The sequence below is a fragment of the Dendropsophus ebraccatus genome, chromosome 13 (genome assembly GCF_027789765.1).
Source record: "Dendropsophus ebraccatus isolate aDenEbr1 chromosome 13, aDenEbr1.pat, whole genome shotgun sequence".
NCBI lineage: Eukaryota > Metazoa > Chordata > Amphibia > Anura > Hylidae > Dendropsophus > Dendropsophus ebraccatus.
In genome coordinates, this window is record NC_091466.1 from 11,284,820 (window position 1) to 11,356,908 (window position 72,089).

Below are 72,089 nucleotides of genomic sequence, written 5' to 3' on the forward strand. Positions count from 1 at the left end.
CTATGTATCGAATAGAATAAAAAATATTCCAGACCATAGTAACCACATGGGCATATAAGCATACTCTATAATATATATAGCATGCAGTTCCTTTATACTAGGCCCCACACCGCTGACCACCCAGAGACAAAATGCCCATTGGACAATTGATTTTTTTTTTTTGTAATACTATGATTTGAAATTGTTGGAATGAAAAAATAAAAAAAAATTCAAAAAATTCAAAAAATTTATTCCTGGGACTCATTCAATTTTTTTTTTTTTTTAATTTTTAGCATTTGACTAATCATTGGGATCATTGAGAATGACTGTAGACAATTCCTGTCCCTTCGGCCTCAAGTAATCTGCTATTTGGACGTGCAGAATAGGTAAACAAGAAGTCATTGGTCATCTAGGCCTTTTCTTTACACATAATAGGGGGCCCATCCTTCCTGCACAATTCCAGTCGCCTCTCCCGCTCCCAATCCTGTTAAATTAAGATGCTAAGTGCTGGCATGGAAGATTCTAATGAGAACGGAGGTACCGTGTCTGCTGTGAATGCCGTCCGCAGCGTTCGCTCTATTAATCCAGCTCTGGCAGCAGGGTTAAATCTCCAGTCATTATTAGTGAAGGGGAATGTTATTTTGCCTACAGCTAAGGCATGCCTACAGGAGCTCTCAGGATTGCCTACGACGCGGACCACGATCGCATACATCCTCTACCGATCCGTTAAGCGACAACAGCTGCTTTATTGGCACATTTGCTAATCTCAGTTGCCAGGCAAAAAAAATTTCAACTTCCGGCCTCGAGTCGCGATCGGAATTTTTTTTTTTCAAAAAAATCAAATTTACAAAAACAAATTACAAAAACATCTAAAAAAAAAAATAAATCTAAAAATAAAATAAACTACTCACCGTGTAAGCTTAGCGTATCTCCTGCCGGATGTAGCATTCTTGGAGATGCTGGCCAAATGAGTGGCTTCTCCAACATCCTACCCTCTTGTGGCAGTTGGTTGCATCTGTGAGTGACGTAAAAAGGTGCTATCCATTCAGGATTTTTTCTCTGCAGCTTTTGAGGTTCTCAGAATCCGTCCTTTCTTTATGCCTATGCGCTTGCTCTGCCTCCACAGCCTTTTTTTGCACCACAAGTCAGGTCTTCATGCTGAACGATTATGCAGCTCCTCTAGCCACGGTAGACACAAATACCCACAATTATATACTTCAAGAGCCTCTCCACCCGAACCTCACAGAAAAAAAAAAACGAGTGAAAGACAATCATAGCACGGCTCTTTTCACATAAATACTTCTTTATCCGCTGGCTCCTCCTTGCATTCTTTTCAGTTTTGACCAAAGAAAATGTTGATTGGGGTAGGACTGAAGAAGGGGGAGTGGTGGAGGCGAAAAAAGGGGTGTGGAATGGCTTATGGGCACCTAAAATAGTGCAGTCCCTCCCCCCTTACCCTTCACTTCACAAATTTATAATTCAACTCAGTTTTCCTAGTGAGAGGACAATTCGAATTTTTTTTTTAAATAATTCAAATTCTTAAAATTCATTTTTGGAAATTTTTTTAGAATTGTTTTCCCTTATGAAATTAAATCAAAGCTTAGTCATGGTGCCTTATTACCATGTGAAAAGCACCGTGGGATTGTCACTCTGGATTTTTTTTACATTTTTTTTTTTACTTTTACAGTTTGGCTACCACGTTATAAGACAATTGCTGGACTGGGTCCTACTTGCTCTCCTAGAAGTGTATAAATTGCCAGCCCCATAGGTCTGCATCTACATTTTTTTACGTCTGGTTTCCAGGGCTCAATTTGAGACTGTCTTTGGAAGTTGGACTAATGGTCCGTAGAAAATGCACAATGAATTCACTTTTCTGTCTTCTTGCCTGGGAACTCAGTACGTCCTGAACTTGACAGGCAGTCTACTGAATGTTAATGAGATGTCTCAAGTTCATTGTCAAAAGGCCCTCGCAGACACCCTGTTCTCTCCCATAGACCAGCCTTCAATTCCAACGCTTGTTTTGTTCCACTGACTAAGCCCTTGTGTGTGTTTTTTTAATGCATTTGAAGTACCCAGACTTCCATACTGGCATAATTAGCCAAGAAAATTTGCATGGTCGGTCCTTTCAGCTAAATAAACAATTCCCATACTTACGCCTTCAAAATACCGGCTTCTGCCAAATAGGTCCACCATATCTTCTCTGCTCCGATTGTGGATAGATAAAAAGGAAAGACAGAAAGATGGTATTATGGTCAGATATTGATTCCATTCTTTTGTGTCTTTTTAGTCTTTTTGTTATTTTATAAAAATTAGCATACGCTGTCTAATGATACAGGACGTGTCCAAGTTGTCACCCACCACTGGAGTTTTTCAGCAGAGATCTAAAATAGGTGAGTCTGAGATCAACTATGGCTTTATAGTATTATGTTATGTCATTTTTTTATATATATATTTTAGGCTTTTGTGTGTGTTCTTTTTAGCCCAGATCTTAGCTGTTTATTTTTGTTTTTCTCTAATTTTTCTTTAATTTAATTTAAAAATTCAAATTCCAAACAAATTTCCCATTCACCGTAACACTTTTTCTATTTTTTTATTTTTTTTTTTTAAAATAAACTTTCGCCTGTGGATATATTAATATAATTTTCTCACCAAGTTGGATAAATCAAGCCTCTTGTGTGTCTGTCTTTTGTTCAGACAAATCTTTTCATATTGTTAGCACTCCCTGGGAGCTGATTTAAGCACGCCTTCCAGAAACCCACGTGACCCTTCCTCCCCCCCCCCCCCCCCCACACCACCTTGTTAAAAAAAAAAAATGCTCATTAGCCGAAAGGAAGCTAAGAGGCATATAATTATAATTAACTACAGACACCTCCTGATTGCTTTCCCTTTTTTACCTTAAAAAAATCGCTTTACTGCACTGTTTATGGAATTTACAATTTTCCAATCAATTTTTGAAATTTTTATTTTTGTTTAGATTTTTTTTTTTTTTAAATATATATATTTCTTTTGAAAATCATAAACGTAATCTAGAATAGATTTTTGCTACAACTGTGGACTCTGGTTGTTTTTTTATTGCTATTTTTTCTCCTGTAGCTAGGTAGCCATCCTATTGTATGCAAGAAATAGACTTGTTTTCAAGCTTACCTATTCACAGCCGATGCACAAATTCCATCCCTGTAGGATAACGGCCACGAAAGTCTTCATTTTTAAGTCTTCATTGTAAAATATTTTCCTCTTTTTTTCTTTTTTTTCCTTCCTTTTTGTGGTCTTTGAGGGAAAAGCTCTTCAAGAAAACGAGATCGTTCTGGCGACACGAATGAAGCTCCTTGCGAGAAAAAGGGGAAACTGACATGGCGTAAGGATACATGAACTACAAAGGATTACTCCACGTAGCTTATACGTAAAGTATACGTATTATATTTAAAAAAGATGATATGCAGATGTTGGAAAGGGAGGTCTGACCAAACGAATGGGGATTTTTTTTTAAGGGTGGGAATAAAAGAAATTTTTTTTTCACCTCTGTTATGTATTTATTGTAATTGAGTTCTTACAGTCATGCATATCTGACTGATCATTATAGTCTCATTAGCATATATGCAAATTAGAAATCCTGTGCACAGTATGGGAGTGTAGGTCACATCAGCAGTATTTTTCAGAACACATCTGCATCTTTTCTCAGATTCAGAGCAGATTTTTTTATTTATTTTTATTTTTGCAGGAAAAAAAAATTTTTTCAATATAAATTAAGACTTTAGATATACATACATTACGTATATTTTTTATATATTTTTTTACATTACCTTTTTAGAGTAAAATTTAAAAAAAAAAAAAACATTGATTAGAAAAGGATGGATTATGGTAAAAAAATTAATTTACAAAAATTTCTCGGACTGGTTAATTCAAGTAGCAAAGTACTTAGTTAAGCCTATTGATACAAAGAAAAAATACCACTGCTCTTCACACCTGGGGTCGACAGTGGGCAAATAATTTTAAAATTTCAAAATTTTTTTGAATTTTTAGAAATTGTTTGTAAAATAGTAGGCTCAAATGATATCAAAAGTTTATGTTACATAATAAACGAACAGTCAATGATTATAATAACCAGTGATCGTAATAACAGGATCACATGGCAGAAATGATGTGTTTACAGCCCGGATACCCTGCAGAAGAGACCATTTCATTGTCAACAGAAGACCAACACCGATACAAAGCCAAGAGATGATAGGAAATCATGGCCATATCATATTTTACCATGGCACACTGTCTTTACTTAGTTACGGATTCACGATGTGTAATGTCCTATTGAGTGACGGAGCCCTTTTTCAGGAGGTATAGCTAAATTAACCCCTTGCATGCCCCAAGGGAGAAGCAGTTTTCAATTACTCCTCTTTATATTCCTTTAGTATCTATTCTTTAAACATATTATGTAAATAGTTAAACATATAGCATTTTTTCACATTTTTTTTTGTTTTATGTTTGCAAAATTTAAAAACAAAATTTGAACTTTCTTTTAAGAGTGCCTCAAAATAGATTTTTATACATTATTTTAATTAGCATATATTGTACATAGGAATGTGATTAATATCTATCTCCTATCTATCTCCTATCTATCTCCTATCTATCTATCTATCTATCTATCTCTATCTATCTCACATAAAGACATCTTGTATAAATTCCATTAGAACCCTTTAACACACATTATCCAGCCGTAATTTTAGTGCAGGAACTTAGATTCATATCAAATAAGAAAATCTTTTTCTCATCTATTATAAAGCAAAGTTGTTGTTTTCTTTATTTTTTTTATTTTTTAACCTTTTTTTTCAATCTGAAAACATTGGTTTTGGCTTTTACATATGTTTTAAACACACACAAAGCAAATAAATGCAGTCCATTGGTCAGTTTACACAGTGTTGCTAGAAAATATCCTTATGTTGATTTGTTAAATTTTACATTTTTGATTTGTTAAAGTTTATTTTATTTTATTTTTTTTTTATTTCAATATTATTACTTTTTACATTTTGGATTTTTGACTTTATAATGTATCGTACATGGCCATGTAAAAACATACTGGAATAAAGACTTATAAGAGAAGATTCACTTGCAGAGATGAAAAGTTGTTTTTTTTTTAATGTAATTTGTGAAGATAAATAAGTGTAAATGAATTATTTAGTAAATTTACTAGTCTACACTACACAATACGGTCAGAGATACTTAATAATGTGTCTGTCTATGGCCTATTTTTATAACTTTATGTATTATATGAAATTGATGTATCTATCTATCTATCTATCTATCTATCTATCTATCTCCTATCTATCTATCTATCTATCTATCTATCTATCTATCTATCTCCTATCTATCTATTATCTATCTATCTCCTATCTATCTATCTATCTATCTCCTATCTATCTATCTATCTATCTATCTATCTATCTATCTATCTATCTATCTATCTCCTATCTATCTATTATCTATCTATCTCCTATCTGTCTATCTATCTATATATCTATCTATCTCCTATCTATCTATCTCCTATCTATCTATCTATCTATCTATCTATCTATCTATCTATCTATCTCCTATCTATCTATCTATCTATCTATCTATCTCCTATCTATCTATCTATCTATCTATCTATCTATCTATCTCCTATCTATCTATCTATCTATCTATCTATCTATCTATTATCTATCTATCTATCTCCTATCTATCTATCTCCTATCTATCTATTTCCTATCTATCTATCTATCTATCTATCTATCTATCTATCTCCTATCTATCTTCTATCTATCTATCTATCTATCTATCTATCTATCTATCTATCTATCTCCTATCTCCTATCTATCTATCTATCTATCTATCTATTTCCTATCTATCTATCTATCTATCTCCTATCTCTCTATCTATCTATCTATCTATCTATTTCCTATCTATCTATCTATCTATCTATCTCCTATCTATCTATCTATCTATCTATCTATCTATCTATCTCCTATCTATCTCCTATCTCCTATCTATCTATCTCCTATCTATCTCCTATCTATCTATCTATCTATCTATCTATCTATCTATCTATCTATCTATTATCTATCTATCTATCTATCTATCTCCTATCTATCTATCTATCTATCTATCTATCTATCTCCTATCTATCTATCTATCTATCTATCTATCTATCTATCTATCTCTCTATCTATCTATCTATCTCCTATCTATCTATCTATCTATCTTCTATCTATCTATCTATCTATCTCCTATCTATCTATCTATCTCCTATCTCCTATCTATCTATCTATCTATCTATCTATCTATCTATCTATCTATCTATCTATCTATCTATCTATCTAATAGGGAGCCATGTAAGGTAGACAGATACTGCTAGATATATATATAAAACACATGGTCTATGCACTGTGTACAAGCTCTTGTCTTCAGTGGATAAGTGGATTTAGTATAACAATGATTGCTTTGCTATTTAAATGATATAATTGTCATATAACCTTGACATATTCATCTTTATAAGGCACCTTTATCATCACAGTGCGACTATTATATGTATTACATTATACCTGCCATCCACATAATAAGGAGCTATACATAATGGTCACTCATACCATTGGCATTTTATGACTTCTAAGATGTACACCATGAAGTAACGAGCGATCAGCTATTAGGGGAATAATACATAGAACAGTGCACACATCCTGTCATTGTATAGAAATCATCATTACTTTCCATGTCCATTTTTGTGAATTATTTGAAGCATAGAATTCATTGACTTATTATTATTAATTACTATTGTTAAGCATTTATTTATAAAAAAAAAAAAAGGTATAAGTTTGGAAAAAAATTAGTCACTAATTTGAACACAAAAATGTTTGTTTTAAAAAAATTTTTTTATAAAAAAAAAAAAACATTTGGCCATAATATTAAAGTGACCTGTAAAAAAAATATATATAAAAATATAAGTAATGTCATGGAAGGTGTGAACATGTGTTAAAATTAGTAATCTGTTATTATTAGAATTAAAACCGAGGAACAATTTATGTTGTTTCGAGAAATTTTTGAAATTTGAAATAATTGAAAATTTTAGAATAAAATAGTTTTGTGCAACGCTTTACTTTTCACTCTCACAGGTGCTGTGGATTTAAAGGACTCACTTACCAATCTGTCTATTAATTTTATTGAATCCTTGAATAATCCACGCCGGGAAGAAAAGATGTTGACGTTATTGTGAAGCCTCTCTGGGTGAAACAATGCAGACTATTCCCTCGCAGTGTGTTATTTCACACAATTGTTGAATGTGCCCCGTTATTGTTGGAGGAATCATTGCTTGGAACTTTGCAGAATTCTATAACGACAGGAAAATTGGAAATAAAATTGAATTTTTTAAATTTGTTTTGTGTGTTTTTTAATTCCATTCTAGATTCAATTAATTAGAACATTGAAAATATAAAAATACATATTCCTGTGAATAAGAAATTATTAAAAATTCTTACAACAGGAATGGAAGGAAAATGAAAGGAATATTTTTTATTGTCTTATTAATAATTTTGACAGAATTTAGAGCTCAATGCACATAATTTGTCTCAAATAATTTTTTTTTTTTTTTATCCACAATATTTTTTTATGAAATTTTCCAAAATTTTCAAATACAGGTACAGTTTTTCATGGAAAATTTGGACAGTTACTAATTCGATATCCTGTAGATGTGATTAAGTAATGTTTTGGTCGGGAGGGAACGGAACAATATTGAAAGGGGGGGTTGAAAGTCTTTTTGGGTGAGGGTTAATAGCTGCACCATTATTGTATGACAGAATTTTAGAAAGGGGGGGGGGATGATGTCTCCACAGTCACAGTGAGTGTGATAGTATGTGATTTGTTGACTGTGGAAGTGACCACTCAGGCTGTCAATCTTAAATATTTTATAATTTTTTGTTATTTTTTACATTTTTATCAAGAACCTTAAACACTCGGGGGTTTCTTTGGTAAAGAAACAAGAAGTCTGACTTGTAGAACCCCATTAACCCAGACAACACCTCTGTCCTGCTAAACTGTCTCAGGGGTCAAAGAAATCAGGACCAAAGGGCCTTTTATCCCTTTTGTTTTTATAAAATAATGGCCAAAACAAATTGATAAAAAATGAAGAAATAATAATAATAATAATAATAATAATAATAATAAAAACAGGAATTGTGTTTTTTAGATGTTACAGTCATGGAGTGGTTATTATTTGTATGGAGGAGATCTGTACCAACCCTGACATCCGTCCATGGATTGGGACTATATATCGGGGTTAATAACCAGATGACTGAAATTTTTGAATTTTTTATACTAAAACCTAAAAAAAAACAACTTTGACTTCCACTAGGTTCAAGGACTTATTCAGAGATAACACCATCGTTATAGGTCGGTGCATTTGTCACTTATTGATACGGTTATAGGTCGACAAATTCTTACATTTCGCATGTTAAGCTAATCTCAAAATTAGAAAAAGTTTCAAAAATTTTTTTATAAATTTTTTGTTAAACATATGTTCATATTTTAAGTAAAAATCCCTAACAGAAATCCACTGGTAGACATCAGGCCTCTTTTATTGGCTGTAAAACAATCCAGACAACTGGTGGAGGTTCCCTAATAAACTGCAATTACTTACTACCTTCCATTGTCCCGGCCATGTATGTAGGTTTTAAAGGCTTGTTAATCTCTGTCTTTAAGTCTCTTCATACAGTCTCTGAGGGACTATAGAAGAGGCGGTTCCATATTATTTTATCACGTTAGTTAAAGAAGACATCTTCTGAGGCCACAGGACAATGCACGGATGACCATTCAGGCCGAATGACCTTATTCTCAGGCCCGTGACCTTTGGGATTGTACCGGGAAATAGCACCTTTTTAGAAACCCTCACACATCTGAATAAAAAAAGGGACTCAATAAAGAAAGCAGGGGACAGAGGACTTACACAAGACAACGTGAATGGCCTTTCTGTCCACTGACTGGGAAAAGTTTGTTTAAATTCTTTTTATGTCTTTCTTGTCGGCCCCAGCAGGAAAGCTGCTAGCAGTCATTCTCCTCGCCGGTTCCTCCTACCTCGTACAATGATGTCCAGGAGTGGATAGAGCACCAGGAAAGGTGTTGTTTATTTTTGCTTTAAATCAACAATACCAGCAGATGGACTTTGATAGGATTACCTTATTAATCCCCGAGTCGTGGTACGGAGAAAATGATCTATTATTTGGATAAAAGGGGGGGTAAAAAACATTAATTTACTGGTGTATTTTCTCCTCCAGTTAATCAGCCTGTGAAAAAGTTGGAATGAATTGAAATTGATCAGTGTTCCACATCGTGCGGGTAAGAAAAAAAAAAAATTCAGGACAAAAAGTTTGGGACTTTACAAATTTGAAATTCAATTTAGCTTTTTTTGTGACCACAATTTACAAATTTTTGTAATGTCTTCAAATATTACAAATATAATTTTTTTTTAATTTTAATTTATTCACCCCACACCCCTTGCACCCTATTTTCACCCCAGAACTTGATGGACATATATAGATATCTGTTCAGCCATATTGAAAGATAGAGGAAGCTTTGTGGCCCAATGTATGCAATTCAACCCTTTAAGAAGGTCACTGGTTTATGCAGTCTGAAGTTTTTTATTTTTTTGTTTTTAACCCTCTAAGGCTACGCAGACCACACATCCTCTTTTTCTGGCTGTTACTATTAGACGGCTGTCATGTAATAACAAAAAAAAAAACAGCCGTTATTTTAGAACAATGGTTGTTATCGAGCGAATAACGCCCCTTGTTATCGTTGTTGTCGTTAAAATGGCGGACGTCCAACAAAACTGGCTGTCATTTTGACGGTGTGAGAACATATCCTTATTTTGGATTAAATGCAGAGAAAGAAAAAACGGTGTCTTTTACATTAGAGGTTTGGCACGAATTAGATTTGGTCTGAATTTCATAAAAAATTGGATTTATTAGAATCCGACACCAAGTGGTCCAAAGTTTTGAGATGATGCTGTTGTCTGTATTGGGACAACTCCCAGCCACTGGGTGTTCTGTACAGGAGCAGGGACTCCTGTCTTTGAGAGGAGTCCCTGCTCCTGTACATACTTTTTTATAGCAATTGGAACATCGAAATTGAGATCCTCCCACAAAGGACAATGCAGCCTGTGGCTCACTGTCAGGCCAAGGGTATATATTGAGGATTTGTTTTATGTTAAAGCTGATGTGTATTTAAAAGAGTATCCACAGCAAAAATCTGAGGTTTTCTGCAGTGGATGAGTTGTGTCACCAGATCTGCGTGATGGTCTAATATGCAGTTTTTTCCCAATTTACAAGAGTAAAGGTCCATTTAGACTGGGTTCACACGGCGTTTTTGCAATCCGTTTTTTTTTAACTGTTACATATATATATATATATATATATATATATATATATATATAAACGGATGAAAAAACGGACGCATTGAATTCCATTATATAAAAAAAAATCATCAGTAAACGGATCCAAAGGCATTTTTACCTCCACGTTTCTGTGTATGCTAAAAAACGAATGCATTGTGATCCTTTTTTTTGTGATGGAAGTCGATGGAAAAATGGATCAAAACGGATGCACACAAATACATTCGTCTTTTCATCCTTTTTTTTTTGCATAAAACGGATAAGAAAAAAATGCAATGTGAACCCAGCCTTGGACTGGCTCCTCATAATGATCGGTGATTGGTGCTGATCCTTCACAAGGCTCGATCAGTCGTGTGGCAGAACTGCACAAACAAAGAGGATAGTATACGTGGTTGTTGTCGGCCGCACATTCTCTGTTTACACAGGATGGATGACAATGATGTTATTGTCCGCACTACGGATGTGATCAGCCATCGAAGGAGTCTATGCCCATTCACCAGCTGATCGCTGGGCTTTTACATAAGCCGATTATCGAGGATCAGCAGAGGCCTAGGAACGCTCATTCCCATGATTATCGTCCTTTATGTACATGAGCAAAATAATGCTATAGGGGAGACTTATCAAACATGGTGTAAAGTGAAACTGGCTCAGTTGCCCCTAGCAACCAATCAGATTCCATCTTTCATTTTCCAAAGAGTCTGTGAGGGATGAAAGGTGGAATCTGATTGGTTGCCAGGGGCGACTGAGCCAGTTTCACTTTACACCATGTTTGATAAATCTCCCCCTATGTATCTAAATCCTTAACAAATCCAGAATACCTGTCTGTGTATCTGCTTCCCATATAGGAGGCCCCGGGGTTTGAGACCCAGAAGAGACCTAGTGAAAGAGGAGCTTTATGAGAAGTTTAAAAGGGGACTCTGGTGAAAAGTTTTCTTTCAAATGAACTGGTGTCATAAAGTGTCAGAGATTTGTAACTTACTTCTATTTAAAAATCTCCAGTCTTCCAGTACTTTTCAGCTGCCGTATGTCCTGCAGGAAGTCGTGTATTCTTTCCAGTCTGCTGCCACCTCTGTCCATGTCAGGATCTGTCCAGAGCAGCAGCAAATCCCCCCCATAGAAAACCTCTCCTGCTGTGGACAGTTCCTGGCATGGACAGAGGCGGCAGCAGAGAGCACTGTGTCACACTGGAAAGAATACACCACTTCCTGCAGGCCCTACAACAGCTGATAAGTACTGGAAGACTGAAGATTTTTTAAATAGAAGTAAATTACAAATCTATACAACTTTCTGAAACCGGTTGATGTGAAAGAATTTTTGCCAGAGTTCCCCTTTAATCAGTTGCCCCAGGATCTTAGAAGTTATATACTACATACCTCACTCCCCAGCGTTCCACTGTCTCAGTGCTGACATGGCCCATAGCCTTGGATTGAAGGGGTAGGCTGCGTCTCCATCACATGTATGTTATGACTACCCGTGTAGTGGTTAAAGAGGTCCTGGATAAAAAAAAAAAAAACAGCGCCACCCTTGTTCTTAGGCTGTGTGTGGTATTGCAATTAGGCTCCATTCATTTTAAAATCTGAGCTGAGTGTCTGGAAGAAACTAGTCATGTTTTTCCAATGCTGGAAAACCCCTTATTTTCTGCACCGGGGAGGGGTTACATGCGCTCTGGTGACTGTACCACCCACCACAACCTTTGATTAATTTGTGCTAAAATCTTTGTGTCTTCTGTCATTTGCATTGTGTTTATTCTTGTTTCTCTGTTTTATCGGATGTCATAGATGGCAGGAGGGTAGTCGACAACCAGGACCCGCTCAGTGCAGTGCGGTGACTGGCATGGGCGGTGGATAAACCAAAGTTATGGCCTCTGACTATTATGTACTGTTCTTGAGGACGTATTCAGAAGGATTTATGTTTGTGTTAGTGAATTGGTGACAGGGTGGCCCATGTGAGTCGACATAAACACAGTGTGACCTGGTTACAAGGGCCGACATGATTTCAAGATGACGGGTCATGGTGTGTAGTGGTTGGTATCTGCCATAAGGCTCCGTTCACACTGAGTAAAACTGGCGGAATCCTGCCAGCCTCCTCGTCCATGGGAGGCTCGCGCGCCTCCTCTCTCCGCACGGAAGAATGGACATGTCAATTCTTCCGCTGTGAGAGAGGAGGGGCACGAGCTTCCCATAGACTGCCAGTATGACATGGAGCCTGGCGGGATTCCACAGTGGAGAATTCCGCTAGTTTAACTCAGTGTGAACGGAGCCTAAAGGCCCTATTCCACCAACAGACTTGACGACAGATTATCTGCCAAAGATTTGGAGCAAAACCCAGAAACAGACTATATACAGAGAACAGGTCATAAAGGAAAGACTGGATTTCTCCTCTTTTCAAATCCACTCCTGGGTTTGGCTTCAAATCTTTGGCAGATAATCTGTCGGCAGATCTGTTGGTCGAATAGGGCCTTAAGACTGATTGCTGTACATAAGCAGTTAACTCTAGCCTGTCCAGTCCAATCCCACAGAAGAGTAACCATGGAAACCATGCTAGGTGTGATCGAAAGGGGTCAGATCCCGCTGTGTAGCCTCCGAGCTGACCCCGTCCAACAATGTTCATAGAGCAAGTAACTTACATAGAGTACATAGAGTGTAACTTACCTGGGGAAGAGATGGAGCCAGGATGCACTATGGGAAAAAGACAACATGACAACACCGTGGTCGGCTTGTCAGCCTGTTGCTTTTAAACGCTGTTCAGCTCCGCTCCAGGTGTCTGGAGCAGCTGGATCCGGTCGTCCCAGTTGCTCAGGACTGGATCCAACTTTTCCAGGCACCCTGGGAGGAGCGGCACAGAGTTCAAAGGCAGCCGACCACTGAGCCTAGTGCTAGGACTGTAAATTCTCTTATACTACATACTGCTATGACTGATGGTATTATACTGTACATCATATGGATATGAGAATTCCCTCTCAGCTTTGGGCCTGGCTCACCCTGGAGATAGTGGTGCTCTCCTCGTATGGGATCACATTGGGGGGGATAGTTCTATGGCGCCCGGTGAGAATGATCCCAATTATAAGTACAATCTGTGGGTTAGCGATAATGGATGCAGATGTTGTAGTCACACCTAGGCCGAGGCGCCGCTGGCAACACAAGAGAACGTCCCTGCTGTCATAGACGAATTATAAAGGGGCCGGAGGTGTGATGCCATATTGTGGGAAAGACAGCAGAGACAATGGCGGCCATCTCACTGCACAGATAAATGCCTCACTGCTAAGAGGTAGAGATGACATGTGGCCGATCTTACAGGGAGGGGGTGATATTAGCTACAAAGAAATTCAAATGGTCATGTGGTACCTCAGCTAAGAACCCAGGGCGAGGAAGGAAGAAAACAGAAAATAATATCATTAGAATGAAGAAATCAGGCAAAGAAAAAAGTTTTTACTTCATAAATTTTTTTTTTTTAAATGTCACTAAAATACACTTTAAGTTTCTTTCAGAGTATATATATATATATATATATATATATATATATATATATATATATGTATACCTTATAAATATGTTCCACCACATAAATCAATGCATATATATATATATATATATATCAATGCATATACGTGACTAAATAGCATATACACCATAAAAATTAATATACACCATATACCCCATATAACTGAATATACACCATATACACTGTATAAATAAATATATATCCCATACACCATATACACTGTATAAATAGATATAAACCATATACACACCACATACACTGTATAAATAAATATACACCATATAAATGAATATATATCCCATACACCATATAACTGAATATACACCATATACACTGTATAAATAAATATATATCCCATACGCCATATAACTGACTATACACTGTATGAATGAATATATATATTCCATACACTGTATAAATAAATAAATATACACCATATAACTGACTATAACCATATACACTCTATAAATTTTATATATATATATATATATATATATATATATCCCATACGCCATATGAAACTGACTATACACCATATACACTCTATAAATTTATATATATATACATATATATATATATATATCCCATACACCATATAAATATGATGCCAAATGATTCCAAAAGGTCACAAACAAACATAAAAAAAGACAGATGTATTTATAGAATTTCATATGCTACTGCTATATACTGCTGCTATATAATTTTTGTCTCTTTAAGTCCTGGCATCCTTATGACGAGATCTCTGCATATAACGTTAGTTTTTCTTTGCTATAGGTGGAAATATCTCATTCCTTTATATAGGAAACATTTTTTATTAAAAAAATATTTAGAAATTTTTTATTTGTTTTCAAAACTCAAAAAATTCAAAAATTTCCTCTCCCCCCTGAGCTTCCTAGCTGACTGTAAGCTGACGTTTCCCAGTCGTGTCTGTTGGCCGCTCCATCCCCCGCTCCTCCGTGAGTCCCAGCTGACATGTGGGAAAATATAGATTATTCATTCCCACAGTATTTTGCAGCAATAAAGCGCGGCCGCGTTAAGGGTGGGATTTAATTTGGAGATGACGATTTTATAACCCTTTCCTGACCCCGGCGCGGGGCTGACACTTATCGCTGTTAAACAAAGGCGCCTAATAGGCTGCTATTAATCCCAGCTGTCAGTCTCTATCTGGTTATCTGGCTAGAGTGCAAGCTCCTGGGGGCAATGATACCGGCAGCCGGCTAATGCCCTTATCTCGTCCTGTCAGCTGAGCCGCCTTAGAGGATCTGGGTCAGGTTCGGGGTGCCATCTTGGCATTCTCTCTCTCTTCAGTATAAACATTATAAGACATGAGGCACTGCGGGAGGTGACACAGCCCTCGCTGAGGAGGCCAGCACTCTGCGGGAGGTGACACAGCCCTCGCTGAGGAGGCCAGCACTCTGTAGGAGGTGACATAGCCCTCGCTGAGGTGGCCAGCACTCTGCGCGGAGGTGACACAGCCCTCGCTGAGGAGGCCAGCACTCTGCGCGGAGGTGACACAGCCCTCGCTGAGATAGCCAGCACTCCGCGCAGAGGTGACACAGCCCTCGCTGAGGAGGCCAGCACTCTGTAGGAGGTGACATAGCCCTCGCTGAGGTGGCCAGCACTCTGCGCGGAGGTGACACAGCCCTCGCTGAGGTAACCAGCACTCTGCGCGGAGGTGACACAGCCCTCGCTGAGATAGCCAGCACTCTGCGCGGAGGTGACACAGCCCTCGCTGAGGTAGCCAGCACTCTGCGCGGAGGTGGCACAGCCCTCGCTGAGGTAGCCAGTGTGGGGACTTCCTTAGAGTTTGGAGTCAGTTCTTCCCTTCCAAATAATTTTTGGTTATAATGTTACTTGCTAATTCCTATTACTAAACATTATAATGATCTGGTTTATTGTTTATGTGACCACCATGGTGAATAGACAACCTGTACTGAGACAATGATGATGGTGGGGTCCCCCAGTGATATTAGGGATGACTAGGCCGCCCGCCCGGTGACCGTACAGGCTCAGATGAGGCCATTAGGTTGCAACTTATATTTACCTATAAGCAAACAGTGACTGAAAGGCTGAATGGTGGCAGCACAGGAGCAGAGGAGTGCGGAGTATACACTGTACATTCCTATGAAGGTGGAAGAGGGAAAGCAGAAGCCTTTATTTTAGCGCCATCTAGTGACAGGAGGAGGTTCTGCTGCTCAAAGAATCAAGTGGGAAAGATGTGTGTGATATTATATCCAAGTCTACTCACAAATTCTATCTATCTATCTATCTATCTATCTATCTATCTATCTATCTATCTCCTATCTATCTATCTATCTATCTATCTATCTAGGGTGGCCCCTATAACTCAAAGTCTAACTCTGTTGCGAGTGTAACGACATAAGACAAGGGTTACCAAGGCTAGGCATCCATCCACAGACAGCGGTTTCAGAGTATTTGCCCCTCGTCAGTGTGGAGCAGGATTCCTGGTGTTTCCCTATTTAGGTCCCAATGCTCGCAACAGACTGGGGACTTAAGGGGCTACGTATCAGGGTAGTTTGGTGTTCTCCCCACTGGGAGGCACCCCTTGACAGGCTTCCTTCTCTGGAGAAAGAACTGAGGCTCCACGGACCCCTTCTTTGCATATTCAAATTTTGTAGGGGGCAATCAGTGGAGACTCTTGATCGAGTATATTTGGATTTTTTTTACTGGTCTCCCTGAGTTCAGTGATTGCTGTGTTTTGTTGGTCTATTCTTCATTGCCCCCAGTAGCCAGAATCCTGCTCTAAACTGATGAAGGGCAAATACTCTGAAACAGCTGTCTGTGGATGGATGCCTGGCCTTGGTAACCCTTGTCTTATGTCATTACACTCACAACAGAGTTAGATTTTGATTTATAGTGGCCACCCTCGTGTTTCCCTATTTAGGACCCAATGGTTGCAACAGAGTGAGGACCTGAGGGGCTACGTATCAGGGTGGTTTGGTGTTCTCACCACTAGGAGGCGCCCCTTGGCAATGGGCTTCCTTCTCTGGAGAGAGGGATATCTGGCTATTCCTGTGTTTTGAGACTCGTAACTGAGGCTCCACGGACCCCTTCTGTTTACACAGCTACGAAGTTGCCTGTTGGTTTAAGCCCGACCAGGGTTCAGCTATACTAGGAAGATGTCCAGCGGCAGATGTATAATACAGGATGTAACTCAGGATCAGTAATGTAATGTAAGTACAGAGTGACCTCACCAGCAGAATAGCGAGTGCAGCTCTGAAGTATAATACAGGATGTAACTCAGGATCAGTAATGTATGTACACAGTGACCCCCACCAGCAGAATAGTGAGTGCAGCTCTGGGGTATAATACAGGATGGAACTCAGGATCAGTAATGTAATGTATGTACACAGTGACCTCACCAGCAGAATAGTGAGTGCAGCTCTGAAGTATAATACAGGATGTAACTCAGGATCAGTACAGGATCAGTAATGTAAGTACACAGTGACCTCACCAGCAGAATAGTAAGTGCAGCTCTGGGGTATAATACAGGATGGAACTCAGGATCAGTAATGTAATGTATGTACACAGTGACTCCACCAGCAGAATAGTGAGTGCAGCTCTGGCGTATAATACAGAATCAGTAATGTAACAGACAATTTTTGTTATTAATGACTTTATTCTTATAAGAACATGTTATTCTGATATGAACAATGACAATGTGACAAAAAAATTAGTAGAATCAGATACATAAGGGAATCAGCTGCCGTACGTTACACAGTCTCCTCCAGGCCTCAATAATATGTAGAGATACCTTCACTGTAGACCAATACTGACTTTAGACTGCACTGTCACCTTGCTTTACCCAGAATCCTTTGCTGCAGGCAAATGTTCCTGGGAAAATACTTGTGCAGAAAATGCAGAAATGTATGTGAGTGGCGAGTACATCTATAGGGTCATCCCATCCACGAGTGTCAAGACCCTCCCATTCTAAATCTTATTTATGGATTATGGGGGCGGAGCCTGACAACCCATTGTTTGAGTTAGTAATAAGTGCTTCATCGTGTTGCCTACGGTCCCCTCTATTATATATGCTCCAAACATCATAATAAAACAAACAACATCTACAAAGAGTTAAGTAGAATCAGGCCTGGCAGTTAGTGGGTATTGGATGGATATCTCAGTACTCTGAGTGCACAGGGGTGTAATGTTGTGGACTGGATGTGGATGAGGTTATGTTTTATCTAAATAAGCCATGAAGATTCTCTGACCCCTTCACTCTATTTCTTACAGAATTCACTTGTCTACCAGGGATAATAAGGTGTGAAAGGACCAAAGACACATTTATAGAAATACACCCTTGTGCACTCAAAGTACTAAGTAGAGTAAAAATAATAAAATTACTCATTTTCACCATTTTCAGAGTATATTTGTTTTCTCTCTATATATAAACGTCAATATATTAAATAGAGGAGGCCTCCTTTAGTTCTGTGTATACCATATGAGGGGGGGGGGGGGAAGATATGGCTATACAGTTTTATATTACTTATAATATCACATGTGCCTATACTTTACTATTTTTAATATAAAACATAACATGCATCTTCTGCTTCAAACAATGTATGAAAAATAAAATACAAGATAAATGTGTAAAAAATATTTTTCTTTTCCCCCCTTTAAATGACCATCAGTTTGACCTTTCCAGAAAAAAAAGGGCTCAGGTAAATTCCCGGAGGTTTTACCACATGGAGGCCGGTTTCCTCTGTGCCACCTTACAGTTATGACTTCTATGGTCACGTTTGGCGGCATCGTCTTTAATGTTGGTGGATTGTCCACTGTGAAGGTAAATGTGTTGCCCCCAGTGGAGTCTCTCGGATTCAGCCCACAGGTAATAGATCATAGGTACCCAGGTAAAATTACGCTTGTGTCTGTTGTTCAGGATCGTCAGTGTGCACGGACACGTGACCTGTTTCTTCAGGAACCTGAAATGAATTTCAAATGTATAAGTTTAGATGAAGCAGAGCTGAAATTGTTATTGAACTATTTTTTTTTCAAATCCTCAAAGAACTTTGCTGCCATCTACTGGTGGTTAGTGAAACTGCAATTGACATAGGCCAAAAGCAGGAGCCAGCCACAAATTTACATCCTCAATGGAAATTCTTATGTCACTTATATAAAAAACACAATGACCAAGTGGGACTAGTGGTGTAGACTTTGACTTGGCCATGTTGTAGATCTGTGTTGATCCGAAGGGGCAACGTTTCTTCCCAAATAGAAAGCCATAAAGGTTTATAGAGACTTAAAGACCATTCATGCTCCACTTGGAAGAAGGATACATAGCAGCTCTCTGATGCCAACTTGTGGAGGTAGCTTTCCCTTTAAGTCAATGTTTGACAATGTTTAAGAAGCCTTATGACATGACTGGGGATTTAATAAGGGCGGCCAGACAACTGCCCAGAAGAAGAGGTTACCCATCTGTTTTGGGGTAGTTGCCCCCATCAGTATGGAGAAGGGGGCTGGCTGTAGAGAGGCCGATCATCATTGGACACTGAATAGACACTGTTCATCCTTCAGGACTTACCTCCCAGTACAGTGAATCATCGAAACATTCAGCATCTGATGGAGCGCCGAAGATGGGTAACTTCATTATGAACCCTGCCGCCACAGAAATAGAGAATGTATACATGAGAATATATATAATGGAGGAATCTTGATGCAGGACACAAGACATAGAATCAATCACTAGTAATAAACAAGCAGTGTATATAGTAGATCTCCCTGATGGTAATATTTATGGAAGAACAGCGCCATCTAGTGGTGGAATGTGGAATATATTATATTACATTATATATGTAAGTCCAGTTGTGATCATTGCTGGGGTTTGTCCCCCCTAGAATTGATGATCTATTAGGTCCCCCCCAGTAACTCACCTACAATGGTTCCTCCAACCACAGCAAACCCCAGGGCTACCAAGAGGGCCAAACCCTGATAGATGGCCTGAGAGTGGGCAGTGCGGGATGTGTCAGCGATCAATGGGAAGACGTCACTCATACTGGGGGATAAAATGGAAACGGTTTGTACAATTTAAGTAGATAGATAGATCGGAGATAGATAGATAGATAGATAGATAGATAGATAGAAGATAGATAGATAGATAGATAGATAGATGGATAGGAGATAGATAGATAGATAGATAGATGGATAGGAGATAGATAGATAGATAGATAGGAGATAGATAGATAGATAGATAGATAGATAGGAGATAGATAGATAGATAGATAGATAGATAGATAGATAGATAGATAGATCGGAGATAGATAGATAGATAGATAGATAGATAGAAGATAGATAGATAGATAGATAGATGGATAGATAGATAGATAGGAGATAGATAGATAGGAGATAGATAGATAGATAGATAGATAGATAGGAGATAGATAGATAGATAGATAGGAGATAGATAGATAGATAGATAGATAGAATCACTTACCCACCCCCATAGACATCAGCAGTTGCAGCAAATGCCACTATACTTCCTATCATAGCCCCTAGGACGCCGGGCATACCATGTAAGTTGTGGACCCCGCACGTGTCCTGAATCTTCAGCTTGGAGTCCAGTATGGGCTGTGTAGGAGAATAACATAGCAGTAATGGCATCACCACTAATATACAGGTGTAGCAGAGGGGAGTGTGTTATATCCCGGTATATAGGAGGGATACCGCCTGTTATATGTGGGTAATAGAGGAGCTATATCAGGAGACTCCTCCACATCATCCCTTACTGCTGTTACCTCACTACTGATGCTTTATTAAGCTGTAAATAATAAGCAAATGTTCTCCAACTTGTAGCTCTCCACCACAACTCCCAGCAGGCTCTGAATGCCTACAACTGTCAGGGCATGCTGGGAGTTGTGGTTTAAAAAGCCACCTGGAGAGCCCCAGGTGTATGAACCCATGAGTCACTCTATCTGCCAGTCACAACCAAAATATAGTAGTGATAGAGCTTTGGCGCCCTCTAGTGGCTACGCTCTATATTACAGCTGGAGGATATAATAGCAACCACATTACTCACCGTCAAATATTTGTATCCCACAGTGGAGATGATACCGGCCAGAGAGCCAGCGATCATAGCACCGAAGGGAGTGAGCATCATCTCTGCAGAGGTTCCCACCGCTACACCGCCTGCCAGGGCCGCATTCTGTATGTGCACCTATAGGGAGGAGACAGGACAATGTATAGGAAAGTGATAGTCTATGTGCTATTGTATTACACAGGAGGCAGTATTATAGTAGTTATATTCCTGTATATAGGAGCAGTATTATAGTAGTTATATTCTTGTATATAAGAGCAGTATTATAGTAGTTATATTCTTGTATCTAGGAGCAGTATTATAGTAGTTATATTCCTGTATATAGGAGCAGTATTATAGTAGTTATATTATTGTATATAGGAGCAGTATTATAGTAGTTATATTCTTGTATATAGGAGCAGTATTATAGTAGTTATATTCTTGTATATAGGAGCAGTATTATAGTAGTTATATTCTTGTATATAGGAGGCAGTATTATAGTAGTTATATTCTTGTATATAGGAGCAGTATTATAGTAGTTATATTCCTGTATATAGGAGCAGTATTATAGTAGTTATATTCCTGTATATATGGGGCAGTATTATAGTAGTTATATTCCTGTATATAGGAGCAGTATTATAGTAGTTATTATTCTGTATATAGGAGCAGTATTATAGTAGTTATATTCCTGTATATAGGAGCAGTATTATAGTAGTTATATTCCTGTATATAGGAGGCAGTATTATAGTAGTTATATTCTTGTATATAGGAGCAGTATTATAGTAGTTATATTCTTGTATATAGGGGGCAGTATTATAGTAGTTATATCCCTGTATATAGGATCAGTATTATAGTAGTTATATCTCTGTATATAGGATCAGTATTATAGTAGTTATATCTCTGTATATAGGATCAGTATTATAGTAGTTATATTCCTGTATATAGGAGCAGTATTATAGTAGTTATATCCCTGTATATAGGAGCAGTATTATAGTAGTTATATTCTTGTATATAGTGGCAGTATTATAGGAGTTATATTCCTGTATATAGGAACAGTATTATAGTAGTTATATTCTTGTATATAGGAGCAGTATTATAGTAGTTATATTCTTGTGTATAGGAGCAGTATTATAGTAGTTATATCCCTGTATATAGGATCAGTGTTATAGTAGTTATATTCCTGTATATAGGATCAGTATTATAGTAGTTATATCCCTGTATATAGGAGCAGTATTATAGTAGTTATATTCTTGTATATAGTGGCAGTATTATAGGAGTTATATTCCTGTATATAGGAGCAGTATTATAGTAGTTATATTACTGTATATAGGAGCAGTATTATAGTAGTTATATTCTTGTGTATAGGAGCAGTATTATAGTAGTTATGACATGGAGAGAGAGGAACGGCTGCACATCCCATCTATGGCTGATACTAATGCCGCTAGGCCTATTTTAAAAGTCAACACCAGAGTGTCTGTATATAATTTGATCAAACCATAACAGCCCCGTGTACCACGTGTAGGTCCCCTGGTTCACACGGTTCCCTACGTTAACTCCACACCGTGTTGGTCAGTGACCGCCAACCCCGCAAAGTGTGCACATGCACATGTTTGCAGCAGCATTGGTGAGTGCAATACCACATTCATACTTGTGTTGTTTGGGGGCAGGTGGTGCCGGCCGGGTTTTGGGGGGGCACTTTGGGTTTGGTCCTGTGACATTGGGGTTGCAGGGCCATTCCATGTCCTCCCTTCCCTGCATTTTAAAATAGGCCTAGCGGCATTAGTATCAGCCATAGATGGGATGTGCGGCCGCTCCTCTCTCTCCATGTCGTGGATTATAGTAGTTATATTCTTATTGATGCATAACCATTAGGCTGTGGACATTTCTTGTTCTCTTACATAATACAATACTCACCAGGGGCTGACATTTATTACAGGAGTTGCCTCCTTGTAGTGTGCAGAGGATACAGTGATGGATAACATCCGTATCACCATTGCTTACCATATCCAGCTTTCCTTCACCATTCAGCAGAGATGACATGGCGAATGTGGCCAGTGTGCAGGCAGCCAGGGAGTAGTAGGTGTTCAGCACTGTGCGGTGTTGGTCATCTCCATGGGCCGTTACAGCAGAATTGAAGCTCGGCCAGAACATCCACAAATAGATGGTTCCTGGATAGGGAATTATTAAAGTGATCTATATAGATATGGCTGGAGATTAGGAGCAGTAGTCAGGGCTATAGCTCACACTGTATTACTATGTACTGTGATAGGTAGTGATGGCTACATACCGATCATGGCAAAGAGGTCCGAGTGATAGACCGATCCTTCCCGATTACGACTCTTCCCCAGGTCCGGCCTGTACAGCACACGGGATACCACCAGCCCAAAGTACGCTCCAAATGTATGGATGGTCATGGAGCCCCCGGCATCCTTAGCCTATCAGTGGTGATCCACACAACAAGGAGATGTCAGATATGGCGGTATATTATCACACATTGTTATGTCTGGGCCTAGCATTGTGGCTGGGATCCAATAATAGCGGCCTCCTTCTTCTACTAGAAGTGTGGGGAATGTCCTAGCACCACAACTCGGGGTGGACAGGCAGGTCTCCGGGTCTCTAAATAAGGACTGATGACATCATCACACAGGCATGAGATGATTGGCACCTTCTTATACTAGTATGATCAGTTAAGAGGGGTAATCCAGGCTTAGAAAAACATGGCCACTCATTTTCAGTGACAGCATCACTCCTGTCCTCAGCTTGGATGTGGTATTGCAGCTCCGTCCTATTAAACTAAATGGAGCATAATTTCTAATCCTGGATTACCCCTTTAAATTTAAGTGTACCTGTAGTTTGTAAAAAATTTTGATATATCATAGAGACACGTCAAAAGTTTTGATCGGTCTGAATCTGAGGGTTCAGACCTGTACCGATCAGGATAACAAACTGGAGCCTGACTGATCACATGACACAGAGTCGGGAGAAGATCACCCTTGAAGCAATCCTCTCCCCTCTCGTTCTCCTAATCGGTACATTCAAAACTTTTGACATTGCTCTATGATTTATCAGTTTTTACAAAGTTTTTACTAACGACAGCGACACTTTACAATCTAAACGAAAGAAGAGAAGGTGGGAGGAGTCACACTCAGAAATGGGGAGGGGTCATATGGAAAAGAGGAGGAGCCACAAATCCTAGAGGCTATGCATTTTTATGACATCTCGATGACTTTTTTTTTTTATCTGACTAAAAGTTATCCAGGATTAGAATAAGCACAGCTACTTTGTTATAAAAACAGCGCCACCCCTGTCCTCAGGTTGTGTGTGGTATTACAGTTCAGCTCCATTCACTTCAATTAAACTGAGCTGCAATACCGCACCCAAACTGAGGACAGGAGAGGCGCTGTTTCTGGGAGAAAGCAGCCATGTTTTTCTAACCTCTTAATGGTCAGATGCTTCAGGCTTCAGGCCTTGGAGGACCCTGTGGGCTTTCATCTCTGACCTACAGTACTGTCCACCAACGGAACGGCCACTGTCACTTCCTATACTGTCACTTACCCCAACAACGTTAAGAATAATATACTCATTGATTCCAAAGAGAGTAACTTCAAAGAGAGTCATGACGATCAGCTGGACCGGACTTGTCTTGCCGAGGATGGCTCCGAAGGAGATGAGGACGGCTCCGGTGCAGAAGTCTGCATTGATCATACTGAGAAGGTAGAAGAACACAGAGTAAGGGCCCTATCCCACCGGACGATTATCGTTCAGATTATCGTTAAATCGTTCGAACCTAAACGATAATCTTTCGGTTGAATAGCAGTTAACGATTAACGACTGAACGAGAAATCGTTGATCGCTTTATAAGACCTGGACCTATTTTTATCGTTGCTCGTTCGCAAATCGTTCACATTGAAAAAGACGTCGTTCGGTTGTTCGCAGTAGATACGAACGCAATAGCAAAGAAAAAACTATCGCAAATACGATCATAAGTAACGATTATCGTTCCATGGATATGAGTGAACGATTTCAGGTCTTTCGCAATAGTGGTCGTTTGAGATCGTTTATCGTTAACGATTATGCGAATGATAATCGTCCCGTGGAATAGGGCCCTAAGCCACAAGGATAGCCATTACTATACCTGAGAGAGTGCTCTCTATCCCCATGGCAACCCATCAAATTAACCCCTTAGAAAGACTCTGCTCCACCATGGGGCAAAAATGGCAGCATACTCCTATGATCTGAGGTGACAAACGGCAGCATGACCAGACCACACCAACCTCAATTACCTTCTGTAGGAAACTTGCATTAAAGGGGTTTTAAAGGGGAACTGGTTTCAGAAAGTTATACAGATTTGTAATTTGATTCTATTTAAAAATCTCCAGTCTTCCAGTACTTATCAGCTGCTGTATGTCCTGCAGGAAGTGGTGTATTCTCTCCAGCCTACCACACTGCTCTCTGCTGCCACCTCTGTCCATGTCAGGAACTGTCCAGAGCAGCAGCAAATCCCCATAGAAAACCTCTCCTGCTCTGGACAGTTCCTGACATGGACAGAGGTGGCAGCAGAGAGCACTGTGTCAGACTGGAAAGAATACACCACTTCCTGCAGGACATACAGCAGCTGATAAGTACTGGAGGACTGGAGATGAAGCACTACATAGTGTCCATACATATCAGTCTGTGTAATGCAGGACAGGTAAGGAGACACTCTCTGCTCTACACACTGACCAAGAAATCAGTATCCAGAATAAAGAAGCTTAAAATTCTGTAATAAGGTGTATGAAAATGGGTTTCCTAGACTGGACAATCCCTTTAAGCACTGTATGAGGACACAGTTTGGGTTCTATTGGGCACTATAGTATTCAGTATGCATTTGGATAGAATTATACTAGTCTTATTCTCCATTTGTCTGACAGCTATAATTGGTTGACCACCCCCATAAGTATAGTTACAGGTTTGCCCCGATCTTATTGGACAGTTATCAGGAATTTTTTTGAATTTTTTTTTTTACTTGGTTTCAATCTAATTCATTATATCCCGGCAATGAAAGGGTGGAGGTTGCAGGATTCCATTCATCTGTTGCTATATCCTATTATGAAATGCAGATCAAAGACTATTCTGCCCGGGGCAAAGCATTGTGTAATCTAGTTACAGCTACAGTTCACCAAATGTTTTCATTAATTTTTCTTTGGGCGGATTAAAGGTGACATCTGCCTTAAAGGGCCCCTTTAAGCATTTGGTATGGCAAGTCCTTTTCTTTGCTCTAAAGTGGTTAAGATTCAAAAAAAACATAGCTTCCTTCAGAAACAGCGCCACTCCTGTCCTCAGTTTGGGTGTGGTATTGCAGTCAGTTACATTGAAGTGAATGGAGCCAAGTTGTAATATCACACATAACCTGAAGACAGCAGGTGGCGCTGTTTTTAGAAGAACGCAACTATGGGGGAGATTTATCACACATGGTGTAAAGTGAGACTGCCTCAGTTGCCCCTAGCAACCAATCAGATTCCACCTTTCATTTTGCAAAGAGTCTGTGAGGAATGAAAGGTGGAATCTGATTGGTTGCTAGGGGCAACTGAGCCCGTCTCACTTTACACCATGTGTGATAAATACCCCCCTATGTCTTTGAGCAATGCTGTATTAGACCAGGAAGGGGGAACCTTCGGCCCTCCAGCTGTTGCAAAACTACAACTCCCATCATGCCTGGACAGCCAAAGCTTTAGCTTTGGCTGTCCAGGCATGATGGGAGTTGTAGTTTTGCAACAGCTGGAGAGTCAAGGTGTATTAGACCATGTAAAGTCCTGATGGTTAGAATGGTCAGTGATATCTATAAGATTATACTGTAGGTTCAAATGGAACACTGCCCCCAAGTGGCCAAATTCTCAAACAGCGTATTCTATAAAATGGAGTGAATTCAGGCATATTGTAGTGGACTATAACTATCTGCTGCTTTATCTCTTGCCAAATATGTTTTTTTGAAATCTTTGTAGAGGACATGAAAAAGAAAATTGGGCATGGGTACAAAGCAAACAGCAGAGGTTTCTGTTATGTTCCAGCTATGTATTGATCAGTCTCAGGTGACCAGGTATGATCACGGCCGTGACCCACATCCTCACCTCTCGATCCCCACATGGATTTTTCCATCATGGAAGCCGTGGAAGAAGCCTTGGATGAGTGTAGACCACTGGAGACCAAAGGCTGCGATCAGAAAGTTGAAGGCCACGCTGCTGAAACCATAAAGCTTTAGGAAAGTCATCAGAAAGCCGAAGCCAATGAAGATCATGGTGTGGACATCTTGGAAACCTAAAAAAAAAAAAAAAAAAAAGGCGAATATTAGCCATTGAAAATATAAAATATTAAAACTAAAACTAGTTGCTGCAATTACTGTTCTGGAACAACAGAGGGCGAAGTAATCCCAGTGCGGAATCCATTAAAACATTGATTTATGAATTAAGGAAATTAGAAAAGTCATCAATGCAAGAGAAGATTTATGTCCGAAGCATCTGTATATATTCCTTTACTTCTATGCTACTGCCACAGCTTAGAGAGTATATAGGAACAGCTATAGAATAAAGAAGTAGACATGGTCATGACTTTATATTGGTGGGTAATGTATATAGCTGCTTTTATTTTTTCATCTTCTCCAGAAAAATTAAAACTATAATACTACTATTACTGGAATATAACTACTATAATACTGCTCCCTATATACAGTTATATACCTACTATAATAGTGCTCCTATATACAGGAATATACCTACTATAATACTGCTCCTATATACAGGAATATAACTACTATAATACTGCTCCCTATATACAGTTATATACCTACTATAATAGTGCTCCTATATACAGGAATATACCTACTATAATACTGCTCCTATATACAGGAATATAACTACTATAATACTGCCTCCTATATACAAGAATATAACTACTATAATACTGCTCCTATATACAAGAATATAACTACTATAATACTGCTCCCTATATACAGTTATATACCTACTATAATAGTGCTCCTATATACAGGAATATAACTACTATAATACTGCCCCTATATACAAGAATATAACTACTATAATACTGCTCCTATATGCAAGAATATAACTACTATAATGGCAAAAGCAAGGAGAGGTGAGGTGCAGCACTCTTTTTCTTCCCTGAACCGCATTTTGTTTCTCTCCTTTCTCCGTGTTTTGCACTCCTCCTGGTGAGACCCACATGACCGCAATTAGCAGGAGACACCTGAGTGCACATGGTTTTAATCCCTCCTGTCTTTTCCCATTCTGTCTGCAGCAGCTATGGTGAGCGCAATACCTTATCCAGACTTGTGCTGTTTGGGGGCGACCTTCTCCGCCGGCGGTGCTGGCCGGGTTCTGGTGTGGTGTTTTTGGGTCTGGTCCTGTGGCATAAGGGTTACAGGGCCGTCCCATGGTCCCCGTTCCCTGACTGTGCACGCCTGCGGGGTTGGTGGCCACTGACTGGCACGGTGTGGACTTAGTGTAGGGACCCATGTGTATCAGATACCGGCACGAGGTACATGGGGCAGTATGGCTTGATCAATTCATACACAAAATTCTGATGTGTTTTTTATTTAGCCTAGCGGCACTAGTATCAGCCATAGGTGTGAGGTGCAGCACTCTGTTTCTTCCCTGAACCGCATATAACTACTATAATATGCACAAGCCAAAAAGACAGAAATGGCTGCACATCGCACCCATGGCTGACACGGAAGCTTATTCAGCTACATTTAAAACCAACATCAGAAGTTAGTATATAATTTGGCCAAACCATATTGCCTCATGTACCACGTGCAGGTCTTCTGATACACAGTCCCTAACAAAAAAACCTCACTGTGACGGTCAGCGTCCACAATCCCCGCAAAACGTGCGCAAGCAGAGAAGGGGGGCCACGGAATGGCCCTGCAACCCCATTGTCACAGGACCAGACCCTAAAGGGCCCCCCCCTGAACCCCGCAGGCGCCATCGGCACAGTGATGTTTTTTGGTTAGGGACTCATGTGTATCAGAAGACCTGCACGTGGTACATGAGGCAATATGGTTTGGCCAAATTATATACTAACTTCTGATGTTGGTTTTAAATATAGCTGAATAAGCTTTCGTGTCAGCCATGGGTGCGATGTGCAGCCATTTCTGTCTTTTTGGCTTGTGCATATTTTATGTACTCTGTCCCTTTTTTCATTGTAGCTAGCACTCGTGCTTTGTAAGACCCATGTGATCCAAATTAGCAGAAAGCAGCTGTGTACATAAGGGGAGGATCTCCTAGTATTCTCCCATTCTACCTGCAGAGGAATGGAGAGAGGTAAGAGCTTGTTCACACTTGTGTTGCTTGGCGTCCACTTTTTCCGCCGGTGGCGCCTGCAGGGTCCGGGGGGGGGCCCTTTAGGGTCTGGTCCTGTGACAATGGGGTTGCAGGGCCAATCCGTGGCCCCCCTTCTCTGCTTGCGCACGTTTTGTGGGGATTGTGGTCACTGACCGGCACAGTGATGGTTTTTGGTTAGGGACTCATGTGTATCAGAAGACCTGCACGTGGTACATGAGGCAATATGGTTTGGCCAAATTATATACTAACTTCTGATGTTGGTTTTAAATGTAGCTGAATAAGCTTTCGTGTCAGTCATGGGTGCGATGTGCAGCCATTTCTGTCTTTTTGGCTTGTGCATATATAACTACTATAATACTGTTCCTATATGCAAGAATATAACTACTATAATACCGCTCCTATACACAAGAATATAACTACTATAATACTGTCCCTATATACTGGAATATAACTACTATAATACTGCTCCTATGTACAGGAATATAACTACTATAATACTGCTCCTATATACAAGAATATAACTACTATAATACTGCTCCTATATACAGGAATATAACTACTATAATACTGCTCCTATGTACAGGAATATAACTACTATAATACTGCTCCTATATACAAGAATATAACTACTATAATACTGCCCCCTATATACAAGAATATAACTACTATAATCCTGCTCCTATATACAAGAATATAACTGCTATAATACTGCCCCTATATACAAGAATATAACTACTATAATACTGCCCCTATATACAAGATACTATAACTGCTATCATACATGGCAGTATACAGATGTTCGTGAATGCTGGGAGTTGTAGTTCTGCTGCACCCTCGGGATGGGGGACCCTGTTATGTGTGGTGCAGTGACTCGGCCGTGTTCCCGGTGTCCGTCCCTGTAATGATTCCCCATGTAATGTCCTCTCCCCCGCTCTGCAGTGATGCGGAACAGCAGGTTGTTAGACTCCATGAGGCATGAAATGTCCGGATCTCAACTATAACCCAGATCAGGAGGTCACAGGAGATCACATGATATAGGAGAGAAATACCAACCAGAAGGGGCCCAAACTGCGTATCTAAGCCATGTGCGATACTGTCTGCTCAAGGGATGTAGCTAAGCCTATAATATATGGCACTGTCTGATGAAGTGATGTATCTAAGCCTATGATATATGATACTGTCAGTTGAGGTGATGTATCTAAGTATATTATATATGTTACTGTCAGACGGGATTATGTATCTAAGCCTTTCATAGATGATACTGTGGTGTGCCACCCCCACGTTAGTATGGAGGTGGTACGGCCGGTCACTTGCTAGATGGAGAAGTGTGACGCCAGCTCTATGGTGGTTGGCCGAGATATAGCCGGGCCCAGTGATGTCATGTCGTGACGCCAGTGCCGGTTGGGCACACAGGTATGGGGGCACACCTGCTGTTATTGGAGAGGACCGGTTACACTGCCACCCACGGAAAGGGGAAATGTCCCAAGGATGGGGTGTATACTGTGTTGGTGCAGGATGAAGGATCACAGAGTCTCTTTATCATCAATAGAATCTTGGTGATACAAAGATGATCTAGAGAAGCAGAGAGGAGAATGTTGTGAGAGTCCCAACCCAAGTAGTACTGTGCTCTGCCCGGATGTTGGAGGATGAGGTAGAGATAGAAGAATACTTGTGCCCGTGCATCGACTCTTGTCGAAATGAACCACCTATTGCCCTACCAGTATCGGGGGACCTGTCCTAGAGGGTGACACAGGCCCTAGACCCTGTTACCTGGGATGAGCGGAATGCTGAGGATTTCCTGCTGACACCCGCGCTCTGAGATAGAGTTCATAGGCTTCTAGCAACTTTGCTCTATCCGGATCAGTTCTTAGCTTTCTTTGGCTTTTGTAGATACTGTCCTGCTCTTTGACTCTCCTAGTCCACGGCGTGGGTTGAGATCATCTCTGACTTGTCCTTTCCTGTAAAGGTTTTAACACTGCATAGTACTAAGTAAGGTTACTTGAAGAGAAACCGTTAGGTGTGTCCTAGCTCTACAGAGTCTGGTGACCAAAAGACCTAATACGAAGGCAGAGGGCCAGCGCCCAAAGTAACCACTGTAGGAAGCCTTCTCGCTTGCGCCCTTCCCCTACAAAGTCCAATACAAAAGGCGGCTACACTTCCTCTACCCACGTGACCTCCTATCTACAGCCCCTGTAAGGTGCGCTGTGAATGGTTGAAGAGCGCATAAAGAAGAAGTAAAGAGAGAGATGATAGGATAGGAGAAGAAAATACTCTCATAGGTTCACAAATCCATGTGACATTTAGGTAAACAATAACCCTTTCCATACTTCAGCTGTGCAGCAACTAAGTACATAGACTTACAATAGCGACACCTTGTGGCGAAACTTTATCACTACTACATCACCACTTACAATAAGTACAGGCTTTTGCGAGGGGTGTAACCAATAGCAACACCCGTGGTGGGACACCACAATACTGTCAGCTGAGGTGATGTACCTAAGCATATTATATATGATACTGTCTGCTGAGGTGATGTATCTAAGCTTATTATATATCATACTGTCAGATGAGGTGATGTATCTAAGCTTATTATATATCATACTGTCAGATGAGGTGATGTATCTAAGCTTATTATATATCATACTGTCAGATGAGGTGATGTATCTAGGCCTGTCATATATGATACTCTCTGCTCACGTGATGTATCTAAGCCTATCATGTGTGATACTGTCATATGTGCTGATCCTGAGCTGAGGATGGCGCCGGGTGGGTGAGGGGGCACCATACACCTACTATACTGACTGGCAGAACAGGCCGGGGCCAGGTGGGTGGCATATATAGGCATCAGCTGGCGTCATGGATCCTGCTCCTGCCTGTCTATTATGTTGGGTGTGGTGCCACTCATCTCTCACCCTGGCATCCTAATATCCTGGCATCCTGGCATCCTAATATCCTGGCATCCTAATATCCTGGCATCCTAATATCCCGGCATCCTAATATCCTGGCATCCTAATATCCTGGCATCCCGGCATCCTAATATCCCGGCATCCTAATATCCTGGCATTCTAATATCCTGGCATCCTAATATCCTGGCATCCTAATATCCTGGCATCCCGGCATCCTAATATCCTGGCATCCTAATATCCCGGCATCCTAATATCCTGGCATCCTAATATCCTGGCATCCTGGCATCCTAATATCCTGGCATCCTAATATCCTGGCATCCCGGCATCCTAATATCCTGGCATCCTAATATCCTGGCATCCCGGCATCCTAATATCCTGGCATCCTAATATCCCGGCATCCTAATATCCTGGCATCCTAATATCCTGGCATCCTAATATCCTGGCATCCTGGCATCCTAATATCCCGGCATCCTAATATCCTGGCATCCTAATATCCCGGCATCCTAATATCCTGGCATCCTAATATCCTGGCATCCTAATATCCCGGCATCCTAATATCCTGGCATCCTAATATCCTGGCATCCTAATATCCTGGCATCCTGGCATCCTAATATCCTGGCATCCTAGCATCCTAATATCCCGGCATCCTAATATCCCGGCATCCTAATATCCCGGCATCCTAATATCCTGGCATCCTGGCATCCTAATATCCTGGCATCCTAATATCCTGGCATCCTGGCATCCAAATATCCCGGCATCCTAATATCCTGGCATCCCGGCATCCTAATATCCCGGCATCCTAATATCCTGGCATCCTAATATCCTGGCATCCTGGCATCCTAATATCCTGGCATCCTAATATCCTGGCATCCCGGCATCCTAATATCCTGGCATCCTAATATCCCGGCATCCTAATATCCTGGCATCCTGGCATCCTAATATCCTGGCATCCTAATATTCTGGCATCCCGACATCCTAATATCCTGGCATCCTAATATCCTGGCATCCCGGCATCCTAATATCCTGGCATCCCGGCATCCTAATATCCCGGCATCCTAATATCCCGGCATCCTAATATCCTGGCATCCTAATATCCTGGCATCCTAATATCCTGGCATCCTGGCATCCTAATATCCCGGCATCCTAATATCCTGGCATCCTAATATCCCGGCATCCTAATATCCTGGCATCCTAATATCCTGGCATCCTGGCATCCTAATATCCTGGCATCCTAGCATCCTAATATCCTGGCATCCTAATATCCCGGCATCCTAATATCCCGGCATCCTAATATCCCGGCATCCTAATATCCTGGCATCCTGGCATCCTAATATCCTGGCATCCTAATATCCTGGCATCCTGGCATCCTAATATCCTGGCATCCTAATATCCTGGCATCCTAATATCCTGGCATCCTAATATCCCGGCATCCTAATATCCTGGCATCCTAATATCCTGGCATCCTGGCATCCTAATATCCTGGCATCCTAATATCCTGGCATCCCGGCATCCTAATATCCTGGCATCCTAATATCCCGGCATCCTAATATCCTGGCATCCTAATATCCTGGCATCCTAATATCCTGGCATCCTGGCATCCTAATATCCCGGCATCCTAATATCCTGGCATCCTAATATCCTGGCATCCTAATATCCTGGCATCCTAATATCCTTGCATCCTAATATCCTGGCATCCTAATATCCTGGCATCCTAATATCCTGGCATCCTAATATCCCGGCATCCTAATATCCCGGCATCCTAATATCCTGGCATCCTAATATCCCGGCATCCTAATATCCCGGCATCCTAATATCCTGGCATCCTAATATCCCGGCATCCTAATATCCCGGCATCCTAATATCCTGGCATCCTGGCATCCTAATATCCTGGCATCCTAATATCCTGGCATCCTAATATCCCGGCATCCTAATATCCTGGCATCCTAATATCCTGGCATCCTGGCATCCTAATATCCCGGCATCCTAATATCCTGGCATCCTAATATCCTGGCATCCTAATATCCCGGCATCCTAATATCCTGGCATCCTAATATCCTGGCATCCTGGCATCCTAATATCCCGGCATCCCGACATCCTAATATCCTGGCATCCTAATATCCTGGCATCCTGGCATCCTAATATCCCGGCATCCTAATATCCTGGCATCCTAATATCCTGGCATCCTGGCATCCTAATATCCCGGCATCCTGGCATCCTAATATCCCGGCATCCTAATATCCTGGCATCCTAATATCCTGGCATCCTAATATCCTGGCATCCTGGCATCCTAATATCCTGGCATCCTAATATCCTGGCATCCTAATATCCTGGCATCCTAATATCCTGGCATCCTAATATCCTGGCATCCTAATATCCTTGCATCCTAATATCCTGGCATCCTAATATCCTGGCATCCTAATATCCCAGCATCCTAATATCCTGGCATCCTAATATCCCGGCATCCTAATATCCCGGCATCCTAATATCCTGGCATCCTAATATCCCGGCATCCTAATATCCTGGCATCCTGGCATCCTAATATCCTGGCATCCTAATATCCTGGCATCCTAATATCCCGGCATCCTAATATCCTGGCATCCTAATATCCTGGCATCCTGGCATCCTAATATCCTGGCATCCTAATATCCTGGCATCCTAATATCCCGGCATCCTAATATCCCGGCATCCTAATATCCTGGCATCCTAATATCCTGGCATCCTAATATCCCGGCATCCTAATATCCCGGCATCCTAATATCCCGGCATCCTAATATCCCGGCATCCTAATATCCTGGCATCCTAATATCCCGGCATCCTAATATCCCGGCATCCTAATATCCCGGCATCCTAATATCCTGGCATCCTAATATCCTGGCATCCTGGCATCCTAATATCCTGGCATCCTAATATCCTGGCATCCTAATATCCCGGCATCCTAATATCCCGGCATCCTAATATCCCGGCATCCTAATATCCCGGCATCCAGCACTGATGGAGACAATGGCCGTCACCCTGGTATTTCCTCACCTCATCACCCGTCTAGACTACATGGCTACAAGATAGAACCCTAAAGTGATGACATCCCCAGTATACAGACCACCCACCCCCAGTATACAGACCACCCACCCCCAGTATACAGACTACCCACCCCCAGTATACAGACTACCCACCCCAGTATACAGACCACCCACCCCCAGTATACAGACCACCCACCCCCAGTATACAGACCACCCACCCCCAGTATACAGACTACCCACCCCCCCAGTATACAGAATATCCACCCCCAGTATACAGACCACCCACCCCCAGTATACAGACCACCCACCCCCAGTATACAGACTACCCACCCCCCCAGTATACAGAATATCCACCCCCAGTATACAGACCACCCACCCCCAGTATACAGACCACCCATTGCCAGTATACAGACTACCCACCCCCAGTATACAGACTACCCACCCCCAGTATACAGACTACCCACCCCAGTATACAGACTACCCACCCCCAGTATACAGACCACCCACTGCCAGTATACAGACTACCCATCCCCAGTATACAGACCACCTACCCCCAGTGTACAGACCACCCACCGCCAGTATACAGACTACCCACCCCCAGTATACAGACCACCCACCTCCAGTATACAGACCACCCACCTCCAGTATACAGACTACCCACCCATAGTATACAGACTACCCACCCCAGTATAGACTACCCACCCTCAGTATAAAGACTACCCACCCCCAGTATACAGACTACCCACCGCCAGTTTACAGACTACCCACCCCCAGTATACAGACCACCCGCCCCCCCCAGTATACAGGCCACCTACCCCCAGTATACAGACCACCCCCCAGTATACAGACTACCCACCCCCAGTATACAGACCCCCCACCCCCAGAATACAGACCCCCCTTCCCCAGTATACAGACCACCCCCCAGTATACAGACTACCCACCCCCAGTATACAGACCACCCCCCAGTATACAGACCCCCCCACCCCCAGAATACAGACCCCCCCTTCCCCAGTATACAGACCACCCACCTCCAGTATAAAGACCACCCACCTCAGTATACAGACTACCCACCCCAGTATACAGACCACCCGCCCCCCCCCAGTATACAGGCCACCCACCCCCAGTATACAGACCACCCCCCAGTATACAGACCACCCACCCCCAGTATACAGACTACCCACCCCTGGTATACAGACTACCCCCCCCCAGTATACAGACCATCCACTTCAAGAATACAGACCCCCCACCCCCAGTATACAGATCACCCACCCCAGTATATAGACCACCCACCCGCCCCTGGGTGGCAAACAACATGGCGCCAGGGTCTAGCCAGGAGAACGCTGGGTGCCACCCTGTATAAAGCCGTAATTGCAGCCATGTTGGTTGGCACCCAGCCACGTGACTAAGGAATCTCTATAAAACCAGCTCACAACTTTTAGTCGGGATGTTTTCACTTTGTACATTGTGTTTTATCTCTTTAATTGAGGACCAGGCCCAAAATGACCCAGTGGACCGCGCAAATTTTGATCTTAGTGCTTTCGTTTTTCCCTCCTCCCCTTCTAAGATCTCCAGCACTCTCAGTTTTCTATCTACAGGCCATGTAAGTGCTTATTTGTTACAGGAATAGTTGTACTGTGTAATGGCGTCATTCATTTTACCATAACATGTATGATGGAATTCCAAATATATTATTTATGAAGATATAAATTGGTGAAATCGCAAAAAAGAATGCAATATGGTAAGGTTTGGGGGGTTCCTGTGTCTACGTAATACACTATATGGTAACAGCGACATGATACTATTACTCTATAGGTCAGTCCGAACACAACCATATGCAGGTTACACAGATTCTCTAATGTTATATATTTTTTTTAAATGAAATCCTTTTTTTTGGCAATTAATTATAAATAAAATGGGACTATTGTGACACTTATAACGGTTTTATTTTTTCACCTACGGGGCTGTATGGGGCGTCATTTTTTCCGCCATGATCTCTAGTTTTTATTAATACCATATTTGTGAAGATCGGACGTTTTGATCACTTTTTATTAATTTTTTTATATATATAATGTAACATAAAATCGGTAATCCGTGCACTTTTTTCCCTCTTTTCGTGTACGCCGTTTACCGTTCGCAATGACGCTTGTTATATTTTAATAGATCGGACAATTACGCACGCTACGGTATATTATATGTTTATTTGTTTATTTATTTTTATATGTTTTATTTATATAATGGGAAAGGGGGGTGATTTAGACTTTTATTGGGGGAGGAGTTTTGGGGTTGTGTGTTAGTGTTTTTAACTTTTTTTTTTTTACACTTTTGAAGTCCCTTTGGGGGACTTGTACATATACTAGTTTGATTTATACACTGATCATTGCTATGCCAAAGGCACAGCATTGATCAGTGTTATCGGCGCTCTGCTCATTGAGCCTGCCTGTGCAGGCTCAGTGTAGCAGATCGCCGATCGGACCGCACAGAGGCAGGTGAGAGACCTCCGGCGGCCCGTTTTACCGATCGGGACCCCCGCAGTCACACTGCGGGGGTCCCGATCGGTAAGTGACAGGGGACTCCCCCTGTCACTTACACTTAAACGCCGCGGTCGCGCCGCGATTGCGGCGTTTAAGGAGTTAATGACACGCGGCAGCGCGATCGCTGCAGCGTGTCATTGCCGGTGAGGTCCCGGCTGCTGATTGCAGCCGGCCCCCACCTGCTATGAAGCGCGCCCCGCTCCGGAGCGCGCTTCATAGCGGGAGAAACACCCAGGGCGTACAGTTACGCCCTAGGTCGTCTGGGGACAGACTTCCATGGCGTAACTATACGCCCTGGGTCGTCTAAGGGTTAAAATTTTAAAAGGGGAACTCCGGAGAAAAAAACTTGTTTTTAAATCAACTGGTGTCAGAAACTTATATAGATTTGTAATTTACTTCCAGCCTTCCAGTACTTATCAGCTTCTGTATGTCCTGCAGGAAGTAGTATATTCTTTCCAGTCTGACACATTGCTCTCTGCTGCCACCTCTGTCCATGTCAGGAACTGTCCAGAGCAGGAGAGGTTTTCTATGGGGATTTGCTGCTGCTCTGGACAGTTCCTGACATGGACAGAGGTGGCAGCAGAGAGCACTGTGTCAGACTGGAGAGAATACACCACTTCCTGCAGGACATACAGCAGCTGATAAGTACCGGAAGGCTGGAAGTAATTTACAAATCTTTATAATTTTCTGATACCACTTGATTTGAATACAATTTTCACTGCAGTTCCCCTAGATCTCTGCTTGTTGTCAGTGAATTCTCGTCTATCTGTTTAGAGATATGTGCAGTGATACATTGTAACAAACCCTCAGCTGTGTGATCTTATGATTGAATTCAAGTAATATGCTTCACTGACAGCAAGCGGAGGTAGATGCTGCAGCTGTGGATGTGTGAGAGCGGAGCTCGCCCATGACGCCTCCATCTTCTGCCGCCCTCATTGCCCGGTCTGGTTTTTCAGGTTGTGTCGGGAACCTAGAAAGTGTCTGTGAGATCTCCCATGTGTTTTCATCACTCCGGGCCTCCCGGCTGACAGGCTGACAGCCAAACGTGACAGCCAAACGTGACAGCCGCTTCACCTTCTTCCTGCTGAGTGATACTCAAATCCTGGAGAGAATTTGTCTGATACCTACAGGGTCACAGCACAAACAGCGAAAATACAGGTCTAACAAGATGGGGTTCCACAGGCCCACCAGGATGGATACTGACCACAGGCCCACCAGGGAATAGATACTGACCACAGGCCCACCAGGGAATGGATACTGACCACAGGCCCACCAGGATGGATACGGCCCACAGGCCCACCAGAGAATGGATACTGACCACAGGGCCACCAGGATGAATACTGACCACAGGCCCACCAGGATGGATACGGACCACAGGCCCACCAGAGAATGGATACTGACCACAGGCCCACCAGGATGGATACTGACCACAGGCCCACCAGGGAATAGATACTGACCACAGGCCCACCAGAGAATGGATACTGACCACAGGCCCACCAGGATGGATACGGTCCACAGGCCCACCAGAGAATGGATACTGACCACAGACCCACCAGGGAATGGATACTGACCACAGGCCAACCAGGGAATGGATACTGACCACAGGGCCACCAGGATGGATACTGACCCCAGGCCACCAGGATGGATACTGACCCCAGGACCACCAGGGAATGGATACTGACTCCAGGCCCTCCAGGGAATAGATACTGACCACAGACCCTCCAGGGAATGGATACTGACCACAGGCCCACCAGGGAATAGATACTGACCACAGGCCCTCCAGGGAATGGATACTGACCACAGACCCACCAGGGAATGGATACTGACCACAGGCCAACCAGGGAATGGATACTGACCACAGGGCCACCAGGATGGATACTGACCACAGGCCACCAGGATGGATACTGACCACAGGCCACCAGGATGGATACTGACCACAGGGCACCAGGATGGATACTGACCCCAGGACCACCAGGGAATGGATACTGACCACAGGCGCACCAGGATGGATACTGACCACAGGCGCACCAGGATGGATACTGACCACAGGGCACCAGGATGGATACTGACCACAGGCCCACCAGGGAATGGATACTGACCACAGGCCCTCCAGGGAATGGATACTGACCAAAGGGCCACCAGGATGGATACTGACCACAGGGCCACCCAGATGGATGCTGACCACAGGGCACCAGGATGGATACTGACCACAGGCCCACCAGGGAATGGATACTGACCCCAGGCCCTCCAGGGAATGGATACTGACCCCAGGCCCTCCAGGGAATGGATACTGACCACAGGCCTACCAGGATGGATACCGACCACAGGTTCACAAAGGAATGGATATTGACCACAGGCCCACCAGGGAATACATACTGACCACATGCCCACCAGGGAATGGATACTGACCACAAGCTTACCGGGGAATAAATACTGACCACAGGGCCACCAGGGAAGGGATACTGACCACAGGGCCACTAAGGAATGAATACTGAACATACTGTAGGGCTACTAAGGAATGAATACTGGCCACAGTGCCTTCTGGGAATTGATGCTTAACCTCAGGACCACCTGGGATTATATACATAACCACAGTAGCCAACAGTCCAGATTTTGCCTGGACTGTCCCGGATTTGACAGGTTAGATCCGGCAAATTAATGTCTCGGGTCATGTTAAAGTGAATGTACCTGATGGAAAGTTTCTTAACCCAAGACCACTAGGGATAATATACCTAACCACAGTGCCAGCTAGCAATTGATACCTGGCCACAGGACCACCAGGCATCATATACATAACCACCATGCCACTTAGAAATTGATGCTTCACCATTGGGCCAGTAGGGATCACATACATAATCCAGTGCCACCTTGATATTGATTACTAACCATGGGATTGCCAGGGAGTCATAGCTTAAAGGGGCTATCCAGCGTTAGAAAAACATGGCCAATTTCTTCCAGAGACGGCACCACTCTTGTCTCTCTTCTCAGGTGCGGTTTGCTATTAAGCTCCATTTATTTTAATGTAACTGAGCTGAGAAACCCCACCCAAACTGGAGACAAGAGCGATGCTGTCTCTGGAAGAAAGTGACCATGTTTTTCTAACGCTTCATAACCCCTTCAGCCACAGGGCCACCAGGGATCATATATGTAATCACAGTACCCACTAGCAATTGATACTTAACCACATGGCCACCAGGGAACATATACATAACCATAGTGTATTAGAAGTTGATATTTGACCACAAGCCACCAGGGATCATACACATAACTACAATGGTACTTGGGAATTAATACTCAGCAACACGGTCACCAAGAAGGGATTGCTTAACCTCAAGGCCATCATTGAAATAATGTGTGAGTCCATCGTCACTGTGAGGTCACCAGTGATCATGGGACCATCAGCAACTACATGATCCTCCAGCTGACTACAATGTAATAATCGATTAGGCTTCATGGGGGTGGATGTGACACCACATGTTATACACATGGCCGTATCCCACTGAATCCACCAGAAATGGACATAACGCATGAGGTTAGGCAGCACTGAATAGTATTCTATAAGGTCAGGAAGACCTGGATACTATATCATAGGGTGACGGCTGGATATTATCCCATTGGGTCAAGATTGGATATTATTCCACTGGGTCAAACAAGACTGGTGCTAGACTGGACCTGGATCTAAAGGATCTTTCCTATTGGGTCAACAACACTGGATACTACTCCAAGGGGTCATCCAGGGCATGCTAGTGCACTGGTTCTAGACCAGATATTATCCCACTGGGTCAAGACCAGATATTATCCCACTGGGTCAAGACCGGATATTATCCCAGTGGGTCAAGACCAGATATTATCCCACTGGGTCAAGACCGGATATTATCCCACTGGGTCGAGACCGGATATTATCCCACTGGGTCAAGACCAGATATTATCCCACTGGGTCAAGACCAGATATTATCCCACTGGGTCAAGACCAGATATTATCCCACTGGGTGAAGACCAGATATTATACCACTGGGTCAAGACCGGTTATTATCCCACTGGGTCAAGACCGGTTATTATCCCACTGGGTCAAGACTGGATATTATCCCACTGGGTCAAGACTGGATATTATCCCACTGGGTCAAGACCAGATATTATCCCACTGGGTCAAGACCAGATATTATCCCACTGGGTCAAGACTGGATATTATCCCACTGGGTCAAGACCGGATATTATCCCACTGGTTCAAGACCAGATATTATCCCACTGGGTCAAAACCGGATATTATCCCACTGGGTCAAGACCGGATATTATCCCAGTGGGTCAAGACCAGATATTATCCCACTGGGTCAAGACTGGATATTATCCTACTGGGTCAAGACTGGATATTATCCCACTGAGTCAAGACTGGATATTATCCCACTGGGTCAAGACCAGATATTATCCCACTGGGTCAAGACCGGATATTATCCCAGTGGGTCAAGACCAGATATTATCCCACTGGGTCAAGACCGGATATTATCCCACTGGGTCGAGACCGGATATTATCCAACTGGGTCAAGACCGGATATTATTCCACTGGGTCAAGACCGGTTATTATCCCACCAGTTCTAAACTGGACATTATCCCACTGGGTCAAGACTGGATATTATCCCAGTGGGTCAAGACCGGATATTATCCAACTGGGTCAAGACCAGATATTATCCCACTGGGTCAAGACCAGATATTATCCCACTGGGTCAAGACTGGATATTATCCCACTGGGTCAAGACCGGATATTATCCCACTGGTTCAAGACCAGATATTATCCCACTGGGTCAAAACCGGATATTATCCCACTGGGTCAAGACCGGATATTATCCCAGTGGGTCAAGACCAGATATTATCCCACTGGGTCAAGACTGGATATTATCCTACTGGGTCAAGACCAGATATTATCCCACTGGGTCAAGACCGGATATTATCCCACTGGGTCAAGACCGGATATTATCCCACTGGGTCGAGACCGGATATTATCCAACTGGGTCAAGACCGGATATTATCCCACTGGGTCAAGACCGGATATTAACCCACTGGGTCTGAGATAGAACCAAGACTGGAATGTTTCCCATTGGGTCACCAACCCTGAGTTCTATCCTAGGAGTCACCCAGAAGCTTCCATATTTCAGGGATCAGAAATAATATACTGTGGGGGGAGGGGGGTCAATAATACTTGCTATAGGGGGTGCCCCAATAGCCTAGATAGCAGCTCCCTAATATAATGTTATCATTATTAATATGGGGCTTCAGCTCCCCCTTAGTCTGAGGCCAGTCACATACTATAGTATCCTATATGGCACAATCTACACCTGCGAGACTGATTCTTAAGAAAATCTAGGGCCATTTAGATCACTAACAGTCCTGAAACTTAAAGGGATTTTCCTTAAAATAAAAAAAAAACTTTTGCAGAGGAGTGAAAAAATAAAGTGAGAATGGTGGTCATCACAAATCGATATGACTGTCCTCAAAATAAGCGTTGATTGAGGAGACCCCCATTGGAGGACGAGTGTCTACAACATGGACAATCCCTTTAATATTGGAACACTGAAGGAATGAACCTGATGATACTGTGTTAGGGGGTTTCCATGTTTTCTGTAAAGCTTACTCCTACTTCTTGGAATGTTTAAGCATTACCTTCTCCCCATTTACAGGAGCTCTGCTTGCTGTCAGTGAATTGGATCATTCCTATTACATCCATAGGCTGATACAATCCCTGTATTATTGTATGCAGTGCAGACAACCATGACCGAGCTTTACAGCAGCCGCGCTGATCTCTTCCCACTTCTGAGATGTCGTTACAGTGTATCGGTGCATATAATATAAATCATGGACTGAATACAAATGCAACAAGTGTGATGAATCCTCGGTTGTGAGAACAAGGTCTCCATTCACTGACAGCAAGCAGATAAGAGGAAGAATAATAACCCATTCCAAATAACAAAGTGGATGTTGGTACTTACTGGGGTAGCGATAGTAGAAATCGTTCTCGTAGTCGGACACGTTTTCGTGGTGCCACGCTTTGGCGTCGGTTTCATGGTCGTAGCGCACAAAGACGGCGAAAAGGATGATGGTGATGGCTTCAAGCAGGAGGCAGAAGAGGGGCAGCTTGACCCTCATGTTGGTGGAGTGGCTGCCCATGGTTGCTGGAAGAGGAGCGATGCAGAGGAGGCAGAAAGTGAAGCTTCATAGGACTGAGACATTTAATGTCAGTGCTGATCCCGCCCTGCAGTCAGTGCTAGGACGTCCCTATACAGGACCTGGGCCCTCCCCCCCTCCCCTGGACGTGTCCCAGCACATCTAACAATCCAAAGGTCTCCTGAGCCCGATACAGCACCTGACAGATGTTATATGGAGTCTGCAGCGCACAAAGTTCCATATTCTGCAAGACAAGTCTAGGTGTAAACTAACATAACTTAGATACACCCATTCAGCAGATAGTATCACACATGAAAGGTTTAGATATATGTTATGCAGCATATTGTCACTTACAGATCCTTCATCTTGTTTGCGGTTTACAATCTAACTAAATATTAGTTTGGTGATAAACAGGAAATACAAGTATTTTTCATTGTTTGGTGTCATTGCGTAATGCTGGCGGATGTTATATCGCCCATATACCGCGCTTGTATCATAAATCTTGTCATAAAGGTCAAATAATACATTGGAGAAGGGATAACTGGGAAAGTATAGGAGTTTTGCAACAATTCAACTATAATACTGCTCCTATATACAAGAATATAACTACTATAATACTGCTCCTATATACAAGAATATAACTACTATAATACTGCTCCTATATACAGGAATATAACTACTATAATACTGCTCCTATATACAAGAATATAACTACTATAATACTGCTCCTATATACAAGAATATAACTACTATAATACTGCTCCTATATACAAGAATATAACTACTATAATACTACTCCTATATACAGGAATATAACTACTATAATACTGCTCCCATATACAGGAATATAACTACTATAATACTGCTCCTATATACAGAATAATAATTACTATAATACTGCTCCTATATACAAGAATATAACTACTATAATACTGCTCCTATATACAGGGATATAACTACTATAATACTGCCCCCTATATACAAGAATATAACTACTATAATACTGCTCCTATATACAGAATAATAATTACTATAATACTGCTCCTATATACAAGAATATAACTACTATAATACTGCTCCTATATACAAGAATATAACTACTATAATACTGCTCCTATATACAGGGATATAACTACTATAATACTGCCCCCTATATACAAGAATATAACTACTATTACTGGTTACTGTGAGTGCCAGCTTTCCTTTATTTACATAACTACTATAATACTGCCCCCATGCAAAACTGGCCTTAAGGTCCTCATACACCTTGGACTTTAGTTGGCCAAACCTTCCACTCATGGTAGATTCGTCAGTCAATCTAAGTTGTATGGGGCTCTCGCTGCAGCTTTCCCCTTCCCGTAGAGATCACAGGAATGCTTGGCGGGGAGGATGGGAGATAGCTGTGGTAAGTGACAATTAGTCGACCATTTGGCCATCAGTCATGGAAAGTATATGGCCAGCTTTAGACAGTCTAGTCTACGCTCACCTTGTCTAAGACCTAGACCTGATTCTTTACTGCCATCTGTTGCCAGCATTCGGTACTGCGGAATCTGTATTTTCTATGAAAGTAATGTTTTTGGTTTTTTTTTTCAGTATAAGTCCATGTGCTTCACCCACTCCTTCATCCACATTACCTTCTTAACCTACAGAAAAGTCACCCTAAAGTCTTGACCCTCCTGACACCCACTGATATCTAGGAAGCTGAGATATAATGTTCTGTTGATGGAGTAGATGGCTTTAGCCAGGGCCGGCGTCAGCACAGGGCTTACCCGGGCAAGTGTTGGGGCCCACAGTGCCTCTAGGGGCCCAGACAGGGAGAGGGGCTCGGTGTTCTAATGTTCAGCTTGCACATTGTAGGGCAGGGTGAGCGGCTGAACATCAGAAGACAGGGGAGAAAGGAACAGGACCTGTCAGCATCCTGCATAGAGAGAGCAAAGGGTGAAGGACCTGATCACATGTCCTGAAGGTCCTCAATCTTACAGTGTGGAGGGCAGCCTGGCAGAGAGGAAGGTGGAGAAGACTGAGTTGTAAGTGCTGCATGTCTGCGTGTGTCACTGTCTGTCAGTGAGTGTCAGTCAGTGTTTGTCAGACAGTCAGCATCAGTCGGTCAGTGTCTGTCAGTCAGTGTCAGTCAGTAATGTGTGTTTGTGTATGTTAGTGATTGTGCATAGTGTGTGGATGATAGGTGCATAGTGGATGGATGAGAGGCCCTCTGAAGCTCTGTTACCCAAGGGCCCGCACAAACCTCCTTTTTTCTGCCTCTCTTAAAAAACCACTCCTACAACTAAAGCAGTTCTGTAGTGTTAGCATTCTACCAAACAGCACCTCAGATCTCAGTTTCCTGGACCCGTCCACCAACTGCTGCAGATGGCACTATGAGAATTGGGCACACAATCCTGCAAACAGGGGCCACTGTGGGCATATCTGAGCCTCTCTGGCTGCCAAACTCCTATGTAGCCAATGAGAATGTGAGCCCACCAACTAGGCCTGAGTTCAGACGGATTGTAGATGGTGGCACTGTTACTGCGTCATAATGTTTACTATGTCTGTGGTGTCTGTAAGGGGCCCACAACACAACACTGTGCCATACATATATGGGGAAGGTTCTAGAAGGTGTAACAAGGGCACATTGCCTTCTCCTTCTATAGGGAAAGGTCTGCATCTTGGGAACTCCTGGACCAAACAAGCTTCTACTGAGACAAATGTATATGTGGTACTCGGCCAGTTACTGTGATGTTGTTTGTCGTGACGCCAGTAGTACACAGTTGTGTTTCCAAATGGTCGGTAACCTCTGGGATTGTTGCGGGTCCCTTTGGCACTTGTCACGGCAACCTGGAGTGGTAGTAGACCCACCCGGGATGTTGGTACCACCACCCACAGAGAAGGGGAAAAATAACCTAAGGTGGACAGTGGTGTGTGTGGGTACAGGTACAGATATAGGAGACAGAGTCCCGTGCGTTTCATACAAATATAGAACACTTTATTGAATAACGTTGCAGGTGAACAGTACACTCAATACAGGTAGTGCAAATCTTCATTAACATAATTGCTGACAAAAGAGTAAGAACCAGTGCTTTTAGAAGTAAGTGCTTGGAGAAGTAAAAGCTTTTGTAGAAGTAGTAAGTGCTTTTCTAGAGAAGGAAGAGGAGAGGAGTTGCCAGAGGAGCCCTGCCTAATGTAGAATCTGTACTCTGCCAGAACTGAAGTGTAGATAAGAAGTAAGTGATACTCATACCCAGGTTTAGACTATAGTCTGACCTTGTGCCCCCTAGTTGCGTAGAACCCATCCTAGGTGGGTAGCACGAGCCCCAGTCGTCGGTTATCTGGGTGTAGCAGACTTCCAAGACTACCCAGTCGTCTTGCACTGCACAGTAGGATACGTAGACCTAATCTGGTAGCTTTGTCTTACTGGGGTAACCGTCCATGATCATTGCAGCATTTATACAGGTATAACTGGACACAGCTAAGAGATCTCCTCAGTAGAGAGAGACTTGTTGGGCCTACAGACACCTCAAGAGACCAGTGTGGAGAACACAGGAACCCCATTTTTCAATTCTACACTTTGTTTGATAAAGGCATTCTTGATGAAACTTTGGCAGTTAAAATGATTTCCCGCCCTCAGACCTACAAGACCGTGGTTTGGAGATACTCCGGAGCATCTCAGAAATGTTTAAAGGGGAACTATCAGCAGGTTACATGAATCTAGCCTGCTGATATGTCCCTATTGCAGAGAAGACACTGAAGAGGGTGGTATGTCTCTTACCTTCCTCCTCAGCGCCGTTGCGGTGCAGTGTGTCTGGTGAGACGACTAGGAGCACTGGGGCACCTGTTAGGGGTAAGCAGTGCTCCTTAGGGGTGCCCCAGTGCTCCTAGCAATCTTACCAGACAATGGAGCACACGACTAACTGCACCGGAACGGTGCTGAGGAAAAAGGTAAGAGTCAACACCCTCTTCAGCATCTCCCATGCAATAGGAACATAATGTGGTGTCCCACCACGGGTGTTGCTTGTTTGTACACCCCTCGCAAAAGCCTGTACTCTAAGTAAAGTGGTAATGAAGTTATGCCTAGGTTTTGCCACTAGATGTGGCTACTATTTATCTATGTACTTGTATATTGCACAGCTGTAGTAAGTAAGGGGTTACTGTTTATTTGTGATCTGTGCACCAATGAGAGCACTTTCTCTTTTCTGCCTATCTCTATTCTCCTTTCTTTTCACACTTTCTTCTCCTGTCTCTTCACACTTTCTTCTCCACCACTCACAGGAGTTTTTACACACCCTGTAGGAAGTTGCCACATGGGGAGAGGAAGTATACACGCACGCTTAGTCAGTTCAGTGTAGTCTAGTCTGGAGTATGGTAGTAGACAAACACACGGGAGATACAGAGACTTTTTTCTTAAAAGCAACCCGTCTTCTAACTATGCAGTGCTAAACCACTCAAGAGAGGACAAGTCAGGGATTATCCCAATCCTCGTCGTTGAACGTCTCTAAGGGTGCAAGACAGTATCCTGAAACAAGAGGAACTGATCCGGATAGAGCAAAGTTGCTACAAGCCTACATACTCTATCTCGCAGCGCAGGTGTAACCATGTAATTGTGGCCAACTTGCTCAACTCAGTTAACAAGGACTGGGGCTTGTGTCACCTTATTAGGACGGGTCACCTGACACTGCAGGGCAATAGGTGGTATCCTGACAGATATCGAAACACGGGCACAAATATTCTAGTACTCTCAAGTATTCTTCTTCTTCTAAAGTTCCGGCAGAACACAGCATTAAACTGGGTTGGGACTCTTGAGACAGACTCCTCTCCACTACTCTGAACTCTCACGACCTACTCTACTTTGCTATTCTGAACTTACTCTACTCCTAAGCACACAACCAGTTCAACTCAGGACTCAGTGGTTATTACTTCAGCACCTACAGAGTAGTGATAAGTACCCAAGGGACCCCCTCACAGCCCGGCAGGTCACCGACCACAGGGGAAAGGGTATAGCCAGCCATCCTAAAATAAAAGCAGGTGTGCCCCCATACCTGTGTGCCCAACCGGCACTGGTGTCACGACTAGAGATGAGCGAACCGGCCGAGGTTCGGGTTCGTATGAACCTGAACTCTCGGCTTCTGATTCCCGCTGTCTGCCCGCTCCGTGGAGAGGGTGGATACAGCCTGAGGACCACCTGGAAAACTGGGATACAGCCTATGGCTATGGCTGTATCCCAGTTTTCCAGGCGGTCCTCAGGCTCCATGGAGCGGGCAGACAGCGGGAATCAAAAGCAGAGAGTTCAGGTTCATACGAACCCGAACCTCGGCTGGTTCGCTCATCTCTAGTCACGACAACCAACCATCCGGCTGAGCTATATTCCACCGACCAACCACCACAGTAGTGGCGTCACACAGAACCATCTGGTAAGTGACCGGTCGAACATTGCGCAACATGACCACAATATCAGCAGGTTAGATTTGTCTAACCTGCTGATAGTTCCCCTTTAAGTCTTCCCTTTGTCTCCACCTTTAAGTCTTCCCAGTGTCATCCATTGAGGCCTGGACTCCACAAGACCTGGAAAGCAGGAGATCCTTTAAGTCCCGTAAGGTGCAAGGTGCGGCCACCATGGGACTTGTTTCTCCAGCACATCCCACAGATGGGGAATTTGGAGGCCGAGTTACCGCCTTCATCTCTTTGTCATGTTCCTCACACCATGCTTGGACAATTTCCTGACATATATCTGTATACATAGTATGATGTGGTTCCAAACTTTAGGTCCTTCACAGATATATATCGGTGGGAAAATTGCTGAGAAGTTTGGCCTGAAGCATTTATTTTAGGGGCTGTGGCTGTAAAAGCGCCCAATGGGATGGAAGGAGAATATTGAAGACCTATCAAGCCCCTCTAGGGATACGCGGAGCTCACTGTAAGAGTATGACAAATGATATCACACAGAATGTCAGAGAAGTTGTTTGGGGAGAGGTGGACGCATCATGAAGCCTTTGCCTTGGGCGCTATGAGAGCTTGTCCTGCCCCTCTAAGAGCCTGGGAGAAGCCGGGAGTGGTTACACTGTGTGTTCAGGAATGCTGGTGGACACAGGTGCTCCCCGCTGCAGGGTCTGCAATCTGAGGCCAGCCAGCAATGTAACTCTGCAGAATGTCAACAAGTCATGAATGTTATGTGTTATGTTCACACCACAGGTCTACCTCATCTACGATATGCCTGGATCCTGCACCGACTGTGATCAGGGGGCTGCACAGCAGGTGAGGGTAGTTCCCCCAATACCCTCTATAACGTCTGGCCTAAGGGCCCCATTATCCAGGACGATAATCGTGCAAATTACCGTTATAGTGTTCAAATTTAAATGGTAATCGTTTTGTGTAAATGGAGGCAACGATCGGCCAACGAGAAATCGTTCATCGTTCGCTTGGTGCTGAAACCAAAATTAGTGTTAACCGTTCGCTATAATTCCACATTCATTCACTAATCGTTCAGTGTAATGCTGCGTTTACACAAAGCGATAATACGCCAAATCGGTCGTTTAACAATTTTGAAGCAACAATTTGGTTATTATTAGGGATGGTCCGAACCTGCCGAGGTTCGGGTTCGTATGAACCCGAACGCTCGGCAGCAGATTCCCGCTGTCTGCCCGCTCCGTGGAGCGGGCGGATACAGCGGGAGTAACGCCTGGAAAACTGGGATACAGCCTATGGCTATGGCTGTATCCCAGTTTTCCAGGCGGTCCTCCCGCTGAATCCGCCCGCTCCAGCGGGAATCATTACCGAGGGTTCGGGTTCGTACTCGATTCGGACCATCCCTAGTTATTATAACAATCAGCATTAAGACAAATAAATCGTTAGAAAATTCGTAAGAAAATTTGTTATTGCGATCGTTTTTAAGATCCCTTAGGCCCATCTTTCACATAGGGTGAATCTTTGAAAGACTGTTTACACAAAGCGATCTGCAAATTTTTAGCGAACGATGAACGACGATTTGAGAACATGTTGAAAGATCAAAATGAACAATTTCTCGCTCGTTGCTTGATCGTTTGCTGTGTTTACACTGAACGATTATCGATCAAATGCGATCGTTATCGAACAATAATCGCTCTGTGTATTATGGGAACGATTTCAGGATAACAATAAACAATCTCTTTTGCAATCGTTTCTCTTTAATCGTTATAAATTGCATAGGGTCCGATTAGACAAAGCGATTTTTCAACGATTAACAGTAAACGATCTCAAGCGACCGCTTTGGCGAACGACCTGAAATCGTTCAACCAATTACACAGGACGATGATCGTTCTTGTGGTCGTCCAGTCTTCGCTGATTGTTCATTTCAGAGATAAACCTACAAGGGAACGATCGAACGATGTGTTATTACAGCGAACAGTCAACAATGATTTTAGGTCCAGGTCCAAACAAGCGATTCTCGTTAGTCGTTTAATCAGGATCCATTTACACAGAAAGATTATCTGCCAAAGATTTCAAGCCAAAGCCAGGAATGGATTTGAAAGAGGAAAAATCTCAGGCTTTCCTTTATGACCTGATCTCTGTTTATAGTCTGTTCCTGGCTTTGGCTTCAAATCTTTGGCAGATAATCTGTCAGATAATCTTTCTGTGTAAATGGACCCTAAATCCTAACGATATAACGATTTTTGAATGATAATCATCTCCTGTAATAGGGCCCTTAGTCTGATAGGCGGCCGGTGTTGGTGAGGTGCAAGAGAGAGGCAGGACACTGTTGAACACAAGGCACAGTCCTTACTGAATAGAATGCACAGTCTTTACCGAACAGAAGGAGCAGTCTCTTAAAAATAAAAGGAAATGTTTGGAGCAGGGGTAATCCTTAAAGATGAGGTGCACTGGGGTATCTGGAGTTTGCCGTCTGGTGACACTAGTTCCTCTTGACGCTTTCCTTGAATCTTCCCCCAGCTGATACACAGTCTCTTCTCTCAGATGATGCTGCAGTTCCCTACAGTGGGGTGCAGGACACTAACCGACTGACTTACCTCCTGTCCATCTCAGCAGGGAGAAGGATCCTCCCTCCACTCAGGAAGTTTCTCTGCTTAAAGGAGAAGTCCGGTGGGCAACAAAAATTCAGTTTGGGCAGGGGGTGGTGGGAACATAATAAAGAATGCACCGCATCCCGCTCCAGGGCGCCCGTCAGCATTGACCACCTCTTTTATGTCACGACCCGGCTGATGGATGCTCCGCTCAGCCAGTCAGTAATTGGCGGAGAGGAGGCAGGTGTAGATTTCTGTGCGCCTCTAAGTAAATTTGGCGGGGAAACTGGGAGCGGAGCCTATTTTAGGACCATCATACCGAGTCTTTAAGACCACCATGCCGGTCTTCATAAATGTCCCCCATAAAGAACACATGGAGTTATAGAGCAGGATGGGGCTATACAACAGGATCCCAGTGGGGCACTACATATCTGTCTTTGCATCTCTCTATCACCTCTCTCTTTCTGCTTCTGATTTTCTGAGGTTGTGTAGCTGAGAGCGCCACACGGGTGGGTGCAGACTGTTTAGTGTCAATCATGAGGTTGAATATAAAGTGGATTTCAACTGCAGCCGTTTACATGTACACAGGGAGCTGTTTATATGGCATATATCTCTGGCCATGTACCCAGTGTGATCTATAAAGTCAGTCCGAACTAACAATAGAAAACAGAAGAGAAATAAAGGAAAAGAGGTCAGTGAGAAGGGTCTACAGGGGTAATATGGCACTAGCAGAGTCTACAGGGGTAATATGATATGGCTCTAGCAGGGTCTACAGGGGTAATATGATGTGGCTCTAGCAGGGTCTATAAGGGTAATATGATGCGGCTCTAGCAGGGTCTACAGGGGTAACATGATGGGGCTGTAGCAGGGTCTATAGGGGTAATATGATGCGGCTCTAGCAGGGTCTACAGGGGTAACATGATGGGGCTGTAGCAAGGTCTTCAGGGGTAATATGACATGGTTCCAGTATCGTCTACAACGGTAATATGACATGGTTCTAGTAGCCTCTACAAGGGTAATATGACACAGCTCTAGCAGGGTCTACAAGGGTAATATGACATGGCTCTAGCAGGATGGTAAGACTGTGCGGGTTAGGAATTGCCCGATGCTTCTGGACCCAGCCGATCAGACAGGCTCCTGATTTGACAAATTTCATTTATATATCATATAAGTCAGTTGCGTAAGTAGTAATTTGGTTCTGGGTTAGAGAGGGCAACATCGATCATTTTAGATATGGCAACATGACTCCATAATCCACTTTTCTTTGATCTAATTTGTGCTTGAAAGTAATACTTAATGTTTGGGCACCTGTGTGGAGAAACATGGATGGAAACATGGTCAGATGGATCCAGATGACCGAGAGAAACCTGGCCGGTCAGATGGATCCAGATGACCGTGAGAAACATGGCCGGTCAGATGGATCCAGATGACCGTGAGAAACATGGCCAGTCAGATGGATTTAGATCACCTTTGGAAACATGGTCAGATAGGATAAATCCAAATTTCTAACTATGAACATGGCCGGTCAGATGGATCCAGATCACCTTGAGAAACATGGTCAGATAGATCCAAATCTCTATGGAGAAGCATGGTCGGTCAGATGGGTCCTGATCTCCGTAGACATCTTGGGAATAAGGTAGAACAGAGCATTCCAGAAGTAATCTCATCCACATGGGTCGATATTCTTAGTAGAATTTATATCTTTACTGAAATCCAACGAGGACCCCCCCTGCAGCTAGATGAGGGTCTCTAATAAAGTGTCCACCATACAGCTCCTAACATGGCAGAATTTGCCTGGATACCATGCTCGCCCGCAGTCCTTGGAAGGAGTCATGGTGTTAATCATTCACCCTGGTCCCGTCCTCGCTCACACAGACATGCCGCAATATTATTACACCAAACATTTGAGCCGGCAGAGACTGGAAACAATTAAGAAGCTATAATGAGTGTTTTCGGAGTGGATTGCATTTCTCGATCCTACTGACCAGAGTGGCTGGGGTCGGGAGGCATTTTATTTGGCAGACCTGTTTATCTCTATTATGATCGAATTCTCGAAGTTGTAGTTAAGGCGTTGGAGTCTTTCAGCTTCCCACACTGTAATGGAACATGCCCGTTCCTGCGGGACAATTAAAAAAGAATAAAGTCTTACATAGATCGCGCCAAACATTGCAATATATCTAATATTAAGCAGTTAAGTGTTCCTTTCAAGAAGAGGCAATTATCTGATATAAAACAAAGAACACAAGATAAACGATTGGGCATGGAGCCCTCGTAAAGGACAGTCCTGCATGACTTTTCAGTGGGTGCTGTGTACACTACGGGAAGGGGCTAAAGTCATCTCTGAGAACATTCCCATAGGTGACCAGGATAGTCACCACCTTCTTCTTCCACCGCCGGCACACTGCACAATGACTTCTACACATGTCGCAGAGCATGCCCACTACAGTCCACCACAGAAGTCAAAAATATTTAAAAAATTTCCTACGACCAAGTGCCAAAAATGCTGTCCATAGCTCAGGTTAAAACAAATAAAAATAATTGTAAATAATGTAACCTTTCCTTAGCTATCTCTGGTATGTTTCAGGAACATACCACTAGCGTAAATACCATCCCACCAAAGGATATATCAATTCACTAACATGAGGGGAGGTCAATAAATCTGTTTTGGTATGGGAAGGGCCTCTTCTACAACCACTATCAGTTACTTGGCTGAGAAGACCTCATAGACATTTATCATCGATAGTCAACCCCCAACTTTCCATCAAAGAAACTTCTGGATCCAATCATAACACTTGTCTGTAATTAAATTTACAAGAAATTCTTTGTCTCAGTGTTAATGCTTAGCAGATGGTAATGTGGACGGATCAGTTGATGATGCTCTGCGGAGATCTCGTGAGGATGGGTGGGTAGCTGTACTGATGAGGCGTTTGAGATACCAGGGTCAAGAGGTCTCTGCGTTGAAAGAATACAGAGACCCTACCTGTTTTATTTTTCTCGCTACCATTATAGCTCACTAACAGTGTATACTATGGTCAGGCAGAATCTGTATCTATAAGTGCAGGACCAGAACGATGGGTGGGCAGGGTAGGCCCCTGCCTAGGGCACCACTGCCTACCTGTCCAGGATCCCTAGTGCTAGCGGATGCCACTTTCATCTACAAACATGCAGACCTTGTCCTGATGGCCCTGTATATGTGGCTTGGGAATGGGCCGATCACTTCTAAGGATATGAAATAGGAATATGGTGTCCCAGAAATTCTATATATTCTGCTCTAGCACTTGGACTGACTCTGGTCCCAATGTTCTCATCCTATATGTCCACTGGTTGGCTCCCTGGTAGACTCCAAATAAAATAGGTAGTACCCCATGAACTGAGCTGTGGTTCCCACTGTGGGGTGTAGGTCCTTTATATAATGTAATTTGGCAGCCCTGAAGATTCTAGGTCCAGCCGGAAGCCCTAGAAGGTCCTAGTATGCTCTGAGGCTCCTGTACAACTTCTCCCCGCAGTCTCAGGATCATTCTGTTTTTTAATCTATAGAAATCCTATTTCCTCGAAGGAATGTGGACATGGAATGAAAAAATGTACAATGCTGGCCCTCTACAAGAGGCTGCAAGAGGCTAGGGAGTAGCTCCCTAGTACACACGGGGTGCTGAGGATGGAGATATGTCTCTTACCTTGCTCCTCGGCACCATTCCCATGCTGTTTTTAGTGTAAACCTATGCTAATAGGGCCAATTAGAGCACTGGGGGTGGGGCTACTGCCCCCGAGTGCTGATCTGCCCCTGGATGGCCTGCCCCTTCTATCGATTATCAGTGGAGCAGGCCTGAGTGGTACACTAGCTTTTCCTACAGTCGCAGCGAACAATCTGACATTAGAACTTAAGTTTGTTAAGTTGTTAAGAAGTTGTTAAGAATTTAACCCCTTCCTACTGAATGTTGGCGGAGGACATCAATCACAAGGAATCAAGGGGAAACTGTAAAACCTTTACTGAACAGTCTTTGGTTGCACTACAGCATACATTACACAGTCCTTTTTCACAAGGTGCAATAGCTTGGGTGCGAGCAGGGGCGTAACTACCACTGTAGCAGCCATTGCGGCTGCTATGGGGCCCACCACATCAGGGGGCCCTGTGGCCCTTTAACTGAAAGCAATGCAGTTATGACTACACTTCACAGCTTAGTAGTCAGTTGGGAGGGGTTCAATCAAAAGTTTGCTATGGCCCAGCCATTTCTAGTTACGCCACTGGGTGCGCGTCTGTCGGGTAGTTTCCCTTTTAGTGAATGTACCTCTGCTGTACGCAGGTTAATTTAAGGATCAGGGACAATTTAGCCATTAGGATATACAGGACACAGTCTTTCACTTGGAGGACTAGTCAGAAAGACTTTGCAGTGTAGAGAGAAGGGTAAATACATGTCCAGGAAGTATTGGACTCTGCTGGTGAGGGTCTTTACAGCCTTGCTTGGCCAGCCAGAAGAAAAGAGAAAACCAGACTTTGCTCACTCACGACACCCATGGGGCACATGTAGGAGTACTTGACACCAATTTGATAGCTGGTAGCAGCCAATCTTGGTGTTAGCTGGAACAGGGCTTGGCAATAGGAGGGGGGCCCTTCAGCAAGATGCAATTTATCTACCCCTGGCTGGACTTGTAATAACTGCGGACCTCAGACAATGACCCTCTCAGCGTGGACAGGCTGGATCTCTCAGTAGTAGTCGCACTGACTGCTTCTAAATTTTAAACCTCAGGAAAACAGAAACTCACACAGCTGTCTGTACACTCAACTACTCTGGACAGAACTTTACACATGATCATCTCCAACCTCACATATAGATTCAAGGGGCTTGTTCCTTATTGGTGGAAAGAGGCCTGGGGTTACTTGTGAGACAATTGGTTCAGGGGAATGAGGAGACCTTACTTAGGCCCTGATAGGCCAAGAGAGGGGAGGAAACCCAGACAGACTGTCCCCAGACTAGCACATGAGGGAGTTCATGAAACTTATTCTACCTATTACTGAATAGAAACCAACCACCTGGACCCCTACTGATCCCGAAGATGGGGATGTTATTGTCCCTAGAATCAATGGTTCCATTCTCACCGAACGTATGTATGGCCATTACAGTATGGTGACCATCCATAAGCCGTATATAGTATAGTGACCATCTATAAGCTGTATACAGTATGGTGACCATCCATAAGCCGTATACAGTATGGTGACCATCTATAAGCAGTATACAGTATGGTGACCATCCGCAAGCTGTATACAGTATGGTGACCATCCATAAGCCGTATACAGTATAGTGACCATCTATAAGCTGTATACAGTATGGTGACCATCCATAAGCCGTATACAGTATGGTGACCATCTATAAGCAGTATACAGTATGGTGACCATCCGCAAGCTGTATACAGTATGGTGACCATCCATAAGCCGTATACAGTATAGTGACCATCTATAAGCAGTATACAGTATGGTGACCATCCGCAAGCTGTATACAGTATGGTGACCATCTATAAGCAGTATACATTATGGTGACCATCCACAAGCTGTATACAGTATAGTGACCATCCGCACGCTGTATACAGTATAGTGACCATCCGCATGCTGTATACAGTATAGTGACCATCCGCATGCTGTATACAGTATAGTGACCATCCGCACGCTGTATACAGTATGTTGACCATCCGCACGCTGTATACAGTATGGTGTAAGCTGTATTCAGCACATCTGATGAATTCCGTACAGACGTGACTATGGGTATGTGAGTATAGAGGTGAATGTTATCAGATGCATCACATATTTGCAGCCAGATACAACATCTATACAGTCTGCTTATAAGAGTGGCCCTGGCGGTGAGCGGGCCTACCCCTGCCGATAAGGTCTGTGTATGTTCTACTGTCATCACAGCATGAAATACACCAAACAGCTTCACCCCTGTCGTCTAGCAGAGATGTCAGGCGGAGATAATGGAGACCTGGTGTGTATCAGGAGGAGATGAGTCTGGGAGGTTTCCTCACTATCTACGCATCTATAGGAGGTGATGGAGATAGTGAACCGCCATGATCCCGTACGTGGCCCTGCTCATGTCTTCTCCATTCGCTTCAGTGGAACTGAGCTACAAATGCCTCCCGCCCCCACACTCAAAGAAAGAACAAAAGCGGCGCTGTTTCTAGAAAGAAAGCGACCCTGTTTTTCTAAACCTGGGCAAGCCTGCTTTAACTCAGCAGTATATGGAGCTCTGTGCAGCAGCACTGACAGGAGCAGATGAGGTCAGGAGTGTCAGGAGGTCAGTGTGGTGTCCCACCATGGGTTACTATTGGTTACACCCTTCATAAAAGCCTGTACTTTTAAGTGTAAGTGGTGATGTAGCAGTACCAAAGTTTTGCCACTAGATGTCGTTGTTAAAAGTATGTATATCTAAATGTTGCACAGCTGTAGGAACTAAAGGGTTATTGTTTTGTTTAAATGTCACATGGATCTGTAAACCAATGAGATTTCTTTCTTCTTCTCACCTATGATCTCTCTCTTTACTTCTTCACACGCACTCCTCACCCACTCACAGCACAGTTTACACAGGCTGTAGGAAGGAGGTCACGTGGGTAGAGGAAGTGTGAGGTATTTTGCCTTAGACTCTGTAGAGGTAGGACGCTCCCTACAGTTTTCCTTCAAGCAACCTTACTAGACACTATGCAGTGTTAAGCCACTACTAGAGAGGACAAGTTAGGGATCATCCTAACCCACGCCGTGGACCAGAGGAACACAGTGCAGGACAGTATCCACACAAAGTAAAGGAACTGATCCGGATAGAGCAAAGTTGCTAGAAGCCTATGCACTCTTTTTCGCAGCGCGGTTGTCATCAGACAACTCTGACCACTCTGCTCATCCCAGGTAACCAAGACTGGGGCTTGTGTCACCCTCTAGCTGTATTACCTGCTTTCTACCTCAAGTAAACAGACTTTATTTATTGTAACAGGACTCTGTGGTTCTTCACTAAGCACGTACACTGTGAAAACACCTTCCTTGGGTCATCTCCCACTTCTGTGGGTGGCAGTGCCAATAGCCCGGGTGGGTCATTACTCCACTCCGGACCACCGAGATAATTGGCCAAGGGACCCTGCAACAGCCCAGCAGGTTACTGTCCACAGGGAAAAAAGTTATAGCCAGCCCACTAAAATAAAAGCAGGTGTGCCAGCATACCTGTGTGCCCAACCGGCACTGGCGTCACAACAAATTACCACCGGGCCGGGTGATACCTCGGCCAACCAACACTGGGCTGGGGTCACACCTAAACATCTGGCAAGTGTTCACCTTCTGCTCCCCATTTGTTAGAACACCATGGGGAACATTTATCAATATGCGTGCCTGGCGACGACACAGAAAAGGGGTGTGATGGGGGCACAACAAGATGGGGAAGGGGGCTTATGGGTTGGTGGGAGGGTGGCATGGCAAGACGGGGAAGAGGCAGGCCTCCTCCCGCACCAGATTTATCCTGATTAACGCCCGCTCGAAAATCATGTTTCATGGTGCCTGCGCCAAGTGCAGGGCCGCCCGGCTGTACTAGTAGTAAAACCTGCTGGAGAAAAGGGGGCAGGGCTTTTTTTTATACTGGCTTAAAGGTCCCCCCCTTATGCTATCAAAGTTATGACCAGGGCCAGAGAAGCGCTATGGCGGCTGTAGTAAAAGTATAGTCAGAGCTTCGACTTCTTGTTCTCCAGTCGTATTGCAGCTCACACAGTTGATCCCTCTGTTATGTCAGACGCATTCTTACCCTCCAGCCGACCTGACTGATCCCCAATCAGATATTGCGCTGTCACATTTTTAAGATGGTTGATAATTCACCATGAGCACAACAAATGCAGATGTATCGTCAGTGTAAAAATAAAGAGATAAACAAGTAAATGCTGCATGAAAAAACTCCGGTAACCTTACTATTGGGACAATTACATGTTATATAACTGTGTCCATAGGGGCAGTATTATAGTACTTATACGGTTCAGGGAAGAAATATATTATAGTACTTATATTCTTGTATATAGGAGCAGTTGGCGGCTAGTGTAGGGACCCGTTTGACCCAGGGGACCTGCATGTGGTACACGGGGCAATATGGTTTGATCAAATTATATACCAACATCCTGGCGTTGGTTTTTAAAATAGGCCTGGCAGCATTAGTATCAGCCATAGGTGGGATGTGCAGTAGCTCCCTTCTCTCCATGTTGTATATTATAGCAGTTATATTCTTGTATATAGGAGCAGTATTATAGTAGTTATATTCCTGTATATAGGAGGCAGTATTATAGCAGTTATATTCTTGTATATAGGAGCAGTATTATAGTAGTTATATTCCTGTATATAGGAGGCAGTATTATAGTAGTTATATTCTTGTATATAGGAGCAGTATTATAGTAGTTATATTCTTGTATATAGGAGCAGTATTATAGTAGTTATATTCTTGTATATAGGAGCAGTATTATAGTAGTTATATTCCTGTATATAGGAGCAGTATTATAGTAGTTATATTCCTGTATACAGGAGCAGTATTATAGTAGTTATATTCTTGTATATAGGAGCAGTATTATAGTAGTTATATTCTTGTATATAGGAGCAGTATTATAGTAGTTATATTCCTGTATATAGGAGCAGTATTATAGTAGGTATATTCCTGTTTATAGGGAGCAGTATTATAGTAGTTATGAAACACGAACTGGAGAGAATGGAACGGCTGCACATCCCATCTATGGCTGATACTAATGCCGCTAGGCCTATATTAAAAATCAACACCAGAGTGTCTGTATATGAATTGATCAAGCCATATTGCCCCGTGTACCACAGCGCAGGTCCTCTGGTCCACACGGGTCCCTACGCTAACTCCACACCGTGTCGGTCAGCGACCGCCAACCCCGCAAAGCGTGCACGTGCAGGGAAGGGAGGCCATGGAAGCTAGCACTCCTTTATAAGACTCACATGACCAAAATTAGCAGGATATGCCTGTGCTCACATGTCTGGACCCTATGTCTTCCCCATTCTGTGAGAGCAGCAATGGTAAGTGTAATACCATATCCATACTTGTGTCGTTTGGGGGCAGCCTTCCCCGCCGGTGGTGCTGGCTGGGTTTTGGTGGGGCTTTTTGGGTCTGGTCCTGTGACATTGGGGTTGCAGGGCCGTTCCATGGCCTCCCTTCCCTGCACGTGCACGCTTTGCGGGGTTGGCAGTCGCTGACCGACACGGTGTGGAGTTAGCGTAGGGACCCGTGTGGACCAGAGGACCTGCGCGGTGGTACACGGGGCAATATGGTTTGATCAATTCATATACAGACACTCTGGTGTTGATTTTTAATATAGGCCTAGCGGCATTGTGCAGCCGTTCCACTCTCTCCAGTTCGTATTATAGTAGTTATATTCTTGTATATAGGAGCAGTATTATAGTAGTTATATTCTTGTATATAGGAGCAGTATTATAGTAGTTATATTCTTGTATATAGGAGCAGTATTATAGTAGTTATATTCTTGTATATAGGAGCAGTATTATAGTAGTTATATTCTTGTATATAGGAGCAGTATTATAGTAGTTATATTCTTGTATATAGGAGCAGTATTATAGTAGTTATATTCTTGTATATAGGAGCAGTATTATAGTAGTTATATTCTTGTATATAGGAGCTGTATTATAGTAGTTATATTCCTATATATAGGAGCAGTATTATAGTAGTTAGACCCACATGACCGCAATTAGCAGGAGACACCTGAGTGCTCATGGTTTTAATCCTTCCTGTCTGTCCCATTCTATCTTTGATAGCTATGGTGAGTGCAATACCTTATCCAGACTTGTGCTGTTTGGGGGCAGCTTCCTCCGCCGGTGGTGCTGGCTGGGTTTTGGTGTGGCATTTTTGGGTCTGGTCCTGTGGCATGGGGGTTGCAGGGCCGTTCCATGGCCTCCCTTCTCTGACTGTGCACGCCTGCGGGGGTGTTGGTCGCTGACTGGCACAGTGTGGACTTAGTGTAGGGACCCATGTGTATCAGATACCTGCACGCGGTACATGGGGCAGTATGGCTTGATCAATTCACATACAGAATTCTGATGTTTTTTATGCAGCCGAGAGGTACTAGTATCAGCCATAGGTGTGAGGTGCAGCACTCTTTTTCTTCCCTGAACCGTATTATAGTAGTTATATTCTTGTATATAGGAGCAGTATTATAGTAGTTATATTCTTGTATATAGGAGGCAGTATTGTAGTAGTAGTGCCCAGTGCTTTTCCTTACTATATTAGGTTAGCATCACGTTGTAACCAGCAGGGACTGGTGCTGCAGGTACTGTAGGTATTTACGATGCGTGTACAGTAATATCGCCTAAACATTAAAAAGTCATAAAAACGTGAAAAATTATCTGCTATAAACAAGCTATTGATTGAAGAAGGTTCAGCTATCCGCTCGGGGGGAAGTGTAGAAGGATTTATGGAATGTTAACAATGTCTCTTTAAGAAATGATGCAGATAAAAGAAAAACATTTACGAATGGCTCTCCAGCATCACAGCTCAAGCTGAACCTCCGCCCTTTGTCAACCCATCGCAGGCGACCAATCAGAAAGCAGCGGCAGCGAGCCCCTCATAAAGCCCTCACTCTGTGTCACGAACAGGTATCTCCGGTGATTGATGAACGCCGCTCGCAGTCAAGAGTTCACTACATCCCTGGTAAAACTTCACTAAGTCAAAGCAGACGATCCTTACAGGCCATCCACATGGAGAATAAGAGCTTACAATCTAATTACAATCTAATTTTTTATTCTTGGTGATATGAACATTGCAGCTTTTGTCATCAGAAAAGGCTTCTTCAAAAGTGGGCATCAGTAAAGGGTTAAAAAGATTGCACGAGTTTTCAGAAACATCGCCTCCCTAGTCTACAGGCTGTGTCTGGTATTGCAGGTCAGCCAGTCACTTAATTACATTGCGTCATTCCTGTAATAGCCGTCCACGTATGCTGAGACTCTGGAAACTTAATACATGTTAAGAGGTTTAAAGTGACAGATATGCTTTACCAGATTATACCAAATTTTCAGCCGCTCCATGGAACAGGAGCATTCTTTGGAGGAGGGGGCACCATTGGGGCAGTCTGTGAGAGAGCAGGAAGGAACAGTCTGTGGATGAGGGGCCACCATTGGGGCAGTCTGTGAGAGAAGGGGAGCAGGAAGGAACAGTCTGTAGAGGAAAAAGCACCATGGGGGGCAGACTGTGATAGAGGGGAAACTGTCTCTGGAGGAGGGGGCATCATGGAGGGCAGTCTGTAAGAGAGGAGAAAGAAGAACCAGTCCCTGGAGGAGGGGGCACGATGGAGGGCAGTCTGTGAGAGAGGAGAAGGAGGAAACAGTCTGTGGAGGAGGGGGCACCATTGGAGGCAGTCTGTGAGGGAGGGGGAGCTGGAAGGATCAGTCTGTGGAGGAGGGGGCACCATTGGAGGCAGTCTGTGAGGGAGGGGGAGCTGGAAGGATCAGTCTGTGGATGAGGGGGCACCATTGGAGGAAGTCTGTGAGAGAGGAGGAGCAGGAAGGAACAGTCTGTGGACGAGGGGCCACCATGGGGACAGTCTGTGAGAGAGGGGGAGCAGGAAGGAACAGTCTGTGGAGGAAAAAGCACCATGGGGGGCAGTCTGTGATAGAGGGGAAGCAGGAAGGAACAGTCTGTAGAGGAAAAAGCACCATGGGGGGCAGTCTGTGATAGAGGGGAAGCAGTCTCTTGAGGAGGGGGCATCATGGAGGGCAGTCTGTAAGAGAGGAGAAAGAAGAACCAGTCCCTGGAGGAGGGGGCACGATGGAGGGCAGTCTGTGAGAGAGGAGAAGGAGGAAACAGTCTGTGGAGGAGGGGGCACCATTGGAGGCAGTCTGTGAGGGAGGGGGAGCTGGAAGGATCAGTCTGTGGATGAGGGGGCACCATTGGAGAAAGTCTGGGAGAGAGGAGGAGCAGGAAGGAACAGTCTGTGGACGAGGGGCCACCATGGGGACAGTCTGTGAGAGAGAGGGAGCAGGAAGGAACAGTCTGTGGAGGAAAAAGCACCATGGGGGGCAGTCTGTGATAGAGGGGAAGCAGGAAGGAACAGTCTGTGGAAAAGAGGGCACCATGGGGGGCAGTCTATGATTGAGGGGGAACAGAAGGAAACAGTCTCTGGAGGAGGGGGCATCATGGAGGGCAGTCTGTAAGAGAGAAGAAGGAAGGACCAGTCTGTGGAGGAGGGGGCACTATGGGGACATTTTGTGAGAGAGGAGAAGGAGGAAACAGTCTGTGGAGGAAGGGGCACCATTGGGACAGTCTGTGAGAGAGAGGAGCAGGAAGGAACAGTCTGTGGAGGAAGGGGCACCATTGGGGCAGTCTGTGAGAGAGAGGAGCAGGAAGGAACAGTCTGTGGAGGAAAGGCACCATGGAGGAAGTCTGGGAGAGAGGGGGAGCAGAAAGTATAGTCTGTTGGTGGGGAAAGAGGGGGTCCATGAAGAACAATCTGTGGTCACAAGAGCAGTTTGATCCAGAAAGTTGGGAATCTTTTGCCCTGGTTTGTTTTTTTTTGCATGGGTTTTTTTCCCCTGAGACAATGCTTCTCCTGTCATCAGCCCTTGGTGGTTGGCCCACTAACAACATATATCAACTATCCGCAGAATAAGTGATAAATGTATGAACACAAGTGGGTCCAACAAGGGGTCCAACCACCAGGACCCTCATGGAACAATAAAACAAAGATCCCTTAATACCCCTTGTGAGTAAAGGGGGAGGGTTCTTGACTGTCCATAACTCAATTGACTGCTATGGAACTGATGGAAATAAAAATAATAAGATTTATATGTAAAGTGCCAACAGATTCCGCAATGCTGAGATTGCACTCACCAATTGTTTTCAGGGATCTCAGTGGTCAGATTCCCCCACCGATCACCTATCCTGTTGATGCCAACCCATTTCAAGTGAATTTTTTAACAAAAGTGGAGCTGTAGAAAAAAGCAAATTCTGCACATCCCCATAAGAGCGGTATGTAACTTCTCTTTCCAGGTGATTGAGCTTGGTCCTCCAGGGGCACCTGGACTTTTTGGACGATTGGACAATTTAGGTAAAACAAGGACACCAAGTGTGTATATATATATAAGTCATCTAAAGAGAAAAACATCAGATCAGACCACGTGCCACCACAGTCTAAACCCGATCCTGTGGAGATAAGCCTGTCCCTGGTTCTGGAGGACTTGTTTAGGCTAGAAGATGCCACAGAAGACATGAGAAGACATCTACCAGTAGTTAGCTAATAATAATACAGTACGATGTCTGGAAAGATAACCTTCTCTGGATCTTATGTCCGGGACCCACAGCCCCGACATCAAAGCCTCCACCGCTTTATTTTCTTTCCATGTTCATCAGTTTTACTTCATAGTCATTCCTGGAATCCGGAAAGAGAAATTAAGTAAGAATAATGTTGGGCGCCCGTGGGCCTCATTGGTTACCGAGCTGAATACATTGACTGGTGGGATAATATTTGGGTCTCTCCACCTCATCTTGATTGGGACTCGCTCGGCATCCCTGTTTTCTCAGCCTGTAATATCACAGCCGTGTTTGTTTTTAGAATTCCTTCACAATTGTAATCAAAATATCTTCCAGGAAATCGAGACTTGATTGACACCTACTGAAAGAGAGGGGGCGCTACAGGCGGAGAAGGAATGTGGGGCTGTATACTGAAATTGAGGGATGGAGGCAAAACAAAAAAAAAGTGAACTGTGGTGTGTATTAATAACGTGAAATAACTTCAAAGGTTAACCAAATACGCCCTAAGGGGAGAGGGAGGCCGATATAAGTACGAGGGCCCCAGCTCGACATCATCTTCATGTGTTATTGATTAACCAATCTCCTTAATATAAACCATAGAAAAGTTCCCCGACTGTAGATGTAGTAGGACTTAAGGCTTAAGGCCTTCATACACATGATGGTACTAATTTCGGCTGGACCAGCTGTGAGATTATATGTGGCCTCCTAACTCTCTCTAGATAGATATAATAGGGTCAAAGAAGGATCAGGCATAATGTATTTTAATTTATTTCCTGAACTTTTGTTCTCAGAGAGGTAAATTACCACCAGGAGTATGGCAGTGGCTTACACCTCCTTTCTTCAGTCAGAACATGTGAACATCCAGCTGGAGGAATCGGAAGAGATCGGTGTCAGACGGATGAAGCTGGTCATATACTTATCCCATCCCCATACACATGAAAACCTGGCTCAGCCAAGCATGCATGTATCCTAAATAGGAGGAAGGGAATGAGCCACTGCCAGACACCACTGGCATTAACTTATCTCCCCTGAGAATAAAGGAATTGGGCATGGTCCTCCTGACCTCAATATACATTAGAGAGTGGGTTCACTAACCTGAATTTAATGTGTATGGCCAACTCAAATTAAAGGGGTTGTGTGGGGGGCAGAATACTTACTGTCCTGAATACTTCCGAGATGGTGGGGGTTGGTGTAGGCCCCGATCATGGCGAGTACATGCCTGCACACAACATCCAATAGCTGCACAACGTAGCCAATGTTCTGCTTCTCGTACAATGTTCTACTTCTCTTAACATGTTCTGCTTCTCATACAATGTCCTGCTTCTCGTACAATGTCCTGCTTCTCGTACAATGTCCTGCTTCTCGTACAATGTCCTGCTTCTCGTACAATGTCCTGCTTCTCGTACAATGTTCTTCCTCTCGTACAATGGTCTGCTTCTCGTACAATGTTCTTCCTCTCGTACAATGGTCTGCTTCTCGTACAATGTTGTTCCTCTCATACAATGGTCTGCTTCTCGTACAATCTTCTGCTTCTCGTACAATCTTCTGCTTCTCGTACAATGTTCTGCTTCTCGTACAGCCCCTTCAGGTCACAGACCATGTAGACACTAGTCTTGGTTTTTAGACTGGAAAACAAATCTAGGTGAACTGATCTGGAATAAACCAATGACTTTTCTGTGACTATGGTATTGGTTGATGTCCACCACTGGCCCTAAACTGGTCCTTGATACTCTTCTTAAGGTCCAGCAAAGGTGAAACAGGTAAAATGGCCTGAAGGTAAAGCTGTTATGGGCTATGGTTACATACTGGGTTAACTGGAGTCGGCATTATTTCTTATGTCATGTTGGTGTAGTGGACTGGAACGCAAGTAGCTGCAATGGATCCATTCCCGGCCTTGTGTTTCAGCAACTATGATGTAGTGCCAGTGATGTCCTGAGAATGTAATGTATGTGTAATGTGTGTAAATGGCTGAATAAGAGATCAAGAGGACTATGGGCGGAAAGTATGAAAGGATCGCATGTGAGATAGATGTAATGTATGGAATGAAGTCACAATGGATATGGTGTGAGTGGAATAGTAGTGTGTGTATTGTGTGGGGTGTGATGTGTAATGTGTGGCAAATTGTATTTTCGGGTTGAAAAGGGGAATAAATGAAGCTGGGAAAGAGGAAGGGGTCAAAAAATCTATGAATTTTTTGATATTGGGCGCCCGCCTGAGATCCAGGTAATAACCACTTAGTGGCCTTAGAATGACAAGTTCTAGAGTCAAGTAGACTATTGCGGTCGGTTGGTTTAAAGTAAATGTCAGTACTGAGTAGGGCTAAGTCATCTTTTAGTAAGTGTGCCAGAAGGCAGATTTGTGTGGATTCCTGATGTAATACAAATTGAAGTTCATGCCTAACGTTTTTTGAGACATGAAAAATTTAAGGAGAGATTTTTCCTCGCTCTTCCAAATGCAGAATACACCATCTATGAAGCTATACCAGCAAAGTACGTTGGTCTGGAACTGTAGATGAGTGTGAGATTGCTTAGTTTCAAAGAGAGCTATGTAACTATTGGTATATGGGGCACCACATTGGACCCCATGGCGGTGCCACACTGCTGCATGTAAACAATATCACCATTTATAAAGATTTTTTTATGTAGGAATATGTTAAGTAGTTTCAGACAAAAATGTAAAGCTTATATTCATATCTAAAGAACTGTGGAGAGACTTGAGATCCTGCAGAAGGAAGGAAGGGGAAGGGTCATTGGGGAGGGGCACATAGGTGGAGGTGTGAGCTAGTTTCTCCATTAGCACTATGGCTCATTGCTTGGTTTTATAATAATCTGTATATTAGACCGTAGAGTGTTTAGGGCAACAAGAACTCCAATTTACATAACATAAGCCAAATCGACTTTCTGGACACAAAATAATGCCTTAGCCACACTCAATACTGCCATTTACTCTAAGCCAACCTACTGTATTAGTCTTCTTGACTTTATAAGTTTTCACCCAAAGGCAACTAAGTGGTCATTACCTTGGTCTAAAAGAGTACCCGGAATTGAATCCACGACTGACTAAGTACTCGGATGCCATGGCCAACAAATTTAGGGAAAGAGGCTACTCTGAGTCTTCAGTTCCTCCAACAGACCCCTTGCCCCAAAACACGAAAACAATACTCGCATCCCCTTTGTACAAACCATGTTTTTCCAAAAATAAGACAGGGTCTTACGTAGTTTTTTTATTTGGAAAAAAAGGCTTGTTTTTAGGGTAGGTGTTATTTTTTCCATAAATAAAAATCCCACATTATGCTGGATTCCCTTCTTGTACTCCATGGAGTAGCTTTTTCTTTTAAGAGTAGGGCTTATATTTAAGGCCTTCTACAAAAATTCAGCAAAACCCGGCTAGGGCTTATTTTCAGGGTAGGGTTTGTTTTTGGAGAAACAAGGTACTTACCATCCTGTGATCCCAAAAATTAAGCAGGCATTATGTAAACATTGTCCACTTCTACAAGGATCATATCCACACATCAAGGAGTTTGCCAAACCAGTGATGATATGTCGTAAGTGGGCGACCAATATCAGAAACACATAGATGAGGGCAGACATTGGGAGCCTCAAAAAAAACCTGACAAACTTTCCTAAACCCCAAGCCTAATGACACATTCCCCTGCCTCAGCCACACTACTCGCTCTAACGTACCCAAAGGAGACCAGTTTATACATCCCCAGACTGGTAAGATCTTTACGCTTATGCAATGGCCGTAAGGTGTCTCATGAAATGCCTAATGGCCTAGCTTATGTGGGTGAAACCTCTTAGAGAGTGAAGGACACAAATCCACAATCCACTGCGAGAAAAGCTGCTTACCAATACTCCAACATTTGTTGGTCAAAGCACATTCGAGCACCTCAACCCCGTAGAGGTGGTAACATCAACTTGAGGAAACAAGACTCCTACTGGATTCACACCGCTTGGCTTGGCCACCGCTTGTTCTTGTTTAATTGTCATGAAGATGTATTGACATACTGTTATTTTATTTTTCAGGTCTCCTAGACTTCTACTTTTTAGTCCCACTGACGTAGTATCCCCCCCTCCTCCTTTTGTTTCCCCCCTTCCTCTTTCCCAGCTCCATTCATTCCCCTTTTCACCCCGAATATACAATTTGCCACACGTTACACATTACACAAGACAATACACAGACGCACTGCTATTCCACTCACACCATATCCATAGTGACCTCATTCCATACATTGCATCCATCTCACATGCGATCCTTTCATACTTTCCGCCCATAGTCCTCTTGATCTTTTTTTTTCTGCTATTTGCACACATTACACATACATTACATTCTTAGGACATTGCTGTCACTACATGATGGACGCTGGAACGCAAGGCCGTGTCACACCGCATCCGCCGCAGCAGATTGCGTTCCAATTCACTACCCCACCACGCCCACGGTTTTTGTGCACGCTAAAAAAAGAATGCATTTTAATGTTTTGTTTTGTTTTTTTCATAATGGAAGTCAATGGAAAAACGTATCAAAGCAGATGCACAGGCTACTCTGAGAAACTACTTAGGGAGGAGAAACAATACTCATCTCCCCCTTGTACATACCTACCATCCGTGATCCCCAAAATTCTCTTTGGGATTGACTTTCCCAGCTACACTTACCACTTTTTAACCCTAAATTTATAATTAGCCACATGTTACACAATACACACACACTACTATTCCACCCACACCATATCCATAGTGACCTCATTCCATACTGTACATTGCATCCATCTCACATGCGATCCTTTCATACTTTTCGCCCATAGTCCTCTTGATCTCTTATTCAGCCGTTTACACACATTACACAGTGCAGGTGTAAGGTGCGGTTCAAGTGATGACAGAGTCCCGACTTAAACAGTGGTTTAACTTTACTAGAAAGCAATAGATACTAGAAAGCAATAGATACTTGAGGTAAACTTGAGATTAGAAGAAAAGAAGCTTGTGTGCGAGGGTAGTAAAATGGCCAGATAGGAGCCCTTGGCTAAGTAGTAACAGTACTCTGCCGGGACGTGTGCTGAGTAGGATACTTTAGAAGGAGAATCCTCGTCCTCATGTTTAGATGTCTGTAGTTATCAAATCACTTTCTGCCTACACTAGTTCAGAGACTGCCAAGTGAGGAAGTGCAAGCTAACTAGTGAAGATTTCCCCGAGTCGAGCGTAGTGTCAGTAAAGTACTTCAGCTTAGTGCATCTTTGCTTTACTGGGGATCAGTCCCTCTTCCTCTCCTTAGGGCGTGACTGTCCTAACTGAAGAAGATGCACAGCGTAGACAAGGGTTGATCCTAGATTTCCAGTTACCCGACCTCTAGGGTTCAGCCCTGCATACTGGCTGTTAGTCTCTATCTCAACTGGATAAGAACTGAACTGAACTGCACTGCACTAGGTCAGAAACAAGACTCCTAGACTTCCCTCTGACAGAAAACTCCAATTCTATAGAGGGTCGTGTGACAGGTAGACAAGAGGATAGAGAGCAGGAGTGTAGAGTGTCTGCACCTGTGAATGGACAACATAACACTAAGCTAAAACCTTTACACATACTGCATCTGTGCACAGGGGAGAGTGAGACACTTAGTGGCTGAAATGGAAATCACAGCTGCCAGCACTTGAAATGACACCTGAGAGAGTTATATTCTGAGAGGTGGTTAAAACTGTGACCGCTGTACTGGGACACTACATACTCCCCCACTTAGAAAAAGCTGTTCCCCGTGTAACGCCAGAAGAAAGTAAAGAATGAAGGTGGCACAGCAAAAGGTTCGCAATAAGGCACAGTTAATAAGACATAACACTTGAACACTTGAACTTGGGACACTTGAACAAGTTGCAGGAATGGAACTGGGGACACAAAAGAACTGCTGTGACCAACACGGTTTGGTCAACAAAGGGAGGTCGTCTCATTGAGTTAGCAGCTCAGTAGAGCATCCATATAGGGGGTGATTGTGCCGACTGAAGAAGATCCACGGCGTAGACAAGGGTTGGTCCTAGACTTCCAGTTACCCCACCTCTGCAAACTGGCTGTTAGTCTCTCGCTAAACTGGATCAGAACTGAACTGCACTCCACTAGATCAGAAACTAGACTCCTAGACAGAAAACTCCTATATAGGGTCATGTGACAGGAAGACAAGAGGAAAGAGAGGAGGAGAGTGTAGAGTTTCTGCACCTGTGATTGGACAACATAACACAAAGCTAAAACCTTTACACATACTGCATTTACTGCTACATACTGCACATACTGCTATTACACGAAACGATTATCATTTAAATCTGAACGATCTAACGTTTTTTTTTCCCGATAATCGTCACGTGTAATATGGCCCTAAGATAGTCGTCGACCACACCCCCTCCGCGTGCCGCCCCCGCAGGTGCTTATTTGTACATTCATGCCACCATAGATACAGGACAACTGGTCATCCAACTACCTATGTTTTTTTGTAGGTAAAGGAGCAGTCTCTTAACCTTTCCTTTACTGATTAAAATGCCAGTTCCTGGAAAGGATGAAGCTATGTGGACATATTCCAGTCCTCCAGGGGCCCCACAGCAGCCACTTTGGTTGACTGTATGGTATGTACACCCTGGTCTTCAGCTCCAGTTTCATAAACCATCTTGAGGACGTCACGCATCATTTAGAAAAACATGTCAGAATAATGCGGCTGCTCCTGTTATGTCACATTGTACGAGACCATGAGAAATGTACACAGGAAATGTGAGGATATCGATTATTTATAGCTGAGCCTGTCATAACAAAAATCAATTCTCACAACTATTCAGCTACTGGATTTAGAAGCAAAATTGAATATCATACAGCAACAACTACTATAATACTGCCCCCTATGTACAAGAATATAACTACTATAATACTGCCCCCTATGTACAAGAATATAACTACTATAATACTGCCCCCTATATACAGGAATATAACTACTATAATACTGCTCCTA

The 72,089-nt window shown here is 43.3% G+C and overlaps 1 protein-coding gene across 1 annotated transcript; it reads right to left on the reverse strand.

The window, feature by feature from the left end:
• Positions 1-17,628: 17,628 nt before the first annotated feature.
• RHBG (Rh family B glycoprotein) lies at positions 17,629-43,918 on the reverse strand. The gene is made up of 10 exons (XM_069951266.1): positions 43,684-43,918; positions 27,023-27,209; positions 24,471-24,621; positions 23,203-23,350; positions 22,917-23,083; positions 20,919-21,056; positions 20,337-20,470; positions 19,777-19,898; positions 19,428-19,501; positions 17,629-18,828 (listed from the first exon to the last, which is right to left on the reverse strand). The coding sequence occupies exons 1-10, from the start codon at positions 43,859-43,861 to the stop codon at positions 18,763-18,765; spliced, it is 1,365 nt and encodes a 454-aa protein (XP_069807367.1). The 5' UTR covers positions 43,862-43,918; the 3' UTR covers positions 17,629-18,762.
• Between the last annotated feature and the right edge of the window lie 28,171 nt (positions 43,919-72,089).

Excerpts from the sequence above, each read along its gene's own strand:
- RHBG (XM_069951266.1), bottom strand. The coding sequence starts at position 43,861 with ATGGGCAGCCACTCCACCAACATGAGGGTCAAGCTGCCCCTCTTCTGC. Across the intron at positions 21,057-22,916 it reads GTGAAGGAAAGCTGGATATG|GTGCACATACAGAATGCGGC; the intron begins GTAAGCAATGGT and ends TCCTCCCTATAG. Across the intron at positions 18,829-19,427 it reads ATGATTCACTGTACTGGGAG|GTTCCTGAAGAAACAGGTCA; the intron begins GTAAGTCCTGAA and ends AATTCATTTCAG.